Genomic DNA, 72,089 nt, shown 5'->3' on the forward strand with positions numbered 1-72,089 from the left:
TATATAAAATGCTTCAAAAAAAAAAAAAAATTGCACTATCGGTACAATTGCTCGGTGGGTTGGTTTTCTTGGTGGTCCTAGCATTATCCTTTGTTAAAAAAATTTATGTTATTAGAAAATTATTTATTATTTGGTAAACATATGTCTAAAGTGCTTTTAAAATGACTGTGGTGGTTTCAAAGTCTTTGACATGTGTTTTTCACCATAGATTTACCATTATATTAGTTGAGAATTTTACTTTATATGCCTAGATCATTTACTAAACTCTTCCCCATGTGAATTTCACTATCATATTCACACAAAGTAGTCTCAAGGAGGAGGAAAATAAATATCCTACAAATTTTTCAAGTTTTATTGTTGTTTTGCTTTGTATATCAATTACATAATCCATGTAAAATATTGGCATTGCCTTAACATTTCACCAAGATCTTCATCGGTTAAGATTGACTACAGGCTTGTTTGGAGTATGGAGATGGTTTCATCTCATCCCATAACATCTCATATCATTTCATCTTATCTTATTTCATTCTCAAACATCATTCAAATACAAATACTTTTCAATTTTCAATTTTTAACTTTTTTATTTAATCATTACATAATCATGTTATGTTCACGTTTATGTTATGTTCAAGCTTAGGTTCATTGTATGTTATGTCCATGTTCACGTTATGTCTCAAGTTCACATTCATGTTATGTTATATTCATGTACATGTTATGTTCAAGTTCACGTTCATGTTATGTTATGTTCATGTTTACATTATGTCTCAAGTTCATATTTATGTCATGTTATGCTCAGGTTTATGTTAAATTCAAGTTCATGTTTATGTTATGTATATTCATGTTTATGTTATGATTTAAGTCCATGCTATGTTTCAAGTTCACGTTCATGTTATATTGCTAGTCCATGTTATTAAGTTCAAGTTTATGTCATGTCAAGACACGTGGATGATAGATTGCAATGTATTGGTATTCCTATTGATTCCAAATGTGATTGTTGTATCGTATGTCATATTGAAGATATGAATCATGTGATATTTGAGGGCGATTTCCCTAAAAAAATATGGTCCTTTTTTGCCACTATATTTGGTATTCCTATTGGAAGAGGTTGGAAACAAAATGCGAGGACTTGGTTCAGGCGAGCTAATGCATCTACACAGGTGGGATTTATTGTGGGTATTCTACCCATCATTGTTACTTGGCGTTTATGGAGGAGAAGATGTCTAGCGCGAATGGAAGGTATTTTGGAGTTCCACAACACTATTGTCCATTCTATTTGTGTATGGCTTGGTTCCCTTTGTCATATGGCTAAACAGCCCAAACGGTTGTCTCATCGAGATGGTATGATTCTTAAGGCCTTGAGGATAAAACTGGTTGTCCCTAAAGTCCCTTCTTGTAGAGCAGTAAGGTGGGCTAAGCCACCGTCTGGGTGGCATAAATTAAATACGGATGGTAGCAGTCTTGGCAATCCAGGTTCTTGTGATATTGGGGGGATAATTCTTAATGAATTAGGACGACATGTCCAGTCTTATGCCTCACATGTTGGTTTTGGTTCTAATAATAAAGCGGAACTTATGACACTTCTTCAAGATTTGAGAATTTGCAAAACTTTAAATATCACTAAGGTGATAATTGAAATGGATTCAAAGGTGGTTATTTCTTGCTGGCTGAGAGGAAGATGTGGTGTATGGTATTTATAGGATTTTTGAGAGGAAATTATTGGGCTGACCCGAACTATACAATGCCAATTTCAACATGTTTTACGTGAAGGTAATAGGGTGGCGGATTGGTTAGCCAAATCTGGGGCTTCAGGAGCAGAGTTGCTGTTCTATGATAATTGTAGTATGCCTCGATTTTTGCGAGGTTTGATCCGTTTGGACAGTTTAGGCCTCTCATCTTTAAGATGTTAGGCTTGTTTTTTCTTTTCTTTCTTCTTAAGTTTTTTCTTGTCTAATAGGGCTGGTTTTGTTTAGTATTTTGATTATGGTTCTTTTGGTTTTTCCTTGGTATTTGTTTTTTGTTTCCGCGGTATTCCTCTATCAAAAGTGAGAGTTTTTAATAAATATGGGAGGAGATTACTCTTGGATATGTGACATTCGGCTCTTCTTAAAAAAAAAAAATAGTCAAGTTTAGTTCACGTTTCAGCTCAGGTTATATCAGTTATGCGATGCTATATGTCAAGTTATGCTCTGCTTACTTACGACTTTAATTATGCATTCATTCTTTTACTTCCATGCATGCATCATTAACCTTTATGAGAGTTTCCTGTTAACTTAATCTGCGTTAAATCAAATCTCATCGTGGTAGTTCCAACTACCATTCCCCTCGAATAGTAGGCAACGTGTCAGGATCAGAGCCAGGAGCAAACATTGGTAGATTGAAAGAGGTTGACTAGACGCCGCAAACACGACGCAGAGCATTCTGTTTTTGGAGAGTATTCTGACCTCGTTAGTTGAGTTACACGAGTTACTCGACGAACTTCCTCAATAGTGTATTTTAGTAATATAAACATGGAGTCTGGCCTTCCATGTTTTTGAGATTACAGTCTTCTGAGACTCGTGCTGAAATCTTGGATGTTTATTTTTGTTAAGTATGCTTGGATTATGATTTAACTGTTTAAGATAATATAAGTTTGGTGAATAATATTGCTAAAAAAAAATTATCTGCTGCGAATATTGAATAATGCTACATGTATGTTAAGAATATTGCATCCTATATGTCATGAACGAGGGCAGGTAACCTTATGTTGCATGTCCCGACGCTTCAGATGTCCGTCCGATCCCAAACAGAATTTAGAGGTGTCACAATGACGGTGGATGTTGCAATGGAGGTCTGCTTGGCATTAGTTTTGGAAGTTGCCTGGAAGCACACGTTCGCCCAAGATAAATAAATCCTTCTCAAGCAAAATAATTGCTATCCCATACACACGAGTGTAGTGTGAGTTTAATGTGATTGTTGAGGTGGTAGCTTCTAAGTAGAGGGCTGTTATTACTAGAAAATTAGACCTACTACTTAGCAGCAAAATTGATCTACTTAACTAATATGTGATTTATCATTTTTGGCATTCTATTTAAATACACATATATTTCGTTGTGCTTCCTTTGCTACATAGCACATTTTCTGTGTCATTAGTTACATTTGTTGATATCACACTATTTAAGGAGTACTACTGCTTTATGTATAAAGGAATTGATCAAAACAATTCCATAAATTGATTTGATTTTATCTAATTTGTTAAATTTATTTTATAATAAAAGTAATTTTATAATTTGACAAAATATATCAAGTCATATCAATTTGTGTAATTAATTTTGTTTAATCTATTTGTAGTTAGAGTATTTATCTTTAAAAAGTTCTACAATATGAAGTCACCCGAAATGAAATATATTATACGAGTAAGTGTAATTGAAATTGAAATTGACAAAATTTTAGACGGGAAGAGGATTCTTCTTTCTCTGTGGTATTTCAAGATTAGTGTTTGAAAAACTACCACATGGATGGTTAAGATCGAGACTCACCTACCCCAATTGTGAGCATAAATCTGGATTTCTGAATCTTTCCAATACATTGTATACAATTGGTATTTATCCTCTACGTGCGGCGTGCCGACGCAAAGGCATAAAAAAGGACCTCTTTTTTATTTTGGTTGGAGTTGGACATGTGAGAATTTCAAATCCCAATTACCGACAGTCCCCAAAAAGTTCAAGCTCGGTTTGGGTAGTGGAGGTTAGTTTATTATTATTTATTATTTTAATATTATTATTTATTTATTTTATTATTATTATTTATTATTATTAAATATTTTATCATTATTTTTTATGCCTTTATTAGTATTATTTGCGGATTATCTAAATTCAATTCATTACTCAAACGTTGATTATGGCTCATTTAGAAAATAAAATGAGATAAAAATTTTGTAAATAATAGTAAGATAATTTATAAATTATAATGAAATAATTTGAATTGAATATTTTTTTAGAATGTGAGAAATGAGAGAGAAAATCTTAAATAAAAAATATTAAAAATTAAAATATTGTTAGAATAATATTTTATAATATTATTTTTATATGAAGATTTGAAAAAATTGAATTATTTTGTATTTTTTGTATAAAAATTTGAAAAAATTATAATGACTAGTTTAAATTATTTATATTTAAATTATATTTAAATAAAAAATAAGATAAAATAATATAAGGATTATAGAATAAGATGTATTTTCAAACCAACCTTTAGTTTCGGGTAAGAGTATTAAAACCGCAAACTCCATTCATATCAATCCAAATCTTGACACCAAAAAGATAAGTCACGCGCTTATTAGTGCGATGTGTCCATGAGGACGAAGATGATGGCGCTTCTGACTTTTTAAACCAATCCAAATATTTTCGGTAGAAACGTTGCACGTCTATGCCATTAACAGATATGAGATGGCTAGTCTAGCTAGTGGGTTATTTAAATAAGAAATAAAAATTTTATGTTTAATTATTTTATTTATTTTTTTATATATTTAACAGATATAATTAGTTATATATTAAAAAAAATTAATCAAATTAATCATAACAGTAAAATATACGAAAAAGTAACTGTATATAATATTATTTAATAAAAAATATTTGAAATCTTATAATTAATTTTAATAATCGCTCTGGATATCTTTTTTCTATTTATTTATTTTTTACTTACTAATTAAATAAATATATGAAAAAGAAATAAAATAAAAATTATAATTTAGATTCCGAATGGGTGACTTGAAATTTAGCATCCCAATGGAAAAAAGGAAGTAAAAAGTAAAAACTACCCTTTTTATTTTTCTTTATCTTTTCTTTTTATTTTATTAAATAAGAAAGTTTTGTACACGAAAAAAAATATAGACCAACATGTTTTATTAAAGTTTATTATTTAAGTATTAATAAAAAATTGATTGACGACAAAATGTACATGTATACAATAATTAAAACTTAAAAGACTTCTTTACAATGGTCAAAAAAAATATCCCAATGGTCAAAACAAATATCTGTTGGGAGCTACTAGGACAAAATATCCTGTGTAGTGGATTATGCAAAGTGTATGAACAGTCAATTTATGCTACAGTAAATGTAAAATAAAAATCATCTATGTTGTGCATTGCATTTCTTTTCTAGGTAGAATATGATTAACCATGTATTTAATTAGAATATGATTATTAATTAATATATACAATTGGTTGAATGGTAAAATATTATAAAAATAAATAAATTAAAAATATTATTTTTTTATTATATAAAAAATAAATAGATAATCGGATTAGATGTGAATAGAATAGACTAGGACATTTTCATGTCGCAAAAGTTAAAATCTGGGTTAACTTTAGAATGATAATCCATTGAGAATTGAGATTGCTCTAAAGTATTAGTTTCTCTATATACAAATGCAAAATTATATATTTTAGAGATTGTCTTTTCCATTCAAGAAAACTCATATATTAGATTATGGATTTTTGAATCCATAATATATTAGATTATTTTATTATTATTATTTTTTTCTAAAATTAATTATATATATATATGTTGTGTAATTAGCACCCACTACATATAATTGGCATTAATAATATATATAATTCTAAATATAATTCCCTTCCTCCCTAAGTGGGAGAAAAAGGTCCCTCTCTCACTTCAACACATGACCTTTCCTGGTCGCCCCTCAAATCCTATAAATGCTAGACTATGATTTCTTTGCTTCCCAGTTCTAATTAGCCTCCTCATCCATTTTCTTCTACAACTCAGTCTGCAGGCTTCTTAATTAGAGCTTTGGTTTTGGTCTCTTTCTTCCGTTATCTTACCCTTTATCAAGAAACCTTGCCATTAAGGTATGGGGCTTGCAGTACTTGAAAACCAAGTTGGTATTCTTTGTCTGATTTGTATGGTACTGCTCTTGCCTGCTCTATGCACCTCTCACGACATTTCTACTTACTCATCAAGAGCAACCTACTACGGTAGTCATAATGGCCATGCGAGTCCAAGTACGCATGCGATACACTTTTAGATATTATTTGGCTACCAATTTGGAGTTATTCATAACTATGCATTACAACTTATTATGTGCATGCATGCTGAAAGAATTATTTGCTCAACTATTTTGAACAACTTTCTTTCTCTACCAAATACTGATTAATACCAATTATTAGCAATGTGTAAAAATTATTTGGTTTTTATACCATCTATGTACAGTTGAACTCATGAAATGGTGATCAAATAGGTGGAGCTTGTGGGTTTGGAGAATTCGGAAAAACTGTCAATGATGGCAGCGTGACTGGAGTCTCTACGCTGTATAGGAATGGAGCTGGTTGTGGTGCATGCTATCGGGTAAAATTACAAGCCTGTTTTTGGACTCATCAAATACACTGCTGATGTAGAAGCTTGCCACATCAATTTATTGAAGAAAATATTAAGATTTTGACTTTTTAATAAATATAATGGGCTCCATAATATGTAATATTTTACGTACTCACTAAAATTATAAATCATATAATGCATGGTACTATTGCATGGATAATTAAGTGGACATGTGTTGTGAATAATTAAAGAATAACACACTAGCTTGCATGGTCTACCCCAACCTGTTTGAGCTTGCTTTAACTCGAAACACTCTTCCTATCATATGAGGCTCAAGGACAATCATTGTGTTAGATAGCGCTAATGAAAAATTAACCTATATAATTTGCTTTACTAGGTCTCAATAATAATAATAATAATAATAATATAGCATGTATGATTATTGGTTTTGTTGGTGATGACTCTTCAGGTTAAGTGCACATCATCCCAATATTGCAGTAAGCGTGGAGTGGATGTGGTGGTGACTGACCATGGTGGAGGTGACAAAACTGACTTCATACTCAGCTACCAAGCCTATGCAAGATTGGCACGCCGTGGTTCCGAAGGGGCCAAGGAGTTGTTTAGTCGCGGCGTGATCGACATAGAATACCAGAGGATCTCGTGTCGCTACCCTGGTCACAACCTTATGTTCAAAGTCCATGAGAAAAGCAGATATCCTAATTATCTAGCTATAGCAGTCATATATGCAGCCGGTATAAATGACATCACAGCCGTCCAATTGTGTCAGGTATATTCATATAATTCCTTAAGTAATGCTGTATGAATTTATGAAACTCCAAGACTTTGAGAGTTTGGAGCAAGCCTAAAAAAAAAAGGAAAATTTTTAATGACTTTTACTTCTTTATTAAAGATTTTATATTGCAACTTGCACGCTCTAAATTTGCACAACAAGTTGTTATTAAAAGATGTGTATTAAACAAATGAAATGATGATCAATGTTATAAACTGATGGATCGGATGGCCTCTTTGTTCATTTGATGGTGCTTGCAGGAGGATTGCAAACAGTGGAGGGGCATGCGTAAATCCTTCGGGGCAGTGTGGGACATGTCTAATTCAGTACCAAGTGGTCCAATAAAAATAAGGTTTCAAGTGGGTGGCAGAAAATGGGTGGAATCCCAAAATAATCTGCCTGCTTTGTGGAATGCTGGGGATGCTTATGACTCAAACATTCAGCTCTAAACCAATTAGAAAGCTCTTTCAATTTTAATAATATTTTGATGTTTCATTAGATATAAGTATGATCATTGCATGGGTTACTATGTAATTGATTATTAGTTTCTCTCTAGTTACTAAGGTGGTATCGTATTGTATCGTATGCTTTGTCAGTAGAAGTGTTCTTGGTCATGTTGTAATATAAATAATAGGCCAGGTTAATGTTGTGCTTTGGGGTTAGTGATTAGAGATCATGAGTATGAATAAATTTCAAATTATAAAGAATGAAGTTACAAATAATTTTCCTTATAACTATTTCCTTTACATTTTATTTGCAATATTTAAACTTATAAATTTTGCTTATAAATTAAATATTATCAGATCAGCAATATTGTGAATTCATGTGTGTCCTAATTTACACCTACTTATAAATAAAACTTTTTTAATGAAAACAAAAAATTAAGCATAACAAACAAACATCCTTTTTTAGACACTTTTCCCTATTTTGGTTGCATGCATGCCTACCGGGAGGCCGACATCCAACTACTCGAAAAGAACTCAAACCATATATTGGACCAACTCGTTCGTATACGAATGAACCCAATAGTTTGTGTATAATTACGAAAAGCCTCAAATAATTGATGTGCAATTCATTGTAGAATAGCCTGTCTCTGATTCATTGTAATGTTGTGTGCAACCAAGATTTCTTTTACACTAGTAAGGGCAACGTGCGCGTTTGCCTAGTTAACCAATTTTGTCATGTTACTTGCTTACAACACGCATGACATATTATCTGCAAAGTATTCATAACTATAATATAAAAATTTTCACAAATATATTTGTACTTATATATTACAAGCATAAAAAATTTTAAAGAAAATGTTTTAAACAATTATGTTATTTTTTCAAGAACGTTTTAAAATTTTAACGTTATTAAAATTTATTATAACTTTGGAGTTAAGATTTTTAAATTTTTTTGTAATAACATTTTACACAGATTGAATTTGTCTGATATTCTCCATTCTCTGCTTCTCTCTCCCTCTCTCTGATACTCTCTCATCTCGAAAATCCCTTTCAACTTCTTCATTCTTTGCTCTTTCTCTCTCTAACTTCTCCCTTCTAACTGAGCATTTTAAATGTTATGTTTCTCTAAACTTTGGTCTTTTTTTCTCTTTGTTTTTGTGCTTATTCTATTTTTCAATTAAAATTTTTAAAATTTATTTTAATAAGGGATAAAATGGGGTGGATACAAAAATCTAAATCTTTCTTTTAGACCCCGCCCAAAACCTTTCCCAGACCCAACCCAACCCACCTCTTTTGTAAATGTCGTATATTTATTACTTGCCAAAAAAAAATAATAATAATGTATTAATCTTAAATTTATGAAATACATTATTAAGAAATAAATAATTTAATCATATAACTATAATATAAACTTTCATCTTTTAGGACCAGGAAAACAATTTGAACGAATTGTAATACGTTAGAAATTTTCAAACTTCTTAAATATTGTTACTAATAGTGGATCAGTCATTAAACTATAAAGTAAAAGAAATAAACTATTGACATAACAATAAAATTTATTTTTTTAATATAATTTTATAGAAAATTTAATTTTCCACATATAAAGCCCAAAAAATTAAAACGGAGATTTAAATTTTTATATCTAAAGCCCAACCTTTTCAACTTCATTGCTCCATTAGTAAAAACAGAGCAAAATATATGACTAACTACATATTTAATTCAATATTTACAACACTGAAAATAGGAACAAATAATATAAAGCAAAACATTAAAATATTTTTCTAAACATTTTCATCAACGGAATTAAACCATGCGCAAAATTTCTTTTGTAAACAATTTTATGAAAATTTATTATACAAAATTTTATAATTTTTGTTTTATAAGATCTAAAATTGAGTGGATTGAAAAGTCCAAATGTTTTTTTTATAAACCCAACCCAAAAATATTCCCCTAATTGCGCCCAGCCCAGCCTATCTTAATCTTTTAATTCTTTTCCTTCTGGCTCTTAGAGTTGCTAGCACCTCTTCTTTACAGTCTCTAATTATGCCTCCCATGCCTACCAGACCTCTCGACATGTCCATGGCAGCATCCCAATTGAGTTTATATTTTCCTTCTGGGGGTTTCTTCCATTTCACACACGGTCTGCTACCCCTGTTAGTTCCAACCAAGGTTTTATTCTGAATTTCCTTGAAGCATATCAGGTTAGCTGCTACTTTTTGAATAATTGAGTTTGGGTGTCTGAATGCTTTCCCATGCACAAAGTCATTTCTTCTAGTCTAGAGGAGTCTTGCTATCATACCTGCTTCTTCCATTTCAACTTGGGATAACCTCTCTCTCATCTGGGTCCAAACTTCCTTAAAGCATGGCTCATTGATGGTCATTTTTTGGATATGTCTACTGGCCTATCCCCATACATCTTGAGCAGCTTCATAGTTCCACAATACATGGCTCGAGGTTTCCTCCTGCATATGGCATACTGGGCATATCTTGTCCTCTCTAATCTTTCTTCTGTACAGGTTACTAATGGTGGGCAAAGCCTCACTGCAGGCCCTCCAAAGGAACATTCTCACTCCACTTGGCAGCTTCATCTTCCACATATCTTTCCAGAATCCCTCTTGGTTTGAGTTCTTTGATGTGCCACTCTCTAGATTGGTTTGTATTTCCCTGTGCAGATGGTAGGCACTTCTCACTGAGAAGATGCCATTTGATGTTCCTCCCCATCCCAATCGATCCTCTCTACCACCTAAGCTAATGGGGATGCTTTTAATGATATCTACACTATCCTGTGAGAATAGATTGTGTAGGATATTTTCATCCCACTTCCTTAGCACTGGGTCTATCAGCTCCTCCACTAGAGTTTCTGTTGAGTTCTCATTCTTGTCAGGATTAGAAAAGAGGATGTGAGGTCTGGGCAGCCACCTGTCTTCCCATATCTTGATCTTAGCTCCATTGCTAACTTCCCACAGGAGTCCCTCCTTCAAAATACCAAGTCCTACTTTCAGGCTTCTCCATACCAGTGAAGGTCTATGTCCCATTTTAGCTGCCAAAAAGGAATCTCGGCCATAGTACTTCTATTTTAGAATTTGGGCAGGTAGACTTTCAAGTTTAGTTAGGATATTCCACCCTTGTTTTGCTAGTAGGGCTAGATTAAAGCTCTTGAAGCTCCTAAATCCCATACCTCCCTGGTCCTTAGGCCTGGCCAGATTTGCCCACTTGACCCATTGAATTTTGGTTTGATTTTCCTCAAATCCCCACCAGAACTTCCTTAAAAGTTGGTCCAGTCTATAAATAATGGACTGAGGTAGGAGGAAGATGCCCATAGTGTAGGTGGGAATTGCCTGTAGAATAGATTTGAGTAGGATCTCTTTACCTGCTATGGAAAGGTAGTTGGTTTTCCAATTAGTGACTGGAGCCCAAACCTTGTCAATAAGTCCATGGAATGATGCAGTTTTTGCTCTCCCCACCATGGTTGGAAGGCTAAGGTATTTCTCAAAGGAACCAGTAGCTTGGACCCTTGCTATTCTCAGAATGGTTGTTGGAGTATTCTTGCTAAAATATATTGATGACTTTTCCTTGTTGAGCAGTTGACCATAGGCACTCTCATATTGACCCAAAATTCTCATAAGTCTACTCCATTCTAGGGAGTTAGATTTGAAGAAAATCATGCTGTCATCGGCAAAGAATAGGTGGCTGACTTTGATAGGGCCTCTTCCCATTGGTACACTGGTAATACTTCCTTATCTATCTGCCTTGTGGAGTAGATTTGGTAAGGTTTCTACACATAGAATGAAGAGGTAGGGAGACAGGGGGTCCGCTTGTCTTAGTCCTCTGGTTGGCTTAAAATGGGGTTGTGGTTCACCATTCAGGAGGATTAAGTATGAGACTGAAGTGATGCATTCCAACACCAAGGAGATTACCTTCTTGTCAAACCCCAGCTTTGCCATTACAGAAGAGAGGAACTACCACTCCACATGGTCATAGACCTTGTGATAAAGGGTTAGAATTGCATAATTAAGTTGTTTAAATGAGTGATTTATTTTATCAAATAAGAATTGAACACTTACTTATGCATCAAATTCTAATATTGAATGTCAAATTAATTGATGCCAATATTTTTGCACATCAAAGTCTTATATTTGCCCTTGAAATACTTAAACTATAATATCAATTCATTTATATATTGTAGGGCATTTATGGAAGGAAAGAAAGAATGGGACCTATGAGAAAAAAAAGAGAAGTTAACTATGGTTTTATGGAATTTCATCTAATAGAGATCAAAAGCACCATTCGGACACACACATGCAGTGGACTCAAATGCACACATTCGGACCATGCAGTGAACTCACACAGCACACATGCAGAAAATGCAAACATGCAGACCAACACATGCAACCATGCAACAGACCAACACATGCACACATGCAAAAAAGTGCAAGTATCATTCGGACCACATGGACAGCACACATGCAGCAGGTCAGCAGAAGAAAAAAAAAAGAAGCAGCTGGCCCTCAACTTTGACAGAAGATCATGCTGGCATCTATGAGGCAGCACGTTGAAGACAGCAGAGATTTAATTCTTTCTTTCTCGTTCGGTGGTAACCTTTAGCAGTTGAAGACAGCAGGAGATCACATGGGATCGGGCTGGCTTTTGACTCTTTATTTTTCAACTTGTTTTTATACGGCTGGTTCGTTCATGAAGGAGGATCTAGTTTTTTTTTGTGTTTTCATACATCATTACTTTACTTTTCGTTTAGACTAGAAGGGGTTGGGGTTGGTTTTTTTTCATTCTTGCTTTCTGTTTTGGACGCTAGCAGCAGTTTTTATTTGATTTTTCTCTGCTTCTTTTTGGTTTGATCATTCGGCGCAGCAGAACTTTACACCTTGTTTTCGTTCCAGACCTGCAGTAGTTATTTTCTTCTTCTTTTCATTTTTGAGACAGGAGGTGGCTGGTTTTGGCTTTTCCTTCATTCATTTTTCTTGCTTTTGGTTCATACCTGAGCAGCAGGGTAGTCCTTGGTTACCTTGGTCGGCTGGTTTGATATTATTTCTTTTTCTTTTTTTCGTTTCACAGCTCTGCTTCTTGGCTCTTACTGGAGTCGGCTGGTGTGATTTTACATTTTTCTGCTTTACGTTTTACGTTTACATTCGGAAGTTGGAGTTTTAGTCGGCCAGATTTTTATTTTTATTTTTATTTCTTTCTTCTTAGTTTTGTTCGGACGGGACCTGGGAGCTCTTTCTCTTGTTTTTAGCTTTTTTTTTTTTCTTTTTCGTTTTCCCAGTTTTTGCTTCTTAGTTCTTAGTCGTTCCCGCTTATAGGTCTTGCGAATTCATTGGGCCTTTTTTTTAACTTTTCAGCTTGGCGTTTATTTTTATTTTGGGTATTTTTCTCTTAAATTTTAGCATGGTTCAACTTAGATTAATTTTTGTTGTTAGAGTTATCATGTGTAGCTAATTTTAGAAACTTGGGTTGTGGAATGAGATTTAATTTATTTTAGGTTCTAGTTTAATGCAATATTTTGTTGTTGAATGTTGATTTCACTACGTTACTAGTTGGATTTGAATTGAAAATAGATTGTGGCTCTTGCTCTTGTTTTGTTGTTGACGTAAGGCACAACAAAAGGTTGAAAATTATCAAGGCTTTTCTCGATTGTTTGTTAATGTGTGTTTGGCTAGTAACGTAGAGAATCCCTTAGAAAAACATTGTAAAATTTGAGCATAACTTTTTATCTTCCGATTATCAATGCCTTGATTGGGTTGTTAATCGAGAAAATTATCTAGAATCCAAAATAAAGAGAGTCTCAAATCCAACCCAAGTGTTTGTTAATTTACCTTTTTGATTAGAAACTCTAATTTCAACTTTGATTAATTTTTTTGCATTGCATTTTAATTTTATTTTCATCTCTCATAATCGACACATTTGTTACTCAAAAATCTCATATACACTTTGATAACCCTTTGTCCCTGTGGAATACGATCCTGGACTTATCCTTGATACAACTTGACACTTCTACACTTGGAAGCACATTCGACCTCGAGTCAAGTTTTTGGCGCCGTTGTTGGGGACAACTGGTGCTTATTAGAGCATTCCTCCACTGCTGAGAGGACGTTGTGGAGCTGTGAGCCTTTTCACAGCCTGGGTGACATCTAATCTTTTTTCCTTCTCTTTGTTTATTTTTCATGGTCTTTTATTATCTGCTCTTGTTTTTATGACTAGTTGGACTAGAGACCATACATCTCGACTGTTTAGGACACAATCATTGACATCTTTAAGCTCTGCATCATCTTCTGTAGAATCATCATCAGACACTGATAGCATCATGGCTGAAACTGAGCATCATGATAGGAAGTGGAGAATCCAAACAGGACTATTAGAGAGTATCTTCAGCCTGTTAGGACTAGCACACCTTCTTGCATCATTTTACCTATTAATGCAAATGCTTTTAATTTCAAACCCGGCATGATTCCATTGTTACCACACTTTCATGGTATGGAATCTGAAAACCCCTATTTGCATATCAAAGAGTTTGAAGAAGTGTGTTCCACATTTATGGATAGAACATGCACTGATGAAGTCATAAGATTGAAACTGTTTCCATTTTCCTTAAAAGACAAGGCTAAGGCATGGTTGAATTCCTTAAGACCAAGATCCATTGGGACTTGGCAAGAAATGCAGACGGAGTTTTTAAAGAAATTTTTTCCCATACATAGAACCAATGCCTTGAAAAGACAGATCATGAATTTTGGCCAAAAGGATGTGGAAACATTTTATCATTGTTGGGAACGATTCAAAGACCTTTTAAATACATGTCCCCATCATGGATATGAGAATTGGAGGGTCATTAGTTTTTTTTATGAGGGGTTGCAACAAAAAATGAGACAATTTGTAGAGACCATGTGTAATGGAGCGTTTTTTAACAAAGAACCTGAGGAAGCCTTTGAATATTTTGATTATCTAGCTAAAAATGCACAATCATGGGATACATCTGATGTTCATGATAGGTCGGAAAGTTCAAGGACAATTTCAGGGGGTGGGAAATATAATCTGAGAGAAGTAGATGATTTGAATGCTAGGTTGGCTATGATTTCTAAGAAATTAGAAACCATAGAAATGAAGAAAGTGAATGAAGTACAAGCTGTACCTCAGATTACCTTGAGCTGTAATATTTGTGAGGGCCAAGGGCATTCAACTAATGATTGCCCGACCATTCCTGCTTTCAAAGAAGTTCTCTTGGATCAATCTAATGCTGTTAATATGGTTGCTAAATCTTTTTCAGGTCCTTATTCCAACACTTACAATTCGGGATGGAGAAATCACCCTAATTTCTGTTGGAGGGGTGAACAAGCTGCTTTACCTGCACCCAACATAGCTGGTCCTTCACAAATTGTACCCTACACTACCCCAGGAGGTCCAGGACCATCTCAATATGCCAACCACATGGTGCCAGCCCAGAAAAAGAACCTTGAAGACAATTTCCAGCAATTATCCACCAACTTCCAGCAGCTGTCCACCAATTTTCAGCAATTCATGCAAAGCCAAGCTGCTATCAATAGTCAAAATTCACAAGCCATTGCTGAGATTCGAGGGTCAGTCACAAGGTTGACTACAACCATGAGTGCTCAAGAGAAAGGGAAGTTCCCTGCACAATCTCAGCCTAATCCCCAACGTCAAAACCACCAATTTCAAAGTGTGGCAGGAGATTCAAATGTCAAGCAAGTCAAGGCTATTACAACCTTGAGAAGTGGTAAGGTGATTGGCATTCCAGCTCAAGAGGTAGAAAAGAATGGTAACACTTCTAAACCTCCTTCTGAAAATGAGGCACATGATCCTTTGAAATCTGAAAGTGTCCCAAGCACTACACTTGCACCTTTTCCTCAAAAGTTAGCCCCTTTGCACAAAGATAAGCATCACGCTGAAATTCTTGAAATTTTTAAGCAAGTTAGGATTAATATACTATTGTTAGATGCTATTCAACAGATTCCTACCTATGCTAAATTTTTAAAGGATTTATGTACCGTAAAAAGAAAATTGAATGTGCAAAAGAAAGTTTTTCTTACTGAGCAGGTTAGTGCTATTATCCAAACCAACACTCCTCCCAAATACAAGGACCCAGGATCCCCTACCATAGCTTGCATGATAGGGAGCTCAAAAATAGGCCAAGCATTATTAGACTTAGGTTCAAGTGTGAACTTATTGCCTTATAATGTTTATGTTCAGCTTGGATTGGGTGAGTTGAAATCTACTTCTATCACATTGCAGTTGGCTGATAGGTCTATTAAGATTCCAAGGGGAGTTGTGGAAGATGTTTTGGTTCAAGTAGACAAATTCTACTATCCAGTAGACTTTGTCGTACTCGACATGCAATTGACTAATCATTCTACCTTCCAACCACCTGTTATCTTAGGAAGACCCTTCTTGGCTACTTCTAATGCACTCATAAATTGTAGAAGTGGAGTTTTAAAGTTGAGTTTTGGAAATATGACCTTGGAGCTAAATATTTTTAATCTTTGCAGGCAACCGCAAGAAGTTGAAGAAGTTCATGAAGTGAATTTGCTGGAAAATTTCATTGATGAAAATTCTGCACGTTACTTTCAACTTATTGACTCTTTAGAGGAATTTGAAGAAGATTTGAAAATATTTGATAATGTTACTAACTCATCTCTTGTTTCCTCAATAGGTCAGCAAGTTACTCCACCATGGAGGCCAAAATTTGAGCAACTTCCACCATTGACATCAACCCTCAAGCCTTTGGAGGAGCAATCCCCAACTTTGGACTTCAAACCTCTTCCATTGGAGTTGAAGTATGCTTTCTTAGGACCACAAAGCACCTTCCCTGTGGTAATTTCTTCTCACTTAACTAGTGAACAAGAAGATAAATTGCTAGAGGTCCTTAAGAAGCATAAAAAGTCTATTGGATGGACAATGGCTGATATAAAAGGTATAAGTCCCTTGGAGTGTACCCATAGGATTTATTTAGAAGATGATGCAAAGCCTTCGAGGCAAATGCAAAGAAGGTTGAATCCCACAATGAAGGAAGTGGTTAAAGGTGAGGTGTTGAAATTGCTTGATGTGGGTATCATTTACCCCATCTCGGATAGCAAATGGGTAAGTCCTATTCATGTAGTTCCAAAAAAATCCGGGCTTACCATTGTTAAAAATGAACAAAATGAATCGATTCCTACAAGGATTCCTACTGGTTGGTGCATGTGTATAGATTATAGGAAGTTGAATGCCGCCACTAGGAAAGATCATTTTCCTTTGCCTTTTCTTGATCAAGTGTTAGAAAAAGTTCCTAGACATGCCTTTTATTGTTTCTTAGATGGATTCTCCGGTTACTATCAATTAGAAATAGCACCAGAGGATCAAGAAAAGACCACCTTTACTTGTCCTTTTGGTACTTTTGCTTTTAGGAGAATGTCTTTTGGTTTATGCAATGCACCAGCAACTTTTCAAAGATGCATGCTTAGCATCTTTAGTGACATGATTGAAACCACTCTAGAAGTGTTTATGGATGATTTTTCTGTATTTGGTGATTCATTTGAGAGTTGTTTAACCAATTTACAAGCTGTTTTGGCCAGGTGTGAAGAGAAGCAATTTTTACTTAATTGGGAGAAGTGCCATTTCATGGTACAACATGGCATTGTTCTGGGACATATTGTTTCATCTAGAGGACTTGAAGTAGATAGAGCAAAAATTGAGTTGATTTCTAAACTTCCTACACCTAAGTCAATTAAAGACATTAGATCTTTTCTTGGGCATGCGGGTTTTTATAGGAGATTTATCAAAGACTTTAGCTCTACTTCTAAGCCTTTATGTAAGCTATTGATGAATGATGTACAATTTGATTGGAGACCCGAGTGTCAAGAAGCTTTTTGTAGGCTTAAAACTTTGCTAACCACTACTCCTATTCTTCAACCTCCTGATTGGTCACTTTCTTTTGAAATCATGTGTGATGCAAGTGATTTTGCTGTAGGAGCTGTTCTTGGACAGCGTAGGAACAAACTTCCTTATGTCATTTACTATGCAAGTAAAACTTTGAATTTTGCTCAAAAAAATTATTCTACTACTGAAAAAGAATTACTTGCTGTGGTATTTGCTTTAGAGAAGTTTCGTGCATATATTCTTGGTTCTCCTATAGTCATCTTTACTAACCATGCAGCTCTCAAGTATTTATTGACAAAGAAAGATGCAAAACCAAGGTTGATTAGATGGATACTTTTACTCCAGGAGTTCAATATTATCATCAAGGACAAGAAAGGAGTAGAGAATGTGGTAGCCGACCATCTGTCTAGGCTCACAGTTGCTGAAACTGAACAACAGACACCTGTTCTTGATTCTTTTCCTGATGAACATCTTATGTTAGTTAAAAATTTGCCTTGGTTTGCTGATATAGTAAATTTCTTGGTGACAGGACAAACACCACCTCATTGGAGCGCTCAAGATACACGGAAATTCATGCATGAGGTGAGATCGTTCTTCTATGATGATCCTTACCTTTTCAAGTATTGTTCAGATCAAATCATTAGGAAGTGTGTACCCAATGACGAAATTTCTGGTGTCTTAAATTTTTGCCATACGGAAGCTTGTGGTGGGCATTTTTCAGCCCACAAAACAGTGGCCAAAATTCTTCAAAGCGGATTTTATTGGCCAACCATGTTCAAGGATGCCTTTAGTTTTTGTAAAACTTGTGAACCTTGTCAGAAATTAGGAGGAATCACTAGGAGAAATATGATGCCTATGCAACCCATACTAGTGATTGGAATTTTTGATTGTTGGGGGATAGATTTTATGGGACCATTTCCTTCTTCTTATGGCTATTTATACATTTTGCTTGCTGTTGACTATGTTTCTAAGTGGGTTAAGGCAGTCCCTTGCAAATCTAATGATCATCAAGTTGTTTTAAAATTTTTAAAAGAAAACATTTTTGCAAGGTTTGGCATGCCTAAAGCCATAATCAGTGATAATGTCACCCACTTTTGTAACAAGCATTTCTCGGCCTTAATGAAGAAGTATGGTATCCATCATAAAATCTCTACTCCCTATCATCCTCAAACCAATGGACAAGCTGAACTAGCAAATAGGGAGATTAAAAACATTCTTGAAAAAACAGTTAACCCAAACAGGAAGGATTGATCTTTGAGATTGTCTGATGCCTTGTGGGCTTATAGAACAGCCTTTAAAACCATTTTGGGCATGTCTCCATATAGACTAGTGTATGGTAAGGCTTGCCATTTGCCTGTAGAGTTGGAACATAGAGCGTATTGGGCCATTAAGCAATGCAGTTTTAACATTAATAAAGTTGGTTGTGTGAGAAAATTGCAGTTGTCTGAGTTGGATGAGTTGAGGAAGGATGCCTACAACAACTCTAAGTTGTCCAAAGAAAGAATGAAGAATTTCCATGACAAACACATCCAACGTAAGACTTTTGAGCCTAATCAAAAAGTGTTATTGTACAACTTTCGGTTACACTTGTTCCCTGGTAAGTTAAGGTCTCGATGGAGTGGGCCTTATGTGGTACAAACTGTTTTTCCTCATGGTGCTATAGAGATAATGAATCCTCTCAATGGTAACATTTTTAAGGTTAATGGTCAAAGGCTCAAGCCTTTTATTTCTAACTTTGCACCTGAGGAATCTACTCTACATTTGCTTGATCCTAATTGATGGTTCTTGATCTATCCATCTCTTTTTATTGTTTTCTTTTGTTCTTCAGTTTTTATTTTTATTTTGGTTGCATTCCTTTCAAAGCTATCCAGGTACTTCCTTTTCCTCTTTCCTTCAGTTTTCGTTGAATTTTCGGTTCTTCTGTTAGTTGTTTTGCCCCTTAACTACTCTCTTTGTATAAATTCTTTCGTTTCCCTTGCATCATTGAGGACAATGCTACAACGTAGTTGGGGGGTGGAAGAGAATTTATTTCTCTGTTTGCATGCCTTAGACATATTTTGGTCCACTTAAAAAAATAAATAAATAAATAAATAAAATAAAAAAAGATTTGTTGAGGTCATGGAACATGTGGAATGTAGTGCAAATAAGAGTTTATGTCAAAAGAGGGATTTATCCATTTTTTATTTAGTTGTTAAACCAAGGGAAAGATGTTAAAAGTTTTGCTAAAACACACACAACACATACCCGGAAGGCCTAGAAAGACTACATTGAGTCATTGTTGGTTGATTTATACTTCAATTGTTTGAGACTCTAATGAACCATATCCTAATGACTTAGGAAGAGATCTGAAATGAATTAAATGAGAAAAGGGACAAGCCAGGGATCCAAAAAAAAAAAAAAAATCCTTTAGGTAGACTAGTGGTAAGGGCTGACTTGTGAAAGTGTGGATAGGTGCACATTCATAGGTCCGATTCCCCCACTAGGAAATCTAAAAACATAAATTACATATGTGTAGTGGAAAAGGCTGCCTATTACAGGGGTCCTTACAAAAAAAAAAAAGAGTAAGCGCTTTTCAAAGTGTAATGGCGTGAAAGCCGCCACTACAATGGTTTTGAATTAGAGTAAGACCATGTGGTTTTCTCAGATTGGTTGTTGTGATTGAAACCGTTAATGTCTCTTGGTAGTCGATCTTGGAATTCTAACCCCATTTCCATGCACTTGAAAGAAAGCAAACTTTGTTACATGTAACTCCCTTGGTTGATTAACTAAATTGTGTGTAAATCTCTTAGTTGATACAAAATTCAGATTAATCTATCTCCAGTGCTTTTAAACTCAACAAGTCTATTTCATGGCATGTGATTCTCGAACTTCTTTTGAAATTGTAGTTGGAAATCTCATCTTTGCATGAATTCATTCACTTTATTTGCTAGAGTCTAGCAAAAAGCTAGTTGGGGGGTGTGATAAAGGGTTAGAATTGCATAATTAAGTTGTTTAAATGAGTGATTTATTTTATCAAATAAGAATTGAACACTTAATTATGCATCAAATTCTAATATTGAATGTCAAATTAATTGATGCCAATCTTTTTGCACATCAAAGTCTCATATTTGCCCTTGAAATACTTAAACTATAATATCAATTCATTTATATATTGTAGGACATTTATGGAAGGAAAGAAAGAATGGGACCTATGAGAAAAAAAGAAGAAGTTAACTATGGTTTTATGGAATCTTATCTAATAGAGATCAAAGCACCATTCGGACACACACATGCAGTGGACTCAAATGCACACATTCGGACCATGCAGTGAACTCACACAGCACACATGCAGAAAATGCAAACATGCAGACCAACACATGCAACCATGCAACAGACCAACACATGCACACATGCAGAAAAGTGCAAGCACCATTCGGACCATGCAGTGGACTCACACAGCACACATGCAGAAAATGCAAACATGCAGACCAACACATGCAACCATGCAACAGACCAACAGATGCACACATGCAGAAAAGTGCAAGTATCATTCGGACCACATGGACAGCACACATGCAGCAGGTCAGCAGAAGAAAAAGAAAAGAAGCAGCTGGCCCTCAACTTTGACAGAAGATCACGCTGGCATCTATGAGGCAGCACGTTGAAGACAACAGAGATTTAATTCTTTCTTTCTCGTTCGGTGGTAACCTTTAGCAGTTGAAGACAGCAGGAGATCACATGGGATCGGGCTGGCTTTTGACTCTTTATTTTTCAACTTGTTTTTATACGGCTGGTTCGTTCATGAAGGAGGAGCTAGTTTTTTTTGTGTTTTCATACATCATTACTTTACTTTTCGTTTAGACTAGAAGGGGCTGGGGTTGGTTTTATTTTTTCATTCTTGCTTTCTGTTTTGGACGCTAGCAGCAGTTTTTATTTGATTTTTCTCTGCTTCTTTTTGGTTTGTTCATTCGGTGCAGCAGAACTTTACACCTTGTTTTCGTTCTAGACCTGCAGTAGTTATTTTCTTCTTCTTTTCATTTTTGAGACAGGAGGCGGCTGGTTTTGGCTTTTCCTTCATTCATTTTTCTTGCTTTTGGTTCATACCTGAGCAGCAGGGTAGTCCTTGGTTACCTTGGTCGGCTGGTTTGATATTATTTCTTTTTCTTTTTTTCGTTTCACAGCTCTGCCTCTTGGCTCTTACTGGAGTCAACTGGTGTGATTTTACTTTTTTTTCTGCTTTACGTTTTACGTTTACATTCGGAAGTTGGAGTTTTAGTCGGCCATATTTTTATTTTTATTTCTTTCTTCTTAGTTTTGTTCGGACGGGACCTGGGAGCTCTCTCTCTTGTTTTTAGCTTTTTTTTTTCTTTTTCGTTTTCCCAGTTTTTGCTTCTTAGTTCTTAGTCGTTCCCGCTTGTAGGTCTTGCGAATTCATTGGGCCTTTTTTTTTTACTTTTCAGCTTGGTGTTTATTTTTATTTTGGGTATTTTTCTCTTAAATTTTAGCATGGTTCAACTTAGATTAATTTTTGTTGTTAGAGTTATCATGTGTAGCTAATTTTAGAAACTTGGGTTGTGGAATGAGATTTAATTTATTTTCGGTTCTAGTTTAATGCAATATTTTATTGTTGAATATTGATTTCACTACGTTACTAGTTGGATTTAAATTGAAAATAGATTGTGGCTCTTGCTCTTGTTTTGTTGTTGACGTAAGGCACAACAAAAGGTTGAAAATTATCAAGGCTTCTCTCGATTGTTTGTTAATGTGTGTTTGGCTAGTAAAGTAGAGAATCCCTTAGAAAAATATTGCAAAACTTGAGCATAACTTTTTATCTTCCAATTATCAATGCCTTGATTGGGTTGTTAATCGAGAAAATTATCTAGAATCCAAAATAAAGAGAGTCTCAAACCCAACCCAAGTGTTTGTTAATTTACCTTTTTGATTAGAAACTCTAATTTCAACTTTGATTAATTTTTTTGCATTGCATTTTAATTTTATTTTCATCTCTCATAATCGACACATTTGTTACTTAAAAATCTCATATACGCTTTGATAACCCTTTGTCCCTGTGGAATACGATCCTGGATTTATCCTTGATACAACTTGACACTTCTACACTTGGAAGCACATTCGACCTCGAGTCACCTTGCTTATATCTAGTTTGAAAGCCATGTAACTAGATTTCCCTTGCAACCTTGTAGACGTTGAGTGGAGAGCTTCATAGGCCACTAAGATATTGTCTATGATGGCCCTACCTGGAACAAAAGCACTCTGGTTTGGAGAGATGATGTTAGGCAATATAAATTTGAGTCTATTTGCAATAACCTTAGCTCCTATTTTGTATAAAATGTTGCATAAGCTAATGGTTCTAAAATCAGCAACTCTTTTGGTCTCTTTAACTTTTCTGATGAGGGTAATGAAGGTGTCATTGGCTCCCTCCAAGTATCCCCCTTCATTTAGAATATTGAGAGCAAAGTTAGTGACCTCTTTCCCAACCACTTCCCACTTGGACTGATAGAATAGAGTAGGAAAACCATCTGGTCCAGGGGAACCCAATCCATTCATCTAAGAAACTACTTCCTTAACCTCCTCTGCAATGAACAACCTTGTCAAGTATGTGTTCATTTCAGGTGTGACTTTCTGAGGCAAGTCTTCTAGGCATTCTTCAATTCCACAGGGTCTCGAGGATGTGAATAAATCAATGAAAGATGAGGATAGCATGGGCCCTATGTGTTGTTTTCCAGTGACCAAGTTACCCCTGCAATCAAGTATTTGCTTAATTCTGTTTGTGTTGCTTCTTTGGGTGGCATGGAGGTGGTAAAATTTTGTATTTTTATCTCCCATTTTCATCTAGTGTTGTTTTGCTCTTTGCTTCCACTTCAAGTGTTCCTCAGCTAATGCAGTTTCAATCTCATTTTGTAGCTTGAAAATGTATGGCATTGATCCCCACAGTCCTAGTCTTGTAATTCTCCAAGCCTTTTCATTTTTTCCTTAATCTCACTTGGTGTTCTTCTATTCTAAGTTGAGTTCCACTTCTTCCATATTGAACTGCAATTCCTAAGTCTTCTAGTCATCCTGTCAGTTTGGCTAACACCTGGAGCAGCCATTCCCCACACTTCCTTAATAGTAGAGTCACACCCTTCCTTTAAGTTCCATGCAGCTTCAAATTTGAAAAGTTTGGCCTTGCTAGATCCAATGTTCCATTTGCAATCTAAACAAATGTTTAGGGGTGAATGGTCTGAATTTACTGCAGGTATGACCATGCAAGAAGCATCTTTAATCATTTGTAGCCAGGTTGGGTTGCCTAAGGCTCGGTCCAATAGTTCTTTGGTATGATTTATGCCAGTTCTAGTATTAGCCCAAGTGAACTTTGGTCCTTCTGTCCTTAGCTTATTCAAGGAACGCCATTCAAGTGCTTCTCTAAAAATCTCCATTTGTCTATAGGGTCTGGGAGGTCCTCCCATTTTATCTACCTGATAGGTCAGTTCATTGAAGTCACCACTGCAAAGCCAAGGTGTTTGGTCCAGAGGTTTAAGTTCTTTCAGGAATTCCTAGCTACTCCTTCTTTTTGAGGTCTCTAGATGACCATAGAAACCTATCAAAAACCAAGTCTGGTCCCCTATAAAGCTCGAAACATGGGCACCGATGTGCCACCTTGAGTAATTGTAGATGGCCACCTTAGTGTCAGCTTTCCACATTAGAGCCAAACCACTAGCACTTTCTCTACTATTAATATGATATCCCGTTTTTACGTGTCCTTTTATTAAAGAAGTATTTTAATTTAATTAAAATATTTGTTCTTTTATTTTAAATTATCGTATTTTAATTGAACTTATTTAGCTGTGAAAATTATTTTGTAGAGCTTTCTTAATATTAATTATTGTTTTGAGTTTAAATTGTTGCTCAATTTATTTTAGTTAGTTTTTGGATTTAAAATTTTGTTGTTAGTATTTACTAGTTATTTATTATATTTTAGCTAGATGTGGCGTTTAAATTATTTTATTCGATTTATAGCCTTTAAAGTTGTTTTTGTCGAATCAGTTTTTGGATTTCAGAGGTAAGGATTGGACCTTATTTCTTTTCTCCATATTTTCTTTTTCCCTTTTTTCTTTTTCTCCTCTCTCTTTCTTTTCTCTTTTTCTATCTTTTTTCTTCTATTTTTCCTTCGGCTTTCTCCCTTCCGCACGTGCGAAGCTTCTCCTTTCCCCATTTTCAACCGCTGTTCGCCAGCACCGTGACCTGCACCACCCACCTAGATTTCTTTCCCTCTGATTGGTGATCATCCTCACCAAATTTCACATCCATCCGTGCTGCAGTTAGTCGCCGTGAGCCACACCAATCCGCACGATTTTTGAGCCGTTCCACCTCCGGCCACCACCTCTTCACAGCTTCATCACTGACCTCTTGCCGTCCTAAACGACCTATTTTCAACTTTGATCCATCACCGGAGTAGCCCCCACGACCTCAGAAGAGTTTGAAGCACTTATTTTCTCAAAAGAATCTCAACATGAGGCAGAGGCGATGGTTAGAATTAATTAGTGATTATCAGTGCAAGATCATTTATCATCCAGGGAAAGCAAATATAGTTGCAGATGCTTTGAGTCGGAAGTCGAACTTGGAAGATGAAGCTGAATCGTCGGGATTGGATTCACTATTTTCCTGGATGAGAAGACTTCTTATCGAAAGTTCACAACAAGAGGAAGTGTTATCTTCAATTCTTGATATTCGAATAGTTGATTTTGAAGAATTGAAAACTCTTCAAAAGAAGGACCTGAAGCTGTTAGATATTAGAAAAAGAGTCCAAAAATCTAGAGGGCCATTGCATTATAGTATGGACAAGGATGGAAATCTTCGGTTCCAAGATCGTAGAGTAATCTCCAAAGATTCAGAATTCAAGGAGCGAAATATGGCAGAAGCTCATACAGCCCCCTATTCAGTTCATCCTGATAGTACAAAGATGTATCGAGATTTGAAGAAAAATTATTGGTGGGAAGGGATGAAGAAGGATATTGCCTTGTATATTGAGAGATGTGACACATGCCATCAAGTCAAGGCCGAACATCAAAGACCCGTTGGTATGCTTCAACCCCTCCCTATTCCTGAGTGGAAATGGGACGACATTACTATGGATTTTGTAGTGGGCTTACCGAGGACTCCTAATGGAAAGAACTCAGTTTGGGTGATTGTTGACTGGTTGACCAAGAGTGCTCATTTCTTTCTTGTTAATAATACTGATTTCTTGGAAAAGTTGACTCGCTTGTACGTAAAAAAGATAGTGCGGTTGCATGGGATACCCAAGAGTATTGTATCGGATCGAGACCCAAGGTTCACATCTCATTTTTGGAAGAGTTTACGGGCAGCTCTGGGTACTAAGTTGAAGTTTAGTACTGCATATCACTCTCAGACAGACGGTCAATCAGAGCGCACTATTCAGACTCTTGAAGATATGTTGCGGGCATGTGTTAAAGAATTTCAAGGAAGTTGGGAAAATCATTTTCCGCTTATAAAATTCACTTATAATAATAGTTTCCATGCGTCCATCCAGATGGCTTCTTATGCAGCTCTTTATGGAAGGAAGTGTAGATCACCATTGTGTTGGGATGAAGTTGGGGAGAATAAGATAATTGGGCCCGAGATAATTCAGGAAATGCAAAGTCAAGTTCAAATTATAAGAGATAAAATGGTGATAACTCAGAATCGTTAGAAAAGCTATATAGATACAAGGAGCAGAGAATTATCTTTTGAGGAAGGTGATTGGGTTTATTTCAAAGTCTCTCCCATGAAAGGAGTTAAGAGCTTTGGTAAAAAGAGGAAACTGGATCCGAAATATGTTGGCCCTTTTCAAATTTTGGAGAAGGTAGGGCCCATCACTTATAGAATTGCATTGCCAGAATATTTTGGAAAAATTCATGATGTCTTCCATGTGTCATCCTTGAAGAAGAGTTTTGGACAACAAGAGCCATGCTCTGTCGACCTAGAGTGTATTCAACTACAACTAGATCTTACTTATGAGGTTGTCCCGACTCAAATTATGGATTGAAAAGAGCAAAAGTTGAGCTTCAAGATGATACCTCTGGTAAAGGTGGCACGCGGAGATCCGTTAGCTCAAGATTTCTCTTGGGAGAGAGAAGCAAACATGAGAGAGCAGTACCCATATTTGTTTGAGTAAATGGTAGTATGTTTCTTAAACTTAGTCTCAGTGGAATCTTGTAGCTTACTTTAAAGTTAGTGTTTGAACTTGTAAATTTCGAGAACGAAATTTATTTTAAGGGGGGAGGATATGATACCCTGTTTTTACGTGTGTTTTTATTGAAGAAGTATTTTAATTTAATTAAAATATTGGTTTTTTTATTTTAAATTGTCGTATTTTAATTGAACTTATTTAGCTGTAAAAATTATTCTATAGAGCTTTCGTAATATTAATTATTGTTTTGAGTTTAAATTTCTGTTCAATTTATTTTAGTTGGTTTTTGGATTTAAAATTTTGTTGTTAGTATTTACTAGTTATTTATTATATTTTAGCTAGATGTGATGTTTAAATTATTTTATTCGATTTATAGCCTTTAAAGTTGTTTTCGTCGGATTAGTTTCTGGACTTCAGAGGTGAGGACTGGATCTCATTTCTTTTCCCCATCTTTTCTTTGTCTCTTTTTCTTTTTCTCCTCTCTCTTTCTTTTCTCTTTTTCTTTCTTTTTTCTTCTCTTTTTCCTTCGACTTTCTCCCTCCCGTGCGCGTGAAGCTTCTCCTTTCCCCATTTTTGCCGTTTTCTTCAGCTGCCTAGAGCCGCCGTTTGCCGACGCTGTGACCTGCACCACCCACTCAGATTTCTTCCCTTCTGATCGGTGATCATCCCCATCAAATGTCACCTCCATCCGTGCCGCCGTGAGCCCCACCAATTCGCATGGTTTTTGAGCCATTCCGCCGCCGTCGTTCCACCTCCGGCCACCACCTCTTCACAGCTTCATGACCAACTTCTTGCTGTCCTAAACCACACATTTCCAGCTTCGACAACCCCCACAACCTCACTTTTCATTTTGGGAGTTTTGGCCTTCTACCGTCATTTTCGCTGCCACCCATGGCATACCCTCACTTCCACTAGTTTCATAAATATCTCTAAGTCATTCCCTATAAATCTCAAGCCTTGTTTCATCCCCATTCAAAAGTGGGTATTTTATAACCCACAATCACAATGTTTTTACACTGTTATTTTGCTTTTTTCTCGCCCTTTTTAGCTTGTTGATCATTTGAAAATTATTATATAGCGCTGTCAGTATTTTTCAAACTTCATTTTAGATTTAAATATATTATTACTTTTACAATAAATTGTGACTGGTTGATTATTCCGGACTGAGTTTGAGAAATCGGGGGTCAGATGGATTTGAGGACAGAGTTATTTGTTTGTTGTTGATGTTAAGATTTGTTGGATAATATGGGTCTTGATGTGTGCATCTCATGGAGCATGCATGTTCATGTTTAAAAAATAAAAAATTAGATTTTTCGCATAATGGCATACATTTACATGTGTTGCATTATGAAAATTGGGTTTTCATATGTAAATAGTTTTTGGGTACATGTATATCACGACCTCAAGCCGAGATGGGGTATTATCTATGTGGAGCTCCTCTGGTTACTCGGGAGAACAATATACTGAGTGATGTCCCTTGGATTGTCGCTGGGCGACAACGGGAGTGGGCGGGATGGTAATGCTCTCGTATCGACTCTGTGGCTCCTCTACTGGCGGGGGCTAGAGGATGCTTGGTTACGTACGCGTGGGGCGCGGAATTGAGCATCGCTCGTTATGAAGTCACACGCATGGTCGTTACCCGTGGTGTGACGAAGGGAGCCAAGGTGTGCGGACGACTCCTAGGGGAGGTCATGGTGCATTCGGTTAATGAAAATAGAAATTGTTTTGAGATTTGGATTTTGAGCCATATTCTGGAAAAATGGCAAGGAAAGGTTAAAGGAAATATTTTGAGGCCAAATGAGACTTTTGGCGTGCATGGAAAAATGTGGATTTTGGGACATGTGCATTTGGCATTTTTTCATGCATATTGTTGAGTGTAATATATTTTTATCTTGTGGTGTTTGGATTATTACTTACTTGCGGCACCATTTTGGTACCATAAATTTTGATGCAGAGGTTGAGGAGGAGGAGGTTGAGCCTAAGGAGGCGGCTCCACCAGAGTTTTGACTTGGAGTTGTTTTATGTTAAAAGTTATCTCTACTAGTTTTTATGTTATGTAATTTAGATTTGAAACAATGTTGAGACTTGTAATATTTTATTATGTGTGATTTAAGCGAGTTTGTATTTAAACAAAATTCTAGTACTTAGTTGTAAGACTTTTATTATCTGTTGTGTGGTTTTATTGTACACTTGTTGCATGTACACACTTGGCACTTGGCGATGGAATGTGTGACCCGTGTTGTCATCATCCCGACGCTTCAATTCCCACGTGTCCATATGTGGGTGTTGGGGGCATCACAATCAACAACGACAAAAGACTCAAACTTAAGAACTCTTTCAACATCTTCCACTCTTCCTTTTCCACATTTTGTTTCCATGAGGAAGATCATGGATGGGCTCTTTTCCTTAACCAAGAGTTTAAGGAAGCTAACTGTCTGAAGGTTCCCAAGCCTTCGGCAATTCCAGCTTAAAATGTTCATTTGTCTTGGCAGGGTTGTCTTGCAACCTCTGCTAGATGTTGGGGATCATCACAAAGATTGGCTTGGTTGGCCTCAGAGCACTTGAGGGTTAATCTTGTTCTTTTAGTGCCTTGGATGTTAGAGATATCACCCAATATAGTACTACCAGCTCTCTTTCTTGTTGGTTCAGTTGAAACTTTAGAGTTTATAGTCTTAGCTGGTATTGTTTCATGAGCTTTTGTTTTCCAGGTGGTCTTCCTGATCTAGTTTAGTTCTATTCAGGTTCTTTGGGTATTTACTTGGAAGGTTAGGGCGGGTTACTTTGCTTTTTTTTTTTTTTGAAAATATGCTTCATTGCATTCATTAATAGACGAAGTTACAACTGTGACTTATCAATGACCCTAAGTCAACTAACGCAACTGCTCAGGAGCTTCCCCGTCAACAAATTTCTTTGTGACGGACATTGTCTAAACTTCTACACCTTCTCTCCTGACAGCAGTCAAGAGAGAAAGCGCTCTGTCAAAACCAGAGCTGAACCAACCTTCCTTCCGAAGAAGAGAGGTACACACACGCTCCATCCTCCCAAGGAGGAGGAGTACAACCACACTCTCTCCTCCCAAGGAGGAAGAGTACTCACACCTACTCTCCTCCAAAAGAGGAGTAGGACTAACACCCACATTCCTCCAAAAGAGGAGTGGGACACCAACCTATTTTTATTATTATATAAAAACTAAAAACAGATTAACTACAAAACAACATAAAGGACTCAAAACACAAAACACAAATGGGCCCCGCCTGATCTAAAAGGCCCTGCCCGAGCTAAAGGTCCAACCCGTAGGAACATGGGGGCCCAACCCGATTAGGGTTTCATCGCATCCCCAAGCCGCCGCTGCCTGTCTTCACCTCTGCATCCTTCCCCCGTTTGGCTCCTGCTCTGCCCTTCATCCCTACAGGTTTGTGACAACAGAAAGTTCTTAGATCAGGACACGACATACTCCCTGCACAATGGACTCATCCCCGTCACCGTCGCCAGCCCACAAACACCGAAACATACTCCACTTCAGCCAGACTAAACGGAAACAGAGACAAAACCACCACCAAAACAGAGACGGAACCGATGCTTATTCCAGACGCCCAACCAAAAAACCAGATCTAAACAACCAAAACAAAAACAAAGAAAAAAGCTAAAACACCATCTAAAAACTGCAATTCTCGATTTCCGGCCACCAACCATGGGAATGTCCACCGTAAGTTGTGACCAGACTCCTTTCCAGAAACCGCTTCAACCCCTCCATGCAGCTCAGCATACCACCCGAATCAAAACCTCTGTTTTCCATGGATAAAACAGAGCTCCTTTACCTCGTAGGAAGCACCCCAAACCATCATGCAAAACCATCATCTCTGGAGCAAGATACCCTACCCACACTCACACCGGAATCCTCTGAGATGTCCCCCCAGGAGACTATATCAAAGTAGTCAGGAGCATCGGCCAAAACGAATAACCGAGAACCTCCACCCCTACAAGAAATGAAACTCCGCCCAGTTGGGTGAAATAAACAGGTAGAGGCCTCGGGACGAAACAGGCAAACCGAGAACCTCTGGTGGTGGCCTTTCAACCACCAAATCGCAGCCAAAACGGATCTTATTGACTCTAACCAAAACAGAAGAGAAACAGACTCATTACTGACCAAAACGAAAATGAAAGCTGTAAAAGGTTGGGGGAGGGAGGGAGGAGCCAAAGCTCCACCTCCCTCGGACGCTTCTATTTTTTTTAACCTAGAGAGAAGGGAGAGCTTCTCTCACTAAAAAGATGCTGGTCCATCCAGCTTTGGTTACTTTGCTTTTTACTTTTGTGTACTAATACTGATTCATTCATACTTAAAATTTAAATTAACACTATTTTCAATAAAATTTATTTTTTGACTAATCACATCATATTGGTGCACAGATTAGTGCACAATTGTGCTTGTAATTATATTTTTCTTTTCAAAAATTCTCTTTGTTTTTAATTTTTTTTTTCAATTTTTTCAGGGCAATACTCAATGATTCCTTGCTTGAAGAAATGATTATAAATTGCTTGGATCCAACACACGCAGCTGCCTACACTCATTAACCAACATTTCTGATGTTGCAGAACTACTCAAGACTTCACAATTGTGATGCCCCCAACCTTGGCTTGGAATGGAATGGAGACTTGAAGTGTTAAGAAATGCAACATAAAGTTACATACTTCCCCGTTCATGACAGTTAATATGCAATACATCCTACTATGCAACTAGCTAGCAGTATGCAATAATTGCAATGGAAATAAAGGTGATAAAAATCATTAATGCTAGAATAAACTAAACATCATGATGATTTATAAACCATAAATAGGTATTTCCTCACTTAAGAGGTCTATTTGAGTTCAACACAACGTGGGAGATATAGAATCTACATAATCAGACTAACTCTCGCATCCGTTCTTTAGCATATAGAGCCATTGCTACGAAAGTTAAAATCAAGTCCAACCTCCTATCCATATCAAGCTCCTCCTCAACCATCTGAAGCCAATGGTTTATCCTGCTCATCGTATGCCGATCCTAACATAACTTCTACCATTCTGGAGAAATGGTAGTGGGACTACAACAGTGAGATTCCTTGAAATCTCAGTAAGTTAAATAACTAACTTGCACAGATATTAGATATGCGTGATTAATGATAAAAATGAGATGCATGCAATGATATGAAAAAGAAAAAAAATTAGTATTTGTCTCCCATCCAAGTTCCTTACCATTTTAAAAAAAAAAAAAAAATTTTAATGCAGATTTTCTTTCGGAGAACACTTTTCACTTTAATTGACAAAAATATCATAACGTTTCATTATTATTAGCAATTCATACTTAATCGTAATACCATAATGTACGGTATCGTCATAGTTCCCCATATGCACTGCGAGTACCTGCTGGTGACCGTAATACAACTCATGTTGTCTGCAGACTTGTTCTCAATGCATTGATAACATAACATAACATCATAATATTATAACATGTACACTCACCAATCTTAGGTGTCATAATATTTGATTTTGCTCTGCCATTCTTTGAAAAGAACCCATTCGAAGCCCGTAGATTGTTCTTCGTCAACCCTGGGGTTAGCACTTCATTCATAAGTACTCCAAAGTGGACAAAGGATTTCCACTAGGATAATTCCCCATCCTAGCCTTTGGGGTCATGACAAAAATTATTTTTCATGCTAAGTTGAAATAATGTAGTTCATGACGTGTGTGTAGCAAACTTTTGTGTGAAAATCACATTTATATGCAATAGGCTAAAAATGGTGAAAATATCACATGTCATGTAAGTATGCAGTCAATGTATCATATAACATGAAATTTTATGCACAAAATGACAATTATAACATGAATGTGGCATTTATCAATAAATCATAAATAACTCATCAATGTGTAAGTTAGTGGCCAACTTACAAACTTCTCAAGTTTTGAAAGATTGTAGCAGCCGAAATAAAATTCATACTAAGTTATGATTTTTACTACTATGGAAGACGTTCATAATCAAAAGGTGTAAAAAATTGGGTATTTACAAAAATATCTCTAAACTATAAAAATTGCCACTAAGGACTTAATTTTTTACTATTTGCAAACAAACCTCCAATTTAACCAAACTTCATGGATCTTATATTTTTCATATTCTAAAACCATCTATACTCTTAGAATTGTAAAATTCAAAGTGGAACTAGCTCAAACATACCTAACCTTTGGCATGCACTCTAGTCGATGCCTAAATGTACTTTCAACTAGATCAAATTCTTGGGTGAGCAAGTTCATCCCGACACTTAATCATGGCTAAAAACCTTAATCTTCATTAATCATCCATTAATCAAGCAAGATGCTTCTAAGCCTAAATCACAAAAGCATGGTCTCAAAATTCACCAAAAACATGTATTTTCATTTTTATCCCAATCACAAGATCTTCTAAATGCTCATTGATGAATTCTAGATGAAATAAATCAAAACTTTATAAAATAAGCATGATTTATCAAAACTGTGCATGCTTTGATGATCAACCAATGATAGAATTAAAACCTATCATGACATGCTTCTATTCTCAAAATCAAACCTTCAATTATCATTCTAAGACATTAAAAAATCATATCAAAAAATGCTAAGACATGCCATAGCTAAAATTTTCACTTAAAATAATTTAAACACTTAATCCATCCTTAATGAACGCACTTTTAAATTAAGCATGGTAACCTTTTTCTAAACTCAACCAAATTTCACTTCAACACTTGAAATCAAGACTTGACATGAAAACTAAGATCTAAAGCAAAAAAACTTACAATTTTTGTGGCCCTTAAAGCACCCAAAATAACTTCACTCAAGAACTTCACTCGGTTTCACTCTATTGCTCACTAAGGGAGAAAAATACCTTGAAGGCTCAAGAGAAGTTTTGATGCCCCCGGATTTCCGTTTGGGATCAGATGGACATCCGAAGCATCGGGACATGCAACACAAGGTTGCCTACTCCCGTTCATGACATATAAGATGCAATATTCCTAATATGCATATAGCATTATGCAATATTCGCAGTAGATAATTTTTTCTTTTTGAGCAATATTATGCACCAAACTTATAATATCTCAAATAGTTAAATCGTAATCCAAGCATACTTAACAAAATAAACATCCACGATTTCAGTACGAGTCTCAGAAGATTGTAATCTCTAAAACATGGAAAGCCAAACTCCATATTTACATTACCAAAATACATTATTGAGGAAGTTTGTCGAGTAACTCGACTAACGAGGCCAGAATACTATCCAAAAACTAACTGTGGAAGCTATAAGCTCTACGTCGTGTCTGCGTCGTCTAGTCAACCTCCTTCAGTCTACCAACATCCGCTCCCTGCGCTGATCCTAACACATCGCCTACCATTCGGGGGGTATGGTAGTTGGGACTACTATGGTGAGATTTGATTACAAATCTCAGTAAGTTAACAGGAAACTTTCACACAGGTTAATGATGCATGCAGGGCAGTAAAAACATGAATGCATAATTAAAATCGTAAGTAAGCATAGCATAACTTGACATATAGCATGTCATAACTGACATACCCTGAACAAAAATGTGAACCAAACTTGACTTGACATGAGATGAACTTGAACTTAAAACACAACATGGACTAGCAACATAACAAGAACTTAAACTTAAAATATAACATAGACTTGAAACATAGCGTGAACGTGAACATACATAACATAAACATGAACTTGAACTTAAGATAAACCTGAGCATAACATGACATAAACGTGAGATTGAGACATAATATGAACGTGAACATAGCATAACATGAACATGAACATGAACATAACATGACATGAACGTGAACTTGAAACATAACATGAACATGAACATAACATAACATGAACATGAGTTTGAACTTAACATAAACGTGAACATAACATGATATGAACATGAACTTGAAACTTAACGTAAATATGAACATAACATAACATAACGGCAGATCATACTCCTTCACCGTAGTACTCGGTAGCACATAGCCTTGACCGTAGTACCAAGCAGCGCGTATCATCCTTCTGTAGTACGGCAGATTATACTCCTTCACCATAGTACATGGCAGCACTTAGCCTTGACCACAGTACCAGACAGCGCGTATTATCCTTGACCATAACATAACTTAACATAACGGTAGATTATACTCCTTCACCGTAGTACTTGGCAACGCATAGCCTTGACCGCAGTACCAGGCGGCGTATATTATCCTTGAGCATAACATAACGGTAGATTATACTTCCTCACTGTAGTACTCAGCAGTGCATAGCCTTGACCGCAATATCAGGTAGCTCATATCATTCTTCACCGTAGTACAAATTAACTGATAATTGAAACTTAACTGTTCTCAAAATGCACAACTGTATTCGAGATGAAACGTGACTAGAATACGAAAGAACATAAGCCCTAACATCACATAACATGACTTGAACGTAACTTGAGAGACACGACTTACTTGAGATAGAAATATTTTGTAGTATGACATAATATATAACAGACAACATTTCATAACATGGCATAACATGTAACAGTAAATATTACGTGACATGGCATACATGTAATAGATGGCATAACATAATATGACATACTTGTAACATATAGCAATACGTGACATAATAGATTATGTAATAGATAAGCATTCATGGTAACAGATAAACATGTAATGACGTCGCATGGCATGGCATATATGATAACATACATACATAAATTATAGATCCCTTACCCATCATACATACACAGTAAACTGATAGTAAGTTAGAAGCTAACTTACCTCAATCGTCGCGTTCTACGAGAATAAAGCGCAAAACATGAAGAACTTTAAAAGGGTATTCTAAAAGTTAGAAATTTAATTACTAACAATTGGAAGCATGAAAACAAGCTAAATTATAGTAAAATTACCATTTTACCCTCTACATGTGAGAAAATGACCATTTTACTCCTAACTTAAGGATTTGACATCATGTAAATTTTTTCCTAAACCAAATATCAAGTCAGAAAAATTTAAAACAAAACACAACTATGAAAAACACATTATGGCCAAAACATCCATAGGCCATTTCTCTTGATTTTTGTTGCAATTCCTTCCAACTTCAAAATTCATGCTTAACCCAAAATTTTGGAACAAGGATCTTCCTTTCCGAGGACTTTCCCCTCTCTTGTGGAAGGTTGAGGTTTTTGGTTAGTCTTGTGACTAAGCTGGTGTCTCTTAGGTGCAAGCCTTTAGAGTTTTTTTCTTAACAATGGAGGAGGACATCACCCAATGGTGGTGCAACCTTAACCTTACTGAAGAAGAGCATCAAGAGTTCCACCTCCCAGAGGATGCTGTCACGGCTACTAAGCTCAGAGGCAACCACTGCCTCCTGACTATGGTTTTCAATGATCGATATGCTAACAAGGAGGCATTCAAGTCCATCATGTCCAAAGTGTGGAACATAGAAGGATGGTTATCTTTCAGGGACTTAGGTTCCAACAAGTTTCTACTCGAGTTCTAGCTTATTTCTGGCAAGAAGAAGGTCCTACAGGGAGGACCTTGGTCCTTTGATCGACACCTTATCAGTCTCAAGGAGTTTGAAGGAGTTTTGACTCCAAATGAGGCGCAGTTCAACACAAAACTCTTCTGGGTACAAATACAAAACTTACCATTCGCAGGGATGAACGAGATGGTGGGGAGGAGGATAGGAGAAACCATAGGAAGGGTGCACTTAGTAGAGGTGGATGATTAGGGGTGGGGATAGGGGAGCTTCTTAAGAATAAGGGTAGAAGTTAGCATCACTAAACCTCTGAAGAGAGGCAGAATGATCAACTTGGAAGGGAAACAATGCTGGGCTTATTTTAAGTATGAAAGTCTTCCCACGATATGCTACAACTGTGGATTACTGAAGCACCTTAACGGCAAGTGCCCTAACTTCAACATGCCCCCTCAGTCCCAAGAGCAGTATGGTCAATGGCTGAGGGCATCTACTGCCCCTTAGCACCAACTCTCAATGAAGAAGTATGATGGGTCACCTTTTTCCCCTTCACAGGGATCTCCCATCCAAGAACAAAGCCAAGAGGAAGGTGCTCAGCAGGGTGGTAGAGGCAAGTCTCAACCACCACTAGAGGTGGAGGTCACATGGCAGGAACCACCAGGTATTGTCCGGCGGTCCACAACTTTGTCCAATGAGGGAAACAGCTCCCCTTCTGTATAGACCTGCAGCCTGCCACATGACTCTGAGGCAACTCAAAACATGGGGAACCAGAAAGTGTACAATAGTGCATTTCTATCTATTCATGGGACTGCAGGTCACAAGTCAGTACACAAGAGCCAAAAACTACCTTTTTCTATGAAAAGCTCTTGCAGGCTAGTCGAGAAAAGCCTAAAGGTCAAGGCCAAATCTCCAAAGCAGTCCACTCTAGTGAAAGGTAGGGTGAAATCTCTGAAGGGACAGAGTAGCAAAAAGAGTCCAGTAGGTGGAAAAGGGTCCCCCACTAACAAAAGGTGGAAACTGAGAGCACAAGTAGGCCCAACTAGCAACATGGACCAACCAAAGGATGGGATGTTGGGCCTTGAGCAACTAAGCAAAGCCCAGAAAAGAAAGGCCCAAACTGAGATAGGAATTGGAGCCAAGAAGAAGCTAAGGCTTCTTGATGAGGAAGATGCTGAGGGGTTCAGTGCAGGGGCAGAGGCTGCTATGCAACCCTGCCCACCCTCATGAAAATACTATGCTAGAACTACCGAGGGCTTGGGAACCCTCAGACAGTTCGTGAGCTTTACTCATTGGTGAAGCAAAAGTACCCCTTAGTAGTGTTCCTATCAGAAACTAATTACATAAGAGAGAGGATGGAAAAGATTAGTAATAAGTTTGGCTTTGATCAAAGTTTGTTGTTGACAGTATAGGCAAGAGTGGTGGATTGGCACTATTTTGGAAAAATGAAGTAAAGGCTCAGTTAACCTCCTACTCTAGGAGTCACATTGCAGTAACAATAACACCCGAGTATGGGGGAAAACTTTGGCTGCTGTCAGGTTTCTATGGGAACCCATCAACTGAGAAAAGGAAAGGCAGTTGGCAGTTGTTGAAAAGGTTAAAGCCTGAGAACCATACCCCATGGCTATGCATGGGGGACTTTAATGACATCCTTAGTATGGCTGAGAAGTCAGGGGCCATTCCCTAAGCCTTCTCTCAAATGGAAAGGTTTAGGGAAGCTTTAGACGCCTGTGGGCTTAGTGACCTGGGCTATATAGTCTCCAAGTTCACATGGAGCAACAAAAGAGATGGAGGCAGTTTCATTAAAGAAAGGTTGGATTGAGCTATGGGAAATGCAACTTGGCCTTTACTCTACAACAATTGGGAAGTTCATGTTCTACCGGTCATAAATTTTGATCACTCCCCTTTGCTGCTTGTATGTGACAATGGGGCAGGTATGCTGAGGAAGGGGCATAAGTTGTTCAAGTATGAAGCCAGCTGGTCCAAAAGGGAAGGGTGTAAGGATACAGTTGAAAGAGCTTGGATGACAAACTCCCATAGGGGCCTGATGAGTGTGCGAAAGTGCACTCTATATACCCTATTATTGGACTAAAATGCTAAAATGTGAATAGAAATCATATAAATTAATGTGTATTCTTAAATTGAATTTCTATTTACGTTGGGATACTCCTAAGCAGTTTTTTTATGTCTAATTTCAGAGTTTATAAAAGAGCAAGTCAAGCCCAGTCAAATTCAAAGGAGGACATTCATGGGGTTTGAGAGCAATTTGGAAGAAAAGAAAAAGAAAAAAAATCACAAAATGAAACCACAAGAAGTCCAAGTCCGAAATTCGCTAGGAGACAGTCTGGACATATTTTAGTTTTTTGACTGTATCGTTTTACTCATATATCAGATTGATGCGATTCTTGATGCATTGGAAAGCTATTTTAAAGGGCTATAACTTTGTCCCTAATAAGGATTTCCAAATTCGAACTCCTGAAGGCTGTACGTGGCTCCCAAGATAAGTCCTAAAATTTAGGCGATTTTTTTATGCGGAAATCAAGAGGACATTAGGGTTTCTTTCTTACCCTATATAAGCATATCATTAGCACGAAATGGAGGAGAGGAGGAGGCACAAGAGGCAGATCTGAAGAGAGGAGAAAATCACTTCCATGGCCACCGTTCGCTTCAGTTTTCTCTGGAGAGTTTTGTTGTCCATTATATTTATGGGTAACTAAATTCTCAAGTAGGGTTAGGGATGAACTTGCACATTAGATGGTATTTCTAATTTATTCTTAATTCATGTATTTGATTTTCAATTGCTAAAACTCTTTTGTTTTATCATTCTCAATTCATCGTTGATGTTTTCTTCTCCGAATAATCATAGAATTTATTGTGTTTATGGATTCAGTCATGCTTTTTCTATTGAATAGATTAGTTCTTTGATTATGTTTGGATCAATTATTTATCTATATTGATTTAGTTTTTTGCTGCAATATCGCTTCCTGAGTATATTGTTATCATTGGATTTTATCAATAAGGGTAGTAATTCACGTTTTTTAAAAGTGGTGAATGTTTTTTCAAAGGGTTACATTTGATTTAAGTCTGGTTTATAAATCTATACCTTCCGATTGGGAATTGCGGGAATTGAGTTCCTAATTGAGTTATCCAATGAATTAAGAATAATTAAAATACCAGATTTGTGCAAGGGATTCCCGACGCTCTACTGTTTGTTAAATTTGAGTACTTTTTCTGTTAATCACTTTGCTTCACTTGAATTTACATTTAAAATTAATCTTTGTTCTCTATTACTTATTTAATATTTTTTCTTTAGTTTTTTTGTTCCTCTTGCTATTCTTTTAATTTGTCTCCCTGTGGAATCGACACCCCAAAACTGTGCTACAACTACCGCATTATTCTTTGGGCGTAATCAAATTTTGGCACCGTTGCCGGGGAGACGGTAGAAGAATTGTGAGATAGTTTTTCTTTTCAACAGTTTGTAAAGGCGGTAACTTCGTTCCCTATTTTAGCTTGCTTCATTTTTTTTTTATTTTCTTTTTCTTTTTGTAGTTTTTTTTTAGTGTTGGGTTTTTCTGTACCTTGCATGCACAGGTATAGAGACGCCTTGGGTCGGTTTGCTTGTAGACCTGTGTTAGAGTCAGAGTTTAATTTTTCTGATCATTTGTTTGATAATTCTTCTAATTTTGAGAAAATGAGTGAACATGAAGATCAACCCACTAGGACTCTTCAGGATTACCTCCACCCTACACGCACAGCCACACCATCATGCATCATGTTTCCAGCTAATATTCGCCAATTGGATTTTAAAACAGGGATGATACAGTTACTCCCTACTTTTCATGGCTTGGAAAATGAAAATCCATATGTGCACATTAGGGAGTTTGAGGAAGTAGCTGCGACTTTTCATAGTCAAAATGCAACTGATGACATTGTGAGACTTAAGTTCTTTCCTTTCTCTTTGAAGGATAGAGCTAAGAGTTGGCTATACTCTTTGAGACCACGATCTATTGGGTCATAGAATGAGATGACTCAGGTCTTTTTTAATAAATACTTTCCCCAACATAAGACCAATGCTTTAAAAAGACAAATCTCCACCTTTGTACAAAAGGACAGTGAGACTTTGTATCAGTCTTGGGAGAGATTTAAGGAGCTATTGAGTATGTGTCCTCACCATGGGTATGATAATTGGCGCTTAGTGAGCTATTTTTATGAGGGACTTACACCTAGAGAGCATCAATTTGTGGAGATGATGTGTAATGGTGAGTTCTTACAAAAAGATCCTGATGAAGCCATAGAATACCTCAATGAGCTTGCTGAAAAAGCTCACACTTGGACTGGACCTAGTGCTACTGAGAGCACAAATAGGTCACGACCTGTGACGCCCCCAAATCCCCACGCCCGAACACGGGGAAATCGAGACGTCCGGATGGTGACACGACCTGCAGGAAACCTAAATGGTGGTGGAATTTACCATCTCAGGGAAGAAGATAACCTAAAGGCTAAGGTTGAGATGCTCACTAGGGAGCTAGAAGTGTTGAAGAATAAAGACTTAAAGCCAACACACGTGGCTAATCATGCAGAGTCTTTTGGACCATGTTTTGTGTGTGGCGGGGTAGATCACCTTGCCCAAGAGTGTCCCACATTTGCTGAGATGAGAGGGATGTATGAGGAACAATGTAATGCCTTAGGTATGTACAAGAAGCCTTTTACACATTTCTCTAATACCTACAATCCTGAGTGGCGTAATCACCCCAATTTTAGTTGGAAATCTGAAAACCAGCCGCCTGCACAACCCCCTAGATCATATCCTGCACCATATCATGCACCTTCATCTTCTAGGAGTCCTTTAGAAGACACTTTGCATGCTTTTATTGAGGCACAGAGTAAAACTAATCAAAAGTTTGAATCTTTGATTATGCAGGTTGTTGAAGAAAACAAAGAGATAAAGAGTCATATATCCAAGATAATGAGCTCCTTGAGTGTGAATGAGCGTGGCAAGTTTCCTTCTCAAGCTCAATCCGCACCCCAAGGTCAGCATATGGCACAAAAAAATTTAAAAGAAGTTCATGCCATTATGACAAGAAGTGGTAAGTCCTTACACATCCCAACAACTGATAAGCAAGAGGATGTTGAAGAGGAACAAAGCAATGATAGCACCGAGTTCCCCAAGGATGCCGAGGTAATCAAGAGTCCAGTTAAGGTACCATTTCCTCAAGCTTTAAAATCTGGTATGCGAACTTTGGATCCTAGTAATGAAATCTTGGAGAACCTCAGGCAGGTAAAGTTTAACCTTCCTCTTTTGCATGTTATTAAACAAGTTCCCACTTATGCAAAAGTTCTTAAAGATTTGTGTACAGTTAAGAGGAAGCACCATGTTAAGAAGATAGCATTTCTGACAGAGCAAGTTAGTGCTCTAATTGAGCAGCGAATTCCTCCTAAGTACAAGGATCCTGGTTGTCCAACCATTGCATGTAATATTGGAAATCATGAGTTTGGGCAAGCCTTGCTAGATCTAGGAGCTAGTGTTAATTTGATGCCTTATTCCATTTATTTGCAGCTTGGTTTGGGTGAAATTAAGCCTACTTCTGTCGTGCTTCAGTTGGCTGATCGTTTAGTTAAGAAACCGAGAGGGATAGTTGAGGATGTTTTGATCCAAATTGACAAGTTTTATTATCCTGTTGATTTCTTAATTTTGGACACTCAATCAGTTGTTGAGTCTAACTCTAAAGTTCCTCTCATATTAGGTAGACCTTTCCTTGCTACGGCTAATGCACTTACAAATTGCAGGAATGGGTTGATGAAGTTATCTTTTGGAAACATGACCATGGAGGTCAACATTTTCCATATTGAGAAGCAGTCAACAGATGACGAGTGCCACCAAACGTATATGATTGATACACTCATAGACAAGGGAGTTCACACAACTCATGATTTTGATGCCCTTGAATATTCCCTTGCGAATTCTGAGTTTAATACATCTGTTAGTGATTCATCTGATGTTATTGATATTTGTGTTGTTTTTTATGAAACTCAGGATTATGGCACACAGGTTTGGCAACAGAAATTTGAGGAGTTGCCTAAGAAATGTGGAAAACAGATTCCTGTAAATATGAAAGCACCAAGAGTTAAATTGAAATCTTTGCCTAAGTCTAAAGTCTATAAGGTTAAAATGAAAGCGTTTCATGATAAAAATATTCTTAGGAAGAGGTTTAAACCTAATGACCGAATATGCTTATATGATTTTGGATCTCACAAGCACAAAGGAAAACTTCGGTTTAGGTGGACTGACCCATTTCTAGTGAAAAATATTTTTGTAAATGGGGTGGTAGAAATAGAAGATCCTAAGGATGGTCGGATCTTTAAAGTAAATGGTCAACGCCTTAAAATATTAATTGATAGGCAAGTTCTAGAAGTGGAAGACATTCCACTTGTGGATCCAGTCTATCAACCTTGACCACACCACCAAGGTATGTGTTTCTTTATTTATTTTGTTTTGCTTTGTTTTGTTTTTGTTTTTTCTTATTTTCTTTCTTTTCCTTTTTGTTTGCTGTTGTTTTCTTTGTTTTTGATTGCAGGATAGTTTCATTTCGTCATTTCAGATTACCATCTTTGGTGTTTAGGGAGCTACCCACATCACTCATCAGGTGTATTCTACCATTTTTAGTTACTCCCCATTCAATTTTGATTCTTAAACATTGAGGACAATGTTTCATTTAAGTTGGGGGGTGGTGGTGCAAATTCAGTTTTTAAAATGCTTGTTGGAACTCTGTGGCATATTGTCATGTGTCAATTTTTTTTAATTTGCATCACATGTGCATCATTTTCACATGTGTACTCATTCTCATTCATAGTCATCTTCGTGAATTCACCAAACCCACCAGATCATTTTTTGCTGAAACATTCACAGAATCCTTAATGCACTTATCCAAGTTTTGTGGTAAGATGATGGTTTGACACATGTAGCTAGAGAACTCTTTTGCTTAAATTTTCATGTGAGTTTGGAGAGGATTGAGAGCATACAAATGCAGTAAATTGTGATAAGCGTTCATTGATCTGTTGAATTGGGCACTTCTTTTGAGAATATCATTACATGGTTTGCAGTACAATGGTGGATATACTTGGGATATGACGAAGGTCAACTTAGGATTAACATTTGAGCCTTTCAAGCTATCATTTCCATCATAAGACCCCTAGTAGCCAACTTTGAGCCAATAAAACACTTGTAGCTTTTTCTTTTCATATGCCCATATCATCCATGCCTCTCCACATTGGAGTATAACCTATACACAGATTTTCTTACCCTTTTTACTTCCAAGTGTATACTAGGTGTGGAATTTGTATTTTCTTTCTTTAATTTTATCATTTTCAATTAAAAAAAAAAGAAAAGAAGAAGACGACGGAAAAAAAGAGAAGAGTACAAGTTGCAAAGTGTTCAATTGAGTGAGCTCCAAAAAAAAAAAGTTGGTATAGATGGAAAGAATACAAAAGTGGCATGTGTTTGTCCATCAAATTGTTGAAAAAAAAAAGGAAAAAGAAGGAAAAGCATTATTATTTGATGATCTGAAAAGTTGGAGAGTATATTAAGTGAGAAGTGTGGTCTATTGAGATATTTAATAAAATTCCATTTGTATGTACTTGGAAGTTTTTGAATCCCTTTCATCCTTTTTTTTCATATAACCCCAAAACCAAGCCACATTACAACCTTTTGTGTTGACCATTCTGATCCTAAATAAGCTATTGAAAAGATTGATGGAAGTCTCATTTGTTAGTGTTCCTATCATAAGATCAATGTTTGCTTGTTGCTTGTACATAATTGCCTAATTTTCCATGAGAGTGTATATACACCCATTGTCAACCATAGAGAGAGCCCTTACACGAAACACTATTATACCCGTGAGTTATGGAGTTGAACATTTTGCTTAAGATGTTCTTGATGTTGCATGTGTCAAGGTTAGTGGTACGATGGTTATGGCTTGGAAAACATACACACACTCTGTGGATTGCTATAGGTGGATTGATCTTGATGGGTTATTGGATTCCTTAGATTGTTTTGATACGTGAATCTGGAAAGTGTGACTTGATGGCCTTTATGTGTGATTTTCTTTGGTCTCTTTCATTGTTTTGACATAAAAATTGCTAGGGACTAGCAATGAGTAAGTTGGGGGGTGTGATGAGTGTGCGAAAGTGCACTCTATATACCCTATTATTGGACTAAAATGCTAAAATGTGAATAGAAATCATATGAATTAATGTGTATTCTTAAATTGAATTTCTATTTACGTTGGGATACTCCTAAGCAGTTTTTTTATGTCTAATTTCAGAGTTTATAAAAGAGCAAGTCAAGCCCAGTCAAATTCAAAGGAGGACATTCATGGGGTTTGAGAGCAATTTGGAAGAAAAGAAAAAGAAAAAAATCACAAAATGAAACCACAAGAAGTCCAAGTCCGAAATTCCTGAGTATATTGTCGTCATTGGATTTTATCAATAGGGGTAGTAATTCACGTTTTTTAAAAGTGGTGAATGTTTTTTCAAATGGTTACATTTGATTTAAGTCTGGTTTATAAATCTATACCTTCCGATTGGGAATTGCGGGAATTGAGTTCCTAATTGAGTTATCCAATGAATTAAGAATAATTAAAATACCAGATTTGTGCAAGGGATTCCCGACGCTCTACTGTTTGTTAAATTTGAGTACTTTTTCTGTTAATCACTTTGCTTCACTTGAATTTACATTTAAAATTAATCTTTGTTCTCTATTACTTATTTAATATTTTTTCTTTAGTTTTTTTGTTCCTCTTGCTATTTTTTTAATTTGTCTCCCTGTGGAATCGACATCCCAAAGCTGTGCTACAACTACCGCGTTATTCTTTGGGCGTAATCAGGGCCATTCCCTAAGCTCCATCAAGATTGGCCTGGCTAGATGTAGACATCACCTGAGAAGCTGGCAGAAGACAAGTGCAAGTAACCAGACCACTCAAATCAGGCTAAAAAGTGACATGATCAGACAGCTGCAGGAGTCAAACCAAGGTGACCTTAATGACACCATAAGAGACCTGCAAAGAGAGGTGGATGAAATGCTGGTAGGGGAGGGAACCAAATGGAGGCAAAGATCCAAGTAGTTCTGGCTAAAGAAAGGGGATAAGAACTCCAAATACTTCCCCAAGTGTGCATCCCAAAGAAGACAAACCAACACCATAAAAGTTGTGAAGAATGATAGAAGGGAATGTGCTAGGGAACATGGCAGCATATGCTCTCTCTTCCTTAGTTTCTATCAGGACCTTTTCAAATCTTCTCACCCGAAAGGAATTGAAGAGGCACTTCAAGGTATGGAGCCTATGGTGACACTAGAGATGAACAGAAATTTACTAGCTGAATGCACGATTGAGGAAGTTAAAAATGCTGTGTTTGAGATGCAACCTCTGAGTTCCCTAGGTCCTGATGGATTCTCTGCTGGTTTCTATCAAGACAACTGGACTATAGTAGGAGACAAGGTGTTCTCAGCAGTGAAGGACTTTTTCTCAACCAGGTTAGGAATAGGTGAGGTAAATGATACTTACATTGTTTTAATTCCCAAGAAGAAGTGTCCTGACTTAGTTACTGAGTATAGGCCTATAAGCCTCAGTAATGTCCTATATAAAATTGTTGCCAAGGTTTTAGCAAACAAGTTAAAAGCCTTTCTGCCATCCATCATTGCACCAACACAAAGTGCTTTTGTACCAGGCCGTTTGATTTCAGATAATATCATAGTGGCATACAAGGCCATGCACTCAAGGAAATATAGGATGAGGAGCAAAAAAGAAGGGTATATGGCCTTGAAACTGGACATGAGCAAGGCCTATAACAAAATAGAGTGGGCTTTCTTAGAAGCTGTATTGAGAAAGATGGGATTTGCAGAAGCATGGACTAAGCTTATTATGAAGTGTGTGACTTCAGTGAGGTACTCTCTTCTCATCAATGGAAAACCTCAAGAAACCTTCCTCCCAACCAGAGGACTGAGGCAAGGGGACCCCCTATCCCCTTACCTCTTTATCTTGTGCTCTGAAGTTCTTGGTGGAATGCTTGACAAGGCTAAAGAGAAAAGACTAGTAACTGGGTTTCCATTTGCCAGGGGCTCTTAATTGGTTAACCACATCTTTTTTGCAGATGATAGCCTGCTCTTCTGCAGAGTCAATGCGCTGGAATGGAGTAGATTACTCAAGGTCTTGAACTCATATGAAAATGCATCTGGCCAGAGGTTAAACATGGACAAGATATCAATTTTCTTCAGCAAGAACACCGGTCCAATCAACAAACATCCTTTCTGCAGCTCAAGTGAAGGAAGCAAAGGCTTTTGAGAAGTACCTAGGCCTTCCCTCGTATGTGGGAAGGCATAAGTAGCAGCATTCAGGCCCATACTGGACTCTATTAGAAACAGGATCTAGAACTGGAAGGTGAAGTTCATATCTCAGGCAAGGAAAGAAGTTCTCCTAAAGTCTATTGTCCAAGCCATCCCAACTTATTGCATAAGCATCTTTAAGCTCCCAAAGGCCATTCTAAAGAACATCAACAAGCTAATGCAACACTTTTGGTGGGGGAGTAAAGATGACAAAATCAAAACCCAATGGATTCCTTGGAAGAAGCTTGGACAGACAGAAAGTGTAGGGGGGCTGGGGTATAGGGACTTTAATCACTTCAATATAGCCCTCCTAGCAAAGCAGGGATGGAGAATCATACAACAACCCCACTCCCTTGCAGCCAGAGTTCTAAAAGCAAAGTACTTCTCAATAACTGAATTCATGAGCAGTAAGCATGGTAGTAATGCCTCATACCTATGGAAGAGCTTTATGGAGGCTAGACCAGTCTTGGAAGAAGGCCTTTTCTGGAGAATAGGAAATGGAGAGTCAATATATATAGGGAGAGATAAGTGGGTACCCCAACCCACTTCATATCAGGTTCAATCTCCTTTAAGTGATAGGCACTCAAGATGGCAAGTGAGTGAACTGATTGATAAGCAAGAGAAGACATGGAACAAGTCCATGTTAAGGGAGGTCTTCTAAGAGGAAGAAGCTATGGTAATTAGCAAGATTCCTATAAGCCTGAGTAGCAGCCCTGACCAACTAATTTGGAGACTCACAAAGAATGGACTATTCACAGTCAAAAGTGCTTATCATCTTCTAGGGGAGATGGAGGTGTGCTCAAAGGGGCAAGCTTCTAACATTCTAAGGAACAGTGACTTTTGGCATAGGCTATGGAAGTTAAATGTGCCAAATGCCACTAAAATGTTGCTTTGGAGAGCTTCTCATGAGTCCCTGCCCACAAACCAGAACCTAAACAAAAGAAGGATAAGGGAGTATGCTATGTGTCCTATCTGCACCAGAGAATTAGAATCAACTACACATGCCTTATGGACGTGTCCCTCAACTCAAGATACATGGGGTGTCAGCTCGATAAAACTACAAAAAGAGAGAGTGGTCGAGTCTCAATTCTCAAACATAGTATGCCACATGTTTTCAGTACTGGATGAAAGTGACATGTCTATCTTTGCTTCTATAGCTCACCAACTGTGGAAGAGAAGAAACCTATATGTTTTTAAAGGTAAGTTTGAAGCCCCTAAGACAACGGTGAAAACTGCCACTCAGATAGCACTAGAGTACAAGGAAGCAAACATCATCTAGGGGAGTAAGGTCAAACCAGTAGCTTCATCAGCTCAAAGCTGGTCAGCCCCTCCTTTGCACGTGTTTAAGGCCAATTGGGATTCCTCAGTAGACAAAGTACAATGCAAAGTGGGAGTAGGGTTGGTGATTAGAGATCGTAATGGTCATGTGGTTGCTACCCTTAGATCTTAAAGGGATCTTTTCCCTGATCCTTTGTTAGCTGAATCCATTGCTGCCCTAAAACCTGTCATCCTATGCAACCAACTGGACATGCAGGAAATAATTCTGGAGGGAGACTCTCTCAATGTGGTTCAACTGATCAAGGGTGAAGAGATGAACTGGAATTGCGCAAGAATGATCATTCAAGATACCAGAACACTGCTTAAGAAAATGAAAAACTGGTCTGTGATGCATGTATCTAGGAATTTTAACAGTATTGCCCATTGTTTAACTAAGGATGCACTTAAACTCTCTGAGGAGAGCATCAGTCTGGAGGGAGTCCCTCCTTGTATCCAACATTTGCTAATCTAAATGAATTCCATTTTCAAAAAAAAAAAAAAAAACCATACTTAAAATATCCATTTAGAAAAAGCTAATAATCAACACCAAACTTTTTGTAAAAAGATCCAAACATTTGAGTTACAAGCTTTTGACCCTAAATCAAAACATTTCTAAGAATTCCAAAAAACACAAATCTTACTTCTAATATATTCATAACATCATCCTAAGATCAACCATACTTTAAATCATCAAAATAAAGTCACCAAAGTCACAAAATAACACTTGTAGTTTTTGGTTTTATACTCAGTTTAAAAACAGAAACTTTTTCCTCAACTAGCTTTGATAAATTTCTTGATCAATGGCTTAAGAAAGTGAGATATTTGAAATAAAGCATCACCTGGTTTTAAAATGTTTCGTAAAGAATATCCAACCATCAAACTTAAAATCACATGGCTAAAACTGGAGTTGCGCAGGAGTTGATCATCCTATGCAACCATCAAACTTAAGATCACTCAATCACATAGGCCTATAACCGAAATTCTCTTGCATAGAAAAATTATATATTTGAAACTAATGCTAAATATTTTCAAAATAACATCCTAACATGAAAATAAGAGACTTAGGATCATCATATAAAAATATCAAAGCCATTAGAGTAAGATCAAATCACGAAATATTCAAACTTTCTCCAAATAAAAAGTGTTTTTCCATTTCCAGTTTTCAAGTTTTTAGATCTAAGAAAATCTATCATCAAAATATTTATTCATGCAAAACAACTTCAATGAACACTCTTAAAAACATGCTAAAAACATAGGGAGAATATATGGGTTTCTCTCTAAGAACAGGGTGAAGAACTGATGAAAGAGAATGAAGTGTGTCTTTCATGACTCAAGGCTTCTGTAGGGAGAATATATGGATCTGGATGACCTTGATTGGAGGTGGCTATGACATAAAGTGGAGAATAGTGAGGGGCAAAGGACAGCCTGCAGAAGCTATGAGGTATGGGGGTTGATGGGGTGGGTTTCTCCATCTCATCAAGGCACTATTGGGTGCAGCCAATGGCAGTGAATGATCTAACATGTGGGGGAGGAAACTTCTTCAAGAAGCCTTGCCAAGGTGGCCAAATTCGTGGGCCTTGTTGGGCCTCAAACAAGTGGCCTTCAATTTGGGGTTTAAAGAGGGTTTGAGATGCTATCAATCCCAAATACAATTTTTCTTGGCCCAAACAAATTTCCAAGGTTTAAAAGGTTGGATAATGATGTCATAACAAGAATTTGAGAAATTAATAGTATGTGTAAGTGATTTAATCAAATGATTAAACACAATGCTAGAAATTGGATCAAAGAGGGTTTGAAGGCAAACTTTAGGGTTTGGGGAAACCGTTTAGGGTTTTTGTTTCAACCAAGTTTTTGAGATTTCAATTGGATTCCAACCATTTATGGTTTCACTAGGGGTGAAACACTCTTCGATCTGGCTCAATCTGGTTGATCAGATGAAAAAAGGTTTTGCTTAGGTGTCATGATCTCACACCTTGATTTCCTTCACAAATCCATCTAATAGTTCATCTTTGTGCCAAGTGTCTAATACTTTCACTATGTGTAGCTAAGATCTTACCAAGTATCTAAATAAAACTTCTCTAACATAATTTGAACATTCCACACTGTGATTTTGAAAACACTACACTTAGTACACTTATCGAGGTTACTATTCACTCCAAGAAATGCATAATAAACTTAGTACTGAAAAATCCTAAATATTCATATTAACCTACAGTGAAAATCTTTTACCAAAATTCAACCTTGAAGTGCCCCTAGAAATAAATTCACAATTTCAAATAGTCGTTTCATCCAAAATTATGAAAATAGGTTATTGTGCTATAAAGTCCTAAATATTTAACTGAGTCTAGTGGTGTGGACTATAATGTATTCTAACACTTCTAACTATCTCAAACAATTAAAATCGCATTTCTGGCACCACAGCAAGTGATAATACTGACTGTGTTGACAAGTTAAAACCTATGCGATTAGTCGATTCGTGAAAACTTATGGAGTTTTCACGAGGTTCCTAAAGTCTATAGAAATTCCACCATTGAATTTCTAGTGGGCTGTTACATTCTCCCCTCCTAAAAAAAGATTTCCTTCTCGAAATCGATGCAAGTACAAATATAAAACACGCTAAAAAGAAGTACCAAAACTACTGTCCATCACTGGATGTATCGTCACTGGTTGTATCCGGTAGAGGTGCATCAATGTCCAACAGCACAGTGTGCTGGGGTAAGTAGTTGAACACGTCATCCTCTGAATCATATACCACGTTGTTGAAATGACCTAGGTTGGGGCTACACAGACTCCTCATCACCATTTTCTAGTTCTTGACCCACTACTAGCAAACGTCCGTGGTGAGTTGATGACATAGATGATCCTGACGGTGCGGGCTCAGTGTTGGCAGCTGTGGCATGCTCTTCTGCTACTCTGCTAGACTCAGCTCCATCCTATGCTGTCCTCGCTTTGAAGTTATCCCAGTCTAATCACGTAGTAGAGTGAAGCGGTGGGTAACGTTCTTCATGAGTAACTCCTTCCTCTCGTAGTCCACACTAATCTTATCTATAATGATCACAAAGGTTATTTTCTAAACTTAACAAGTTCTAGACTAACGTTCTAGGATACTAAATCCTTGCTTAAGTGAAATCACTTATTTCCTTAATGCTCAAAGGGTTACTCACCATAGATAGATATATATATATACACCACTAAATTCTACCATTCCTTAACTCTCTCACTCTAATCAAAATTGTACTAGAACCCTTTCACAAAGTAGGTCAAGTCATACCGGCATACTCTCTAAATCTAAAACTTCAAGTATTTGCCCAATTCAATTTGGAAGAATTTAATCCATACACAACTGAATTCACTTTCTCTATTTCCTTAAGGAATCCTATTTTCCTAGGACTAGCTCACTCCTTCATAATCACAACGAATCGTTCATCCTCCTTGGTGGTACCGTGATAAACAATCAACTATTAACCTAAACTCAAGGCTTTCTCTCTTATGATTGGCGTAGCTCATCTATCCATCATGAGCTGCCTCTTATTCTGACTCTAGATGGAAGGATATGTTCCTAGTGTTCATGTAAATCCTCAAGACTAAGATTTTACTTCCCATATATTGGTCTCCAATGTAAGGGCAATCTAAGATTTTATTTTATTTTATTTTATTTTTAAAGCTCCATAATCTTGAAGTTTTGACCGGTGAGCTTGTTCGATAAATTCCTCCCCTAAATCTGAGGTTCGCTTTAGTTATGTTATAAACTTATATGGCGGAATGTGTCTTAATTATAGAACTTGTTTTGGTTTGTCTATTGGAATGATGGGGTACTAGGATCTAACTTCTGAGTTTGCTTCGTTTGCTAGGTTTAGAAGTAGATTTAGGTTATTCGTCATATGTTTGCATTTACCGTGAAGAAGTTGAGAGAGAGAGAGTGTGTGAGTTCACTGAGTTTCAATTTCTTTTAAAAATGGAAACTAGGTAACAGGTTTTAAATCTGGTACCTGAGTTTTAAACCTAGACCCAGACCGAGTAGGTCTGGGTTTTGTGTGGTTTTGTAATCTGGAATTTGGCCCCGGTTTGATCAGTGGCCAGAACCAAAACCAAAATCTGGTTTCCTAGGTTCCAACTTACCTGGCCTGAATGAACAGTGCTATGAGATATTTCCAAAGGGATTTTATTGGTTCTTTGATATACCAAGATACTTTAGTAAAGGTGCTTGCCAAACATTTTGGTGCTAGATTGCTAATTGTTGATTCTCTTATGTTGCCTAGTTTAAGCTTCATTGATGTCTTTATATGATTTTCTCTTTCATTGTTGAAATTTACCTCCTCTTTGTTGTAAGAATTTTATTATTGTCTTTTAAGCTGCAATTTTCTGTTAACAAAAGCAGTTTCCACATTATTGTAATATAAGCTCTTAGTTGGACCAAAGAATTACCAATTTGCATCGATCTTACTTTTTTTTTTTTTTTGGGCACTGTTGCAAATAAAATAACACACAAAAAAAAATTACCGATACGAGAGTCCAACCAGCACTTTAAGTTCAATAAAAATTTATGTACTTTGATTATGATCCAACAACACAGTACCTTGTCAACTAATTTTATACTCATAATTTCAAATATATCTATTTGATCATGACCAACAACAATAGTCATAGATCCAAAGCTATAAGATTCACCACCAAGTCCAGATTTCCCATGATGAATTCTTGGAGTAAATGCTCTTCATCATCGAGGTCCTTTCGATTCCCGTACAATGTGTTTCCATCAGTCCCCACTTTTTCTTCCTTTGACAACTCCTTGAATACATGGTAGACAACTTTTACATACTAATTATGGCGATCCATCTGTATAAAGCACAAAATAAACCTACAAATGACCAATCTAGCAACTACATAGGGCCATTCTACTCTATCAACCAACATATTGGAGTTTTAAGAATAAAATTTACATATAATGCAATAAATAAAGTACACTAAAATGATCAGCACTATAAGAGTATAAAACTAATAGAAATAGACAAACCTCACGCAGATATAAATATCATGCAGAAACCAAAATTTTGGGTAAAAGGGAGGATAAATGTGCTCAACCTCCAGCAAATCTTCTTTTATATCTATTGCGTTAGATGTAATAAATGAACAGACTATAAATACAATGAAACTTTTCTGTATTACCATTGTAAACACACAAGCATTGCACTACCACGGTATGTACTTTCTTTCTAAACCTTGAGGTTACATCACTCACTTAAAATATTTAACATATACTTCCTATGCATCCTAACAAATAACTAGATTTTTGTTGCTAATAGTTGTCGAGCATATGTTGAAGTCAATGATGGTACAGGACAACTAGCTGTAGTGATATTTGATGGGATTGTAGAAGAAGCACTGGGTTATTCAGCAATTGATTTTATGAACCATATTGGCGAGGTAACATAAAATCACATTTTTTTAACTCTTTCAATTCAAATGATAGAATTATAAATCAAAGTATGAATTTTTATAATAACTAAATATTCCTATTTAAAATATTTTGAATCTTTAATTTTATACATTTAGATTTTTTATTTCTTTGCAGGACCATCTACCATTCTTGGAAAACATAGCCAAAGAAACCTCACAAAAAGAGTTGATAATCCAGCTTGGCACATATATAGACCAAATGAAAATAGCGTCCTAAGAATTTTAATATATGTAAATTGATTCTACAAAAAAATATCAAACATGCTGATCTGTCGGTAATATGGTATGATTTTCTAAAGTTCACTTCATTTTAGAAACTTCTATTAAACTACATTTTGTAAACTTGTGTCAAATTTCTTTAGCACGTAGAATTTAAAGTAGCCAAAGTATTCTAATATTTATTAAATGTTATTTGTATTTTTAGATAATTTACAATATTTGTATTCTATGATTTTCGTGTTAAACATAATATTTATTCTATCATTTTTTACAATATGAATTCGATTCAGTGGTTATTGATAAATTTAGAAAGTGATATTTTAGGTGCTATTACAAAGTAACTGTTCAATTGGAGATTTACTCAAGTGAATTTTCTACGATTAATATTTCCCTAGCACTGTTGTGAGGAAATTTAGAGAAACTAAGAAGTACAAGTAAGAGTGGTTATTTGAGTTTTGGAAACCATAAATTGTGATCTCATGTTATCTAAGTTTTGTTAACTGGGATAGACGCAGCTGTAAATGTTTTACAGATGTATTATACAATATTATTTTTATTGATAATAATATTTTATTTTTTGGGGTGGTGTTATTGAGAATGATTTTACGGCCTTTTAACTCTTAGTGAAACTTTCAACTCTTAGATCTTTTTTTTTTTCTCAAGTAGCATATGAATGTCAACTGATCATCGTGTTTTTTTCATTTCCTTCTTTTTAATTTTGTAACAACCCGCTAGAGATTCAAGAGTGGAATTTCTATAAGCTTTAGGAATCTCGTAACATTGTTGTAAGTTTTCAGGAATAACCACTTGCATAGTTCTTAGTCTGTCAACATAGTCAGTGTTATCACTCACTGACTACACTCCACTTACAGTAAATATCTTGGGTGATTTTCCTATATTTAATTAGGTAAGAAAGACCATCACTCAAGCTTTATTTCAGCCCTATCATCTTAAAGCACTTTGAATTAAGCATAGTAACCTTTTTCTAAACTCAACCAAATTTCCCTTCAACACTTAAAAGGCTTGACATGAAAAATAATTTCTAAGGCAAGAAAGCTTACAATTTTCGTGGCCCTTAAAGCTATCAAAACAACTTCACTCAAGAACACCCAAAAACTTCACTCGGTTTCACTCTATTGCTCACTACGGGAGAAAAATACTTTCAAGATTCAAGAGAATTCTTGGACAAGAGGTGAGGAGAAATGAGAAAGTGAGAGAGGTGTTTATTGGCTTAAAGAGGGGAGGAGGACGTTGGTTTTGGCTACAAGGAAGTGAATGTGAGTGGTGGAGGTGGGAGGTGGAGTGCTTGAGTGCAAAATGTCAAGGGTGACATCACTTGGTTCAGTTCAATAGTGGTCTAAAGTGTCATAATTCATCATTTAAGAGGGCTAGAAGACATCCATGGGTGTAGGGGTTGCTTTATTCTGATTTTTGAAAAAAATATCTACAAGACAAGCAAGTCATAGCCAACGGTTTTGGGTTTCCTTCAAAGCTGTCCAGATTTTTTATCCTCTTTTGTCCCATCCTTTTGGTCTGATTTGGAGGCTTTATGACCATCATTTGAAGGTTTTTACAGGTGAGGAAGAGTGGCATGAGTAGCTTCCAAGCGACCATGCTAGAGCATAAAATGAAAGGGGTGAATTGGGTGATGGTTTTTCAAGTGTGCCTCTCTTTGTGTCAATCGGTTGGGCTGCGTTAGGGAGGAAATTGGCCAAGCAAGCACTTGAGTGCTTGAATCACTTCCAAGAGACAATAAAAAAATGGTGGTGGCGTGTGGGAGTGGCTGGTTTTGGTGCAGAAAAATCATTGAAGAAGCTAAGGGCACTCAGTTTCGTTCCAAATAGATTTCTAAAGGAAACGGTTGGATTTTGGTTTGGTTTCTTGGAAGTACTTCACCCAATGCTAGAACTGAACTAGGAGAGTTAAGGTGAGGTGTAAATGATGAAATTTTCCTAGAAAAGATGGCGTAAAAGGCATGGGCTAGGGAGCGATTTGTTTCAATGCACATGAAGATGCACCTAGGTGCTGATTGGTGGTTACTACGGGCATTTACATGGCTTTGCTTTTATTGACATGTATTGGGTCAAGGTTAAACTTCTAAATTAATCTAATAATATTGAAAATCAATAATAAAAACCAAAATCTCATATTATAAAAGTGGAAAAATAAATTAAAGAAAAATTATGCTAAAAACATAGTTTAGAGGTTACTAATCAAGTGTGAGGTGATTAGTGCTTTTTAACTAAAGTTAGAAGCTTAAACATGGTCAAGTGGAAACCTTAGGGGCGTGTGGCACATCTTGAACTTGAGGGAAACCAATGGTATGGTCTTTGTGGGCTCCTATTGGAAGAATGAAATAAAAGACAAGGCGTTGGGCTTCAAGGATTGGGCTTTGGTTGGGCCAAAAGTGCAAGCCTTGGTATTGGGCTTTGGAGTGGACTATTATATGAACCTTATGTTCAGATTTGTGGGATCTATCTATGACTTGAAAGGCCTACTAGGTTGGGTCCTAAACTTTGGGTCTTTCCTCAATTGGACTGAAGTCTTAAGTCTTACTAAGTTAGGCCCAATGGCCTTATACTTACTAAGTTGAGCATAATAGCTTGGACCTTATAAGCTAGGCCCATAGTATTGTGTCCAATAAGTGAAGCATAAAATCTTATGTCTTCCAAGTTGGGCCTAAGGCCTTCACTCTTACTAAGTTAGGCCCGATGACTTTATGCCCTTTACATTGGGCCTATTTTCTATTGTCCTCCAAGAAAGGCTTACAACTTTATATCTCCCAAATTAGGCCTAAGGTATTTTAACATCTTATCCTTAGCCCCATAATTATTTAATTTACAAGATTTTAGTCATTTAAAAATATTACGATATTTAAATTTATGTTGAAAACTCTAAATTAATTTAAATGGTTTTATTCTATTCAAGTGATTAACGAGACTCTATCATTTTAATTAATGATGAAGGAATATATTCTATCTTAATTTGTCTGAGTGTTTTAATTTAAATAAAATGCTTATACATTTTCAAATCAATATTTAAACTCACCGATAGATCGTTTTAAAGATCCCGAAATGAATGGCCTAGATTAAATACCCAAACCCCTACCTTTTCCCTCATTTTCTCTCTCTCTCTCTCTCTCTCTCTCTCTCTCTCTCTCTCTCTCTCTCTCTCTCTCTCTCTCTCTCTCTCTCTCTCTCTCTCTCTCTCCAAGCCCGACATGCCCCCTTTCTCTTTCTCTTCTTCACCGTGCAGCTTCCTTCCTCCCAGCTGGCGCCACCACACGCCGTCCAGCCTCACCTCCACTACCGGCAACTCCCCCTCTCACTGGCAAGTCCATCCCCACCGGTGGTGAGTCCCACCAGTAACCCACTCTCTCTCCTCCTTTCTCCAACCGAATGGGAATGAAAACCCATTTATCTCCTCCTAGCATCGCTGTACGCAGCATCTTGGTCTCCTACCACCACCAACGGCACCACCACTCCCTGGGCTTCCCTTCCATGGTCTCTGGTCCACCCAGCTCTCTCTCTCTCTCTCTCTCTCTCTCTCTCTCTCTCTCTCTCTCTCTCTCTCTCTCTCTCTCTCTCTCCGCTGGGCCACCTCATGCACACAACTCCTCATGCACGAGTTTCTCCTCGTGCACCACCATACGCAGCAGCTCAAGCCGCCACACCTCACCAAAAACCTCCCCCCTTCACCGGTGATCAACTTACACTGAACTCACCTCCTCTCTCCCTCCCCGTGGCACACAAGTACATGACCCATAAAATGGACCTCCTACACGGTTTCACACCACCAACGGCCTTAGCGCCACCGTGCGTGGGTTTTAGCCCCACCAAGCACTTCCCCTAAACTCCACAACTCCTCTTTGAGCCCTCCATGCCAACCAAGTTCCCATCCATTTTTTCACAATTATAATATTTTTAGAGCTCATCAAAATATTATAATTTTGTTATTTTAAAAACAAACTTAGTCCAATAACACTGAAAATATCACATATAAATATTTCTAAAATATTTAATATATTTGTAAGTTTTAAAATATTGAACTTGCTTTCAAATCCACTTGGTATCTTTTAAAACACATTATTGATGCTCGGCACGTAAGACGAGACTCATAATTATAAAAAAAGGAGTGAGTTATTACAGTCGTGGGCTTGGTTTTTTGCTGGATAGGCTTATGGCTTCGGGTTCATGGGTCCTTGTGACGTGGGGTTCGGATCAAGTTCCTTGGGGGAATATTCGGCCTACTAGTTACCCTACGAGTTCCTATCACACGAGTGTGATGGGAATTTTATATTCTATTTTGCATTGTTTCAGTAACCCATGTACGCTTTGCCTTCACCTATGATAACTTCCCTTGACGACACATATTCCTACATCTGGGATGATGTGTGCCGACTTATCATCTGTGTCTTTTTGTGTAGTGTAGATCATGAGATTTGCCCGATTTGTATCTGTTCCTTTGACACTCGTCTCTTTCTTGCTGGGGGTTATTCAACCATTGTTGTTCTACTTTTTAAACTCTTTTTTCTTTATTTTCTACTTTTCATTTATGTTTCTTGCCATTGCATCTCCCTTTAAGCCCTAATATCTCCCTTCTTCTAGTTTTTCCTTTCAGCCTTTACTTTTTTTCATCGCCAATGGCTCCCTGTAATGCTTCTCCCTTTGGCTCCCATGGTTCACATTCTTCACATCCCCAAGAGTCCCTTAATAGGTCTTGGGGGTGCTAGTTTGCACTATTTAAATGATTTTTAAGGACATCATTGGTCTACAACTACCTCACAGGCAGATTTAATTTCGGTGAGGAACTTATATGGGATTCCAAACTCTATAGTTGTAGAATTTCCTGGAGCCCGTCGTGGGGCCAACAATTCATAAGGGTTTGTTGAATGGGATGCCCTATACACGAGCATGTTTCTGATGGGGCTTCGGCTCCCCTTTTGTCACATTGTTCAAGACGACTTAGATTTCTTGGGTCTATCCCCTTTAGAACTTCTTCCTAACGCCTGGAGGATTTAGTGATCATGTTGAGTTGTGTGGCATCAAGTTTTGGACCTTGTCGGTGAAAAATATCCAGACCTTATTACCTTGGAGTTCATTTACACTCATGGTGTTCGGCGTCATGACGGGAATCAATGTAGTTTCCATTCATAGATCAAATACATGGTGGTGCATTTGGAGTCCCACTACTTTCACGCCAAAGATTGGCATAAAGAATTTTTCTTCATTTCTTGTATAGGTTGGGAGTTTCCAATGGGCCAATGGTCAAGAGTTTCTAGTTTGGGCACCATGAGGCATTGTTCCCATGGATTGTGAATTCGGTGTGGTGCTTTCCGAATGAAAGAAAGCCGGGAAAAACCTTGAGGTGGTCTATAGTGATGTTCTTTTCACTTGGGTGAATATTGATCGGCTCTTTATTCTGCCGGCCATTCCCGTGTACTTTGTGGCCAATTTTTGAGTGGGTCATCCGCTCCTAGTAGACAAAAAATGCCCTCGTCTATTCCACCAAAGTAGAAGAGGAAGAAACCTCGCGTGGGAAGCGAGACGGTTAGTGGATCAGGTGGGGGCCAAGATTGATCCAGTTCTGAGTGTGAGGTTTTATATCCCTCGGTTGGTTTTGGACAACAACGACGTGTTTCATTGCCCTCAAGGCACCTCTGAGCCTCATTGTGTGCATTTGTCATCCTTGCTTGGCAACCAAGAGCAGGTTCATCAGCCATCGCCAACTATTGATTGCCTAGTTGAGACCCTTGATCAAGAAGAGGCAGACATTGATGTGGTACTACATTGCATGTTTTTGAAGTCAGTCCTGAGGATTGCCTCGGTCTGCTTCCCAAGATGGCTTTTGAGGACATATTTGGGGGGGGGGGGGGGGGGGGGGGGGGGACATCTTCAGCACCAAGAGACCATGTTGGATTGCATGGGATCAGCGATGAGGCATTACCTCAACTCAATCACAATGCTCCCTCACACGTCGAAGATGATGGGGTTAGCACCCCATCATCCATTCCTTCAACAGTTTTTGGCAGAGAAACTCTCAACTTCTTGTTCAATCCTCAAGGATTATCTCGCGAGGATCCTTCAAACATTGACCTTAGTGGGGGTCAGGTCTCTATACCTTCCCCGCCTATCAATACCATGCCTCTTAGTGGAGGAGATTCTTTTCCCATGAATCTAGAGGAGACTACAACCCAGGTTCTTTCTTCATGTGATATCGAATAACCTAAGGAGGGCATATTTGCAATTCCAACCAGTACCACATTTCTATATTCTTCCACGGCTTCATCACCTTTGGTGGGTAAGTGGTTCCAAGCCTTTGTTCGCTGGCGGGGAGTATAACTTTTCAGGGTTGCCTGGCCCCTCTGAGTCTCATTCTTGGGGCCTACCCTGCGAGCCAACAAGCATATGGAAGACTCGGTTCAATATATTGCACACAAACATAGGAGGCTTTTATTCCTTGGTAAGCCTCCTTATTCTAGCCGTTGTATTCCTGTCCTTTCCATTTTGAAATCTTCAATGGTTTTGTGTCTCACGGGGTTGATTCTCTTCTGACGGGATCATCAACCATCAGGCTTACTGAGAGGAAGAGGTTCACTTTTTGCGTGCCTTTGCTAACAAGGCTCGCCAAGTTGTTTTTGAGGTAAGGGCGAAGATAGACAAATTGGAGGAGGCTTTCTCCCATTCAGAGTCTTATTCTCATATACTATAGAACAGTGGCGGAACTAAACATTTTTATGTTGTTGGGGGTGGGGGGCAATTTTTCTAATGTGCAATGTTTATGTAAAATAATAATAAAAAAAAATCTTATATTTAGTTCCACAATAATTTGTAAGATAATAACTATATATAAAAGTTATATATCGATATATCATCTAATTTAAGAGATCTTTCATTTCAAAAATATATATATATAATTTTCCCAATGCGTGTAAAAGTAAAATTTTAAAAAGCACAACTTATCATCCCTTTTATATTTCTTATAATAGGAGAAGCTCCCCCTCCCTCATTTCTAGAGAGAGATGCTCTCACCTCTATGTAGGAATCTAAGCCGAAAGCCCTCCCTAGAGAGGTGGGAGCTTCGACTCCTCTATTCCTCCTCCTTCTCTATTTCTTGTATTGTTTTCCCTTTTTTTTTCAGTCTTTATCTTTGTTTTGTGTTTCTTGTCAAAGCATGGAGATCTGCAGTTGGAGATCGCCAAGTTGTTTTGTGGAGGAGGGAGAGCCCATCATTCTGCTATGAAGATGGCAGTGCTACTGCCCGTGGTGCTTAAGCTAAAGTGACTTTGGTCAAGAGGAGCTACAATAGATGCAGAGTTAACAATGGCCTCTTGCTGTTGGTGGTACAAGTCGCAGAGAGAGAGAATGGAGAAGCTACAAGTTGGTTTGCAGTACATGGGACAATAGCAAAAAGCAACCCACTTTTTCAACTTTGACCAAACCATGTTTTCAGCTTTGCCCATTAACCACATGGGACAAAGTGAGGGGAGAGAGAGGGAAAGAGAAAAAGTGAAGGGAAAAAAAGCTAGGGGCTTGGATATTTAATCCAGACCCTCGTCTTGAGATCTTCAAAATGATCTAACGGTGAGTTTAAATAATGATTTAAAAATGTGTAAGTATTTATTTAATTTAAAACATTGAGAGGAAATAAAATAGAATATTATTTTATGAACTTTTAGTTCATAAAATAATATTCCTTCATCATTAATTCAAATGATGAAGTCTTATTAATTATTTGAAGAGAATAAAACCATTTAAATTCTTTAGAGTTTTTAACATATTTTAAATCTCATAATATTTTTAAATAACAAAAATCATTTAAATTAAATAATTTTTCACAATTAGAATATTTTTGGAGCTCTTCAAAAATATTATAATTGTGTTATTTAAAAACAAAACTTAGTTCGATAACACTAGAAATATTACATATAATATTTTAAGACATTTAAAATATTCGTACGCTTTAAAATATTGAGCTTGCTTTAAAAATCTGCTTGGTATCTTTAAAAGCATGCCATCGAGGCTCGACAAGTAGAACGAGGCTAATAACTGTAAAAGAAAGAAGGAGTGGGTTGTTACAGCTTTGATCATAGCTATAATATTGGTGTCATATTCACAGGTTACTTCTCAACTTTATTCAATACTTTTTTGCCTACTAATATTGAGTCCTGCTTGTCTGCTCTATAACCAAAATTCACTACTAAGATGGAGACTTGCCTAAATAATCCATTCACTGGGGAGGAAGAAAAAGTGGCCATGTTCCAAATAAACCCACTAGGGTCTCCTGACCCTGATGGGTTCCCTGCACAATTCTACCAAATCAAAGTGGGGAGAAGTGTGTTGTTTTGTCTTGCAAGTCCTGAATCAAAGGGGATCCATGAATGAGGTGAATAACACCTTCATTACCCTCATCCCTAAGGTCAAAAGCCCAAGATAGGTAGCTGAATACAGGCCTATAAACCTATGCAATGTGTTGTATAAAGTGGTTTAAAAATCACTAGCAAATAGAATGAAACTTATCCTTCCCTAGCTCATATCACTGAATCAAAGTACTTTTGTGCCTGGAAGGCTCATCTCAGACAACACTCTTGTAGCTTATGAGGTTCTCCACTCAATGACTTCGAAGATTAAAGGGAAGAAAGGTTTCAAGACACTCAAATTGGATATGAGCAAGGCATATGACGAGGTAGAGTGGGTCTTTTTGAAAGCTATGATGACCAAAATAGGCTTCCCTCTTCACTGGGTTCACCTGGTTCAGAAGTGCCTTAACTCTGTGTCTTACTCAATTTTGGTTAATGGAGAACCTCAACAGAGTTTTAATCCTTCTAGAGGTATTCGTCAAGGGGACCCCATTTCCCCATACATCTTTATTCTATGTGCAGAATCCCTAGCAGCAATGCTACACAAACCTGAAGAGATGGGGGACATCACTAGTGCCCCTATTGGAAGAGGCCCTACCAAAGTGACTCATATGTTCTTTGCAGATGATAGCTTACTTTTCTACCAAGCTTCTCCCAAGGAGCTCTCAAAAGTCATTGCCATCTTGGATACATATGAGTATGCCTCAGGCCAAGTGCTTAACAGGGACAAGTCCTCAGTATTCTTTAGCAAGAACACAAAGAAAGAGATGCAGGCACACATTCTACAACTTGTTGGGATGAAATCCACAGGAACCTTTGAGAAATGTCTTGGCCTACCTATAGTATTGGGAAGAACTAAAGTAGCTGCTTTTCACTCTCTCATAGACAGAACTTGGTCTCATGTGGCAAATTGGAAAACAAACTAGCTATCCTCTACAGGCAAAGAAATCCTTCTCAAAGCAGTGCTTCAAGCCATCCCCCTTTACTCAATGGGAATGTTTCTCCTCCCTGAGTCCATCACCCAAAAGCTCAACCAGTTACTAAAGAAATTTTGGTGGGGTTTCAATGAGGACTCATCTAAAATTTAGTGGATCCCTTAGGATCAACTTAGCTAAGCTAAGGAGCATGGAGGCCTCGGTTTCAGGGATTTCAAAGCTTTCAACCTGGCTATGCTTTCCAAGCAAAGCTGGAGGATGCTCCAAGATCCTTCCTCCCTTGTATCAAGAGTGTTTAAACACAAATATTTCAAAGCATGGAAGTTATTGGATGCCAAGCTGGGCTCGGGTCCTTCATTTGCTTGGAGAAGCATTATAGCTAGAATGCCTATCCTCAAGTTAGGCCTAATGTGGAGAGTTGGAAATGGATGCAGCATCAACATTTGGACTCAAAAAGTGGATACCCTCCCTACCCTCCTTTCATGTGACTACCCCTAGAGCAACTAACTGCTGGTGTGAAAAAATATGTGATTTAATTTATCTAAGATAGAGAAGATGGAAGGAATACCTCCTAATGGAGATGTTTTTAGAAGATGAGATTAAGGCCATAATTTCCATCCCTATCAGTGTTGGAGGTAGAGAAGATAGACTAACTTGGCATCTAACAACTAATGGGCAATATTCTCTAAAAAGTGGATAACACTACCAGAAGCATCTAGAAGCTGAAGAAGAAGGGAATAATTCGAACAGGCAAATGGAAATAGGAGTGTGGAAGAGGCTATGGAAAATAGGTGTGGCCCCAGCAGTCAAACATTTCATATGGAGGGAACATAAAGAAGCACTACCCACCCTAGCAAACCTAAAAAGAAGGAAAATTGTAGAAGACAGTGTATGCCCTATTTGCAAACTTGAACTCGAGACTTCTGGTCATGTCCTATGGGGTTGTGTAGCAGCTAGGAATATGTGGAGCCAGGGATGTATCAAGGTCCAAAAAATGTCCTATCAAAGTGACCTCTTCTTCAAAATATGGGCAATGCTAGATCAAAAACTTGACCCAAGTGAACTCGAGGAAATAGCAGTTATGATGAGGGGCTTATGGTCTAGGAGAAACGACCTACTTCATGGCAAAGACTTTAAGCATCCTAATCACCTTCTCCAAGGGGCTAAAACAAAAGCTCTTGCCTACAAAGATGCAAACCTGCCTCAACAAGACCCCCAACAACAAGCTGATCAAAGGGGTACAGTCATGGCAAAAACCAGCAAGAGGATCATACAAGGTCAATTGGGATGCAGCTCTAAAAGTAGAAATATGAAGAATGGGATTGGGAGTTCTAGTTAGGGATCACCAAGGCCATGTCATAGGAGCACTAAGAGCAAGGAGACCACTAGCAGGAAAAGCTTTTGAAGCAGAAGCACACGGGTTAGTATTCGCAACCATTTTTTGCAAAGAGTTGGGCCTTAACTAGATCAATATAGAGGGGGACACCAAGCAAGTTATCAACCTACTTCATGGACTGGAAAAGAACTGGAGCCTGGTAGGTCTATTAGTTGAAGATGCAAGGTACATTTTGGCAAGTATTGGCAATTGGAAAGCTTCACATGTTTTTCAAGAAGCTAACAAAGATGATCACAAACTAGTAAAATCTGCTTTATCCTTAGATGAAGATGTATACAAAATTGAAGAATGCCCCTTGTGCATTCAATCAATTGTAACTTTTGAGCTGGTTTCAGCATGATTAATGAGATTAGTTATCCAATTTTTTTAAAAAAGCTTTGATCATAGCTACCAAAATGCCCCCCTCCTTTTTCTGCTAATCTCACCAATGTAACCTCACCTTTACCTCATCTTAATTCGTGGTTCCCCGATACGGCAGCCACTCATCACTTCACCTCTGATTTCAGCAAACTTAATGTGGATTCTTCATCATATCAAGGCCCTGACCAAGTAAGCATTGGAGACGGATCTTCCTTGCCGATTTAGCTTATGAGTTTTGCGTAGCTTCATTCTCCTTCTGGCAACTTTCTTCTCTCTAAATTACTTCATGTCCCTTCTATTACAAAGAACTTACTTTCAGTTAGACAATTTTCACATGACAACTCAGTTTATTTTGAGTTTTACTCTGATTGTTTCATTGTGAAGGATTTGCAAATACGGCGGGTTCTTCTTCAAGGCACCGTTAAAAATGGACTGTATATCTTACTTGCAGATGTTACCACCTCTTCATCATTATCGGTCTCGTCTCAAGACTACCTTGGTGATCATACCTCTCCATTCCAGTGGCACCTTTGACTTGGTCACCCATCTCCAAAGATCATAGCCTTCGTAATTAATCACTTTCATCTTCCCACTAATTCTCCTAAACCGCTCCAATCCTGCTCAATTTGTCTATAAGCTAAAGCACACACACTACCCCACCCTCCATCACCATCTAGGTCCACCCACCCTTTTGCTTTAATGTTTTTAGATGTATGGGGTCCGGCCCTGGTTCTATCTAGCACAAGTTGTCATTTTTATTTTTCTATTGTAGATTATTACTCTTAAGTATCTTTGGTTATTTCCAATTCAATTAAAATTAGATGTTACTTCTATTTCCACTGCCTTCTTGAATTATGTTCATAATTATTTTTCTTCAAAAATTCTGGAAGTTCAATCTAACTGGGGTGGAGAATTTAGACCACTCAAAAAAAATTCTTCATTCATATGGCATCATACATCGCCTTACATGCCTGTATTCCCATGCTCAAAATGGGATTGTTGAACATCGTCATAGACATGTAGTTGAAACAGGCCTCTCTCTTTTGGCCTAGGTATCAATACCACCTTAAATACTGGTCTGACGCTTTTCAAATATCTATTTGTTTTAATCAATAGAATGCCTACCCCGGTCTTGAACAGTAAATCTCCATTTCAAATTCTTTTTAAAAACTCTTCTGACTACAATTTTTTACACACCTTTGACACTGCCTGTTGGCCAAATTTAAGGCCTTATAATCATCATAAATTGGACTTCCGCTCCTATCTTTGTGTCTTCATGGGCTACAACCCATATCATAAAGGCTATCGTTGCTTTCATCTTCCATCAGGCCGAATCTATATATCTAGAGATGTTGTCTTCAATGAAAACGAGTTTGCTTTTGCCCAATCCAATACTCAACCTCACAACTAGTCCACACAATCTGCTCCCACTAAAAATTCATTTCATGCAACTCCACCGTTTAATGGCCCACATCTCCCAAACCAAACTCTCAACCTAATAACACCCATTAACTCTGGCCTAACCACTCATCCCTTAATCTTAATTCAAACTGAGCCTTAGCCTCACAATCCTAATGCTTCCTCAAACCCATCTCCCATACACTCAAATCCTACCGAGCCTCAGCCTACCGCATCACAACCCAATTCCTCTCTAACACATTTTGAATCTCTAAAATCCCTAAATTTCCAAATTGTGGCTCCTTCGGTGCAACCTGTGACTCCATCAAATATGGTTTCCTCCATTGCCACTCAACCTTGCAACATTCATCCTATGACTACACGTGCCAAGGTAAACATCACCAAACCTCTTACACGCATAGATGGAACTATACCATGGCCACCTCCAAAACACTCATTGTCACTCACAACTGTGACACCCACTATGATTCCAGAGGAACCAGCCTCCTACACGGAGGCATCTAAGTTTCTAGAATGGCGTGCAGCCAAGGAAACGGAAGTCCAAGCCCTTCCACACAACAAAACATGGGATTTAGTTCCCCCCTCTTCCACTTTCAATTTCTTAGGTCCTAAATGGATTCTAAAGACTAAGAGGAAAGCCGATAGTACCTTAGAACGGTATAAGGCAAGTCTTGTAGCTAAGGGCTTTCACCAGCAGACTTTTACTTTCATTTGTTGTTTCTTGTAATTGGCCTCTGCAACAGTTAGATATACATAATGCATTTTTACATGGTGACTTGGAGGAAGCAGTCTATATGTGCCAACCCACTGGTTTTGTTCATCCGGATTTTCCCTCACATGTGTGCAAATTGAAAAAGGCCATCTATGGTCTCAAACAGGCACCCAGGGCCTGGTTCTCTAGACTCAATAGCAAATTGTTTGAATTAGGCTTTCAAGAGTCCAAATCTGACTCATCTCTCTTCATTCATCATAATTCATCACAGTCTGTATTTGTGTTAATGTATGTTGATGACATTATTGTTACAAGGTCAAGTCAGTCCTTAGTTTCAGATTTTATCACTGCTCTTGCTATGTCTTTTCTTGTCAAGGACTTGGGTGCACTTCATTATTTTCTAGGAATTGAAATATCCTGTGTTGCTCAAGGCTTGTATTTAAGTCAATCTAAATATATTTATGATCTTCTTAGAAAAGCAAACATGCATCAAGCCAAACCCAGTTCCACCCCCCTGATGTCCATCTCTCTTAAGCTCTCGACATTTGAGGGATCTTTCTTTGAAGATCCTCACTTATACCGAAGCATTGTTGGGAGCTTTCAATATCTAGCATTCACTAGGCCTAACATTTCGTTCACTGTCAATAAGGTTTTTCAATACATGCATAATCCTAAAGTCCCTCATTGGCAAGTTGTCAAAAGGATTCTTAGATATCTTAGGCTCACTCCCAACTTTGGAATTCATTTTGCTAAGTCTTCCAAATTCACTCTATCGGCTTTCTCTGATGCGAACTAGGCTGGGTGCCCAAATGATAGAAAATCCACAGGCAGGTTTTGTGTTTTCTTTGGCTCTCAGTTAATTTCCTGGGGTTTCAAAAAGTAGTCAACGATTGCAAGATCTTCCACTGAAGCTAAGTACAAGGCAATTGCTAACACTATGTGTGAAATTTTATGGATACAATCTCTTCTCAAAGAACTAGATATTTACTTAGCTGATCCACCAATCCTGTGGTGTGACAATTTAGGAGCAACATATCTTTTTGTAAATCTAGTTCTACATGCTCCTACTAAGTATGTAGAACTTGATTACTATTTTGTTAGGGATCGAGTAGCAGCAAAAACTCTCAAAGTCTCATTTTTGTCCAGCAAAGATCAATTGGCTGACATTCTTACAAAACCATGGACAACAGCTCGCTTCCTTCTTCTTCGCTCAAGGATCATAGTTTCACAAGTGCCACTTGGATCCAAGGGGGCTATTAAGGAAAATACCAAAGCAAGCACCTCAGCAACAAATATAGAATCTGTACAACACAAGCCACACACAGTAGAGAGAGGAAGCATAGTAGAGAAGCAAAGATTCTTCCAGAAATCAGGATTCATTCCTAGTAGGACAAGTGTCAATAAATCCAAGATTTGTGAAAGTTAGTTAGCTGAAAATATTGTATATATATAGCATTGTATATCGTCAACAGTGTAAGCAAGAAAATACAATGAAATGAAATGGCAATGATATTCAGTCATTCTCTCGAGCAGTTGATATGCATACTGGGCATTAATCTCAATAAGCAGCCTAACCACGCAGCGTGGCCAAATGGTAGCATCTTGCACTCTCACATTCACCACCCCGCTGCCACCTTCGAGAACCAAGCCTCACTGCCGTGAGCCACTTCTTTCGTCAATCACCAAGCACCGAAGCCATGCCCAAAGCCACCGTGAACTCAGCCACCATGACAGCAATTTACAGCTCAACTCCACACACGGCAACAATCTGCATGTAGAAACACAACGTCCGATGACCCATTTTCTCCACCATCCAACACAGAAAAAACATCAGAGCCTCTGTTTCAAGTTCCCAAAACAGAGCACTTCTCCTGCCCAAAACCTCACCGAGCATCACCACCACGGACACCATCCACCCACGGCTCTTTCACAGATGCCAAGTCCACTGCCCAAGCCAACCACTGGAGCTAGAGCACACGGCAGCAACCCAAATCATGCATGCCCTTCTGCGTCCATGAGCTGCGACAATGATCACCTTCGCCGTGAGCCACCCATAGCCCAAATCTGCCACGTCGTTGCAGACCTCACGCATGGCCTTCTTTCTCTCTCTGTTTCAACCATCCGAAAACAGAGCATGTTTGATGCTCTTTGCCCGTTTCCGCTGAAAACTCCCCCATGCAGACCATGAACTCAAGCCGCCGCCCTTGTCCACAGCCCAAATACGCCATGAGCAGCCCAGCTGACGCCGATTCTTCTCTCTCTCTCTCTCTCTCTCTCTCTCTCTCTCTCTCAAGCTTTCCGTTGTCTAGCCGTCGCACCACCCAGCCGCAAGACTCGGCCACCAAGTCTATTGTTCCATTGCAAGCCACCTCAGCCTCACGCACCAGCTCCGTTCGAATGCTCCCTGCCGCGCCATCGTGGTTCTTCCTCGGCAGCCGAGCTCCTTCACGTCTCACGGGTCTCAGTTTCCATTTGTTCTCCAGGGGTGAGCTGCCGCAAGTCTCTTCCTCTCTGTTGCCATCTGCTACCATCTTACACGGAATGGATGTATGATATGAGAATATCATTTAGTTTAGGTAAGCATTACGTTGATACTCTTAAAGAGGTTTCTAAATGATAAGAAATGAAAATGAAAATCTTTTATGAAAAATGTTCTTTTATGCAATTAAAGAAATAAAATGATGTTTTATAAAAATATGCTAAGTATTAATATTCAAAGGTATATATATGTATGACCTTCTTTGGTAGCCCCTAGTTATGCACTTAAAGTATTAAGTTGTATGCATATGAATGGATGATATAAGTAGTATTTATTATATTTATGTTCCATTAAATAAAATGATAATGTTTATGTTTTATGTTATGAAATGATGTTTTGAATGGACTGATGAATGAAAAGAATGAAAAGAAAATGAATGAAAAAAAAAGGAAATTATGGAAAAGAAATGAATGTTTTAATGTATAAAGTTACGTAACGGCTAATGACTGAATGAGAAGGTACCAAAAGAGGGGTAGATTGCAATGCAGGATAAGTAGCACTGGCCACTAACTGAGGGATTCCTAACCTGCAATCACGAGCGAAGTCAGGTCTAAAGAAAAACCGCTAACCCCAACACACGGGGTGTAATAGTGTGTATCAGCTAAAGGAAAGTGATAAGAGAATGTATGTATGCTCAGACTCTTTAAGAAAAGAAAGTACGAGGTGTGGAAAGTGTTTTATGAAAGAAAAATATTTTTAAACAAAAACCTTACCTTGTAAAGTTTTCAAATAAAATATATGCTTATGTAAAGTACATATATGAATGTGAATGCATGACTGAAAATCTATGTTAGTATATTTTAGTTGTATGAAGTAATGCTTATGAGTGTTCGACTCATTTTAGTTTTTATGTATGCCTCACCCACGGACAGAGTGAGGATGAGGTGTCAAGATAGACACGGCTCTAAGGGAAGTGTGATAGCAGCTTAGGCGGGTTTTCATGAAAATGTATGAGAAGGAAATTTGCAAAATGACTTTTATTTTAATTTAATGTATTCCGCTGCAAAACTCGCTTTTAACTTGTTGAGTAGGTTTTTATTTTAAATATAAAACATTTCATATCCTGAGAAGGAAAGAGAAAAGAAAAGTTTTAAAAGGTTCAATAACTCCTGTCTTATTTTCTAAAATCACTTTCTAAAAGTCTCATCACAAGGACGGGCTTTACATGCTTATTTGTTGAAATATTTCTCAGTGAAGAGCTTAAAAAACAATCACTTTCCTCCACGGAGGAGGACATCGTCCAGTTTCTCCGTTTCCACCACCACATCTTCACTTTCCTTCTCTGTTAATGACAGTCACTTATGCAAAACATGAAGGTCTTCCTCCGTGATCGTAGCCAGACAAGAGAAAACTGCACTAGGGCAGTGGGAATCGCCTCTACAAAGGAAAACCTAAGAAAGGATGTACAAGATGATGTGTAATATTAAGAAAGTGTGATAAAAGTAAACTAAAGTAAAAAATGTTAAAATTAAGATTGTAAAGATAATAAGAATAGATTTAGAGATTTTGATTTCATCTAGCAAATTCCACACAAATTATTCTTCCTCATTATAAAATTCCAAGTTTTCCAAGTTGATGATAAAAATTCCTTAGCTATTCAATATCTTCTCTTGAATAATATTAAAAATGTCGCCAACTAATAACCCCATATTTCTATGTGAATTTAACTAATTAGAGACTCATTAAATTCCTTGGAGTTTTCTTGAAAATCATAATAATTGTGGTAAAGTATCTCTACTTTCGCTTAACTGATGGTGCTTCTCCTATAGCTCTAATCACAAATCACCTCTCGGTCTCATTGCAATTCAATAGGCCAAACAATAACTAGCCAAAAAACTGCAAACATTAAGAACAAGAAATAAACACTCAATCATTGAAAAATTGAAAATAAAATAACTTGGAATATAAATTGTGTGTTCAAAGCTAGACTACATTAAAGTTCTAGAAAATCAAATTAGTTCATAATAAAACTAAAAAGAAAAAGAATACAACTAGTGTTCTTCGTTGGAGTCGGTTGATGAAGCAAGCGGCTCTTGCCTCTGCTCTTCAGATCCACCTTTTCCCTAGAAAAATAAAGAATAAAAACTAAACTAAGAATTAGACTCCAAAAAATCATCAAAAACTCACTCTTCAACTCCCCCAACTCATCCCACAAGCCGGGATTAAATAACTGTTAAAGTTGACAAAAAAAAAGAATCAGAGACTTACAGCTACAATCTAGCCTAAATATTTGAAAAATAGTTTCTAAAAATAAATATTAACAAAAGAGAAAGATATCCCAAAAATAACGAGATTATCTAAAATTGAAGATTTAGTGATATGTAGCTTGAATTGCAGAGTTCAGTACATTTTTTTTTCCTTTTCCTTCTTGTGAATTCTAAATATTCTAATTAAGATTAATCCACTTTTATTTTTATCTAATTAAATTTCTAAGTGCTTTTAAAAGTCTTCCGAAAGTTTCATCATACGCAAATTTCTCCCATACGGTTTGAAATTGGTTTACAAGATTTCGTCTTTGTTTTCTCTCGATCATCATAGGTTAAAACCTTCATGGCAAAAGCTTGCTGTAATATTGTACCTAATAGTAAGGGTGTAACGGGTCCAGTTCGGTCCAGTTTTAGACATATTTTAGAATTGAATCGATATAGACCAGTTTTGAGATTTGAAAAACCAATGCCGCATCGGTTACACTCCTAAATTAGTACTTCCAGTTTTACTAGTTCCGATCCTATTCTGTCTGGTTTTTTCGATTTATTATATATTATAGTGTGTAATAATATATTTAGTATTATAAAATATATATTATAATGATATATTATAGTATATTATAATATATAATGATATAATATTAGTATAACTATTAATACAATAGATTATAGTGATAATATATAGTTATTTATATAGGATTTTAAAATTTAATAT

At 37.3% G+C, this 72,089-nt stretch overlaps 1 protein-coding gene and 2 non-coding genes across 3 annotated transcripts; 1 reads left to right on the forward strand and 2 right to left on the reverse strand.

Moving 5' to 3' along the window:
* Positions 1-5,630: 5,630 nt before the first annotated feature.
* LOC122282667 (expansin-like B1) lies at positions 5,631-7,826 on the forward strand. The gene is made up of 4 exons (XM_043094636.1): positions 5,631-5,992; positions 6,229-6,335; positions 6,775-7,092; positions 7,356-7,826. Exons 1-4 carry the CDS (start codon positions 5,842-5,844, stop codon positions 7,542-7,544), a joined length of 765 nt encoding a protein of 254 aa, XP_042950570.1. The 5' UTR covers positions 5,631-5,841; the 3' UTR covers positions 7,545-7,826.
* Positions 7,827-14,254: 6,428 nt separating this feature from the next.
* On the reverse strand, positions 14,255-14,362 carry LOC122283594. Its single transcript, XR_006230992.1, has one exon. It is a non-coding gene; the product is annotated as a small nucleolar RNA R71 (small nucleolar RNA).
* A 25,788-nt stretch (positions 14,363-40,150) lies between these two features.
* Positions 40,151-40,258, reverse strand: LOC122283570. Its single transcript, XR_006230968.1, has one exon. It is a non-coding gene; the product is annotated as a small nucleolar RNA R71 (small nucleolar RNA).
* Between the last annotated feature and the right edge of the window lie 31,831 nt (positions 40,259-72,089).

The sequence above is a fragment of the Carya illinoinensis genome, chromosome 11 (assembly GCF_018687715.1).
Source record: "Carya illinoinensis cultivar Pawnee chromosome 11, C.illinoinensisPawnee_v1, whole genome shotgun sequence".
Taxonomy (NCBI): Eukaryota; Viridiplantae; Streptophyta; class Magnoliopsida; order Fagales; family Juglandaceae; genus Carya; species Carya illinoinensis.

Excerpts from the sequence above, each read along its gene's own strand:
- LOC122282667 (XM_043094636.1), top strand. The coding sequence starts at position 5,842 with ATGGGGCTTGCAGTACTTGAAAACCAAGTTGGTATTCTTTGTCTGATT. Across the intron at positions 5,993-6,228 it reads TAATGGCCATGCGAGTCCAA|GTGGAGCTTGTGGGTTTGGA; the intron begins GTACGCATGCGA and ends GTGATCAAATAG. Across the intron at positions 6,336-6,774 it reads GTTGTGGTGCATGCTATCGG|GTTAAGTGCACATCATCCCA; the intron begins GTAAAATTACAA and ends ATGACTCTTCAG.